Genomic DNA, 72089 nt, shown 5'->3' with positions numbered 1-72089 from the left:
AGACTACTAGAAGAGATTGGATGCCCACCAAAGCTACTAAGTATCATCACCTCATTCCATGACAATATGAAAGGCACAATTCAACATGGTGGCTCCACATCAGAGCCCTTTCCTATCCTGAGTGGTGTGAAACAGGGCTGTGTTCTCGCACCCACACTTTTTGGGATTTTCTTCTCCCTGCTGCTTTCACATGCGTTCAAGTCTTCTGAAGAAGGAATTTTCCTCCACACAAGATCAGGGGGCAGGTTGTTCAACCTTGCCCGTCTAAGAGCGAAGTCCAAAGTACGGAAAGTCCTCATCAGGGAACTCCTCTTTGCTGACGATGCTGCTTTAACATCTCACACTGAAGAGTGCCTGCAGAGTCTCATCAACAGGTTTGCGGCTGCCTGCAATGAATTTGGCCTAACCATCAGCCTCAAGAAAACGAACATCATGGGGCAGGACGTCAGAAATGCTCCATCCATCAATATTGGCGACCACGCTCTGGAAGTGGTTCAAGAGTTCACCTACCTCGGCTCAACTATCACCAGTAACCTGTCTCTAGATGCAGAAATCAACAAGCTCATGGGAAAGGCTTCCACTGCTATGTCCAGACTGGCCAAGAGAGTGTGGGAAAATGGCGCACTGACACGGAACACAAAAGTCTGAGTGTATCAAGCCTGTGTCCTCAGTACCTTGCTCTATGGCAGCGAGGCCTGGACAACGTATGTCAGCCAAGAGCGACGTCTCAATTCATTCCATCTTCACTGCCTCCGGAGAATACTTGGCATCAGGTGGCAGGACCGTATCTCCAACACAGAAGTCCTCGAGGCGGCCAACATCCCCAGCTTATACACACTACTGAGTCAGCGGCGCTTGAGATGGCTTGGCCATGTGAGCCGCATGGAAGATGGCAGGATCCCCAAAGACACATTGTACAGCGAGCTCGCCACTGGTATCAGACCCACCGGCTGTCCATGTCTCCGCTTTAAAGACGTCGGCAAACGCGACATGAAATCCTGTGACATTGATCACAAGTCGTGGGAGTCAGTTGCCAGCGTCCGCCAGAGCTGGCGGGCAGCCATAAAGGCGGGGCTATAGTGTGGCGAGTTGAAGAGACTTAGTAGTTGGCTGGAAAAAAGACAGAGGCGCAAGGGGAGAGCCAACTGTGTAACAGCCCCGACAACCAATTTTATCTGCAGCACCTGTGGAAGAGTCTGTCACTCGAGAATTGGCCTTTATAGCCACTCCAGGCGTTGCTTCACAAACCACTGACCACCTCCAGGCGCGTATCCATTGTCTCTCGAGATAAGGAGACCAAAGAAGAAGAGCAAGTGAAAGGGGGCAGATGGGAAAAAGAACAAAAGGGAAAGTCTGTGATAGGCTGGACAGCAGGAGAGATTAAATGACAAAAGAGTTCATGGTGCAAGGCCAAAGGGAGTGGTAATGGGACATGTAAAGAAACAAAATATGTGACTAAAGGAGGTGTGAATGGCAGGTTCCAAATACAGAGATCAATAGATTTCTAGATATTAAAGATATAAGGGATATGGGGATAGTGCGGGAAAATGGTGTTCAGGTAGAAGATCAGCTATGATCTAGTTGAATGGAGGAGCAGGCTCGAGGGACCAAATGGCTGACTCCTGCACCTATTACCTATGTTCCTATGTACCTGCCATCCGAAAACAAAGCATTAGAGAAATAAGAGAGAAAAAAACAAACTAGCAAAGAAAAAAATGAAACAAAACGGAGCAGAGGTTATCATCTAAATTTGATGAACTCAGTGTTGAGTCCAGAAGGCTGTGAAGTACCCAGTGTTATGAAACTTCCATTTTTGTGTTAAAACTTGGGAATCTGTATTTTTAACAACTAAAAAAGGATTTCATGGACATTGAAACATCTGGAGATAGCTGAACTTTATGGGTGCTTTTTAAAAACAGGAAGGTCAACAAGAGGTTCCTGGTTTTGACCAGTGAACAAATACCAGAAAACAGGTGATTTCAAGTAAACACCACAGGGGATTGACTTAACAGCTATTCTTTGTTGTGACAAGGGAGAATTTATGATTAGCATGACACTTGCCTGGAAAAAAAAAAGTTTAGTTTCATTTTGAACTGTTGAAAGCCAGGGGATTCAGACTAAAGCAGACAGTTGGAATCTGCATATGGACATGCCAGGAGGTCAGAAGAAAAACCAGACAACTATGACCTCTCTTTAAAGAATTCCAGCTGTTGAAAAGCAAAAGCTTGTATGAAATTGTACTGTTGCCTCCTGTATTTTTGAAGACATCGCGAATGCTTGCAGAAACCTTGCATCTTGAAAAGAACATTTGCATCGAATGTGTGTGAGAACTGACGCCTCTGTTGCTGCAGATCTGCTGTAAGACCTAAGTGAAGACTTCTGCAGTTGAATGTCTTTGAACGCCTACCCAAGCAGACTGTTCATCAACCTCGCCTGGAAAAATTTCTGTTGGCAGCCAACTATTCAACTTTGGGACACCTCGCCAAAACAACGGACTTCCATATTCAGTATAAGTTTTTTTTTCCCCTTCTATTTCTTTGTAGCAACTGTAAGCAAAAATCCACTTTTTTCCTGGTTAACTGGTTTTTGGATGTATGTGAGTGTATGTGAGAGCTAGGATAAAAAATACCGGGCTTTAATATTTCAATTCGGGTATATATTTACTTCATTATTGGTTAAGACTTGCTTTATAATAAATGGATAATTTTGTTGTTTATTAAAGAAACCTGATTGGTGTGATTTGTTCTGGGAACAAATGGAGTATCTAATTGGCTGTTTTGGTAAGTGGGAAAATTTATTGATATGTTGTGACCTGTGGAGAAGTGGGACTGAATTAACAGTGCACTCCTCCCGCCTCAATCATAACACCATTCAAAAGATGAAGTGCTTGTTCCTTGAGCTTGCATTGCGCTTCATTGGAACACTGCAGCAGGCCAAGGACAGAAAGGTCAGAGTGGGAGCAAGGTGGAGAATTAAAATGACAGGCAACTGGAAGCTCAGGGTCACACTTGCAAACCGAAAGGAGGTGTTCTGCAAAGCAGTCACTCAGTCTATGTTTGCAAACTATATTTGTGTTCATGCTGTATGAGAATATTGCTCCTAGTAATGGCTTGCTTCTGCCTGTCTATGAAACCAACATTGCGAATCGCAAAGTTCCTACTGAAACTGCAAACAGACAAAGTGGACTCTTCTGTATTGGGGAGACCACATCGTCCATTTTGGTGTTTACCTTAACAACAGCAGTAATTCTAATCACTTATTCCCTTTTCTGTCAAATGCCTATCCGATTTAAATTTTAACATTAACACATTCTATGCTTCAATCATTATTATTCTATTATTTCCAGGCTAGGATACTGACTTCATGAAAAGTACCTCAGCACCTCCAAGCTCTGCAATTGAAACCACTCTGCCTTATTAAAATAATTGTATAATGTTTATTAATATGCTCGTCAATGTTAAAAGCATTAGCAGATTTTACGTTACCGTACAGTGCACTGAACTAGCAGTTTACTAATGAAATGCTCTGACATCACCATCCGTGTAAAGCCTGATTCATGTTGTATGAGAAGATTGCTCCTTGAAAAGGGCTCAGTTCTGCTTATCTAATGAAACCAAATTTGCGAATCAGAATGTTTCATTGGTACTGCAACAGTAAGAGGTGAAGAGGGCCTTGTGTTTGTAATGAATTGTATGTTGATTTTGATTTCTATAAGTTTGTTGTTATTTACATAGAATTACATAGAGTGTATATCATAGAAAGAGGCCACTCAGCCCATCTGGTTAATGCCGATGTTATAGCAGGGCATTTAGAAAAATTCAAGGTAATCAGGCAGAGTCAACATGGTTTTGTGAAAGGGAAATCATGTTTAGCCAATTTATTGGAGTTCTTTGAAGAAGTAACATGTGCTGTGTATAAAGGGGAACTGGTGGATGTACTGTACTTAGAGTTCCAGAAGGCATTTAATAAGGTACCACATCAAAGGTTATTGCAGAAAATAAAAATTCATGGTGTAGGGGTAACATATTGGCATGGATAGAAGATTGGCTAGCTAACAGGAAATAGGGAGCAAACGTAAGTGGGTCATTTTCTGGTTGGCAAGATGTAGCAAGTGGTGTGCCACAGGGATCTGTGCTGGGGCCTCAACTTTTTACAATTTATATAATGATTTGGATGAAGGGACCGAAGGTGTAGTTGATAAATTTGCTGATGACACAAAGATAGATAGGAAAGTAAGTTTTGAAGAGGACATAAGGAGGCTACAAATGGATATAGAGAGGTTAAGTGATTGGGCAAAGATCTGGCAAATGGAGTATAATGTGGGAAAAAGTGAAATTGTCCATTTTGGCAGGAAGAATAAAAAAGAATCATATTATCTAAATGGTGAGAGATTGTAGAGCTCTGAGATGCAAAGGGATCTGGGTGTCCTAGTGCATGAATCGCAAAAGGTTAGTATGCAGGTACAGCAAGTAATTAGGAAAGCTAGTAGAAGGTTATCATTTATTGCAAGGGGAACTGAATACAAAAGTAGGGAGGTTATGCTTCAGTCATACAGGCCATTGGTGAGACCACATCTGGAGTGCTGTGTACAGTATTGGTCTCCTTATTTAAGGAAGGATGTAAATGCAATGGAATCAGTTCAGAGAAGGTTTGCTAGACTAATAACTGGAATGGGTGGGTTGTCTTATGAAGAAAGGTTGGACAGGCTAGGCTTGTATCCACTGGAGTTTAGAAGAGTAAGAGGAGACTTGATTGAAATGTATAAGATCCTGAGGAGTCTTGACAGGGTGGATGTGGAAAGAATGTTTCCCCTTATGGGAGAATCTAGAACTAGGGGTCACAATTTAAAAATAAGGGATCTCACATTTAAGACAGAGATGAGGAGGAATTTTTTTCTCTGAGGGTCATGAGTCTTTGGAACTCTCTTCCTCAAAAGGCGGCGAAAGCAGAGTCTTTAAATATTTTTAAGACAGAGGTAAATAGATTCTTGATAAGCAAGGGGGTGAAAGGTTATCGGGTGTAGGCGTGAATGTGGAGTCGATGGGCTGAATTTTACATCTCCCCGATGTTGGGGGTCGTGGCTGGGACGTGGGGGTTGGGGGCCGGAAAATGCCTCCAGCAGACGCCTGTCACAGGCCTCGACGCTGGGAAGGCGCAGCACAATATTGCCGGTGGCGGCGAGGCTTTGTGACAGCCTCCCCACCGCTCAGCGACGGGACCCAAATATACATATTTAGATAAATGTAGATGAACAAATTAATTAGCTTCTCGCCTCCGCCTTCCGTCCCACTCCAATATTGGTGCCGGTGGTCAGCACTCCTGCGCCTTTGGATACCTGTCCGGGAATCTGAGGCGGGACACTGGTGGGGAGGGGGGAGCAGGTACGTTTTTCAGTGTGGTGGGGGTGGGGGTGGGGGGGGGGAGCGGCATCAGAGTGATTGGTTGGTGTAGGGGATGGCGGGAAGGGGTAAAAATTAAAGTTCGTGAACTTTGTGAGGAGGAAGGGCAGGTGCACAAGGTAGGTATTTTGGGGGGAGAGGACAAAGAATTAAATCTATAGTTGTTGGGGGGGGGGAAGGTGGGAGAGGGGCTAGATCAATTAATTTAATTTTTTAAAACCCCTTTCCCTTTAAAGATTTAAATGTAACAATACGGCTCGAAGCCCTTTAAAAATGGCATCAGCGCCTGTGTACAGGCTGCTGACTCCATTGCCAAGGACTGACTGCCCGCCGTCCTCCACGTCTTTGGGGTGGGCAGTCCGCCTCGGCCATTTAAATGAGCCACCGCGCTGAGTACCGCGGTGGCTACGTGACGTGTAGTCCACACCTGTGGACAGCTATTTTTGAAGCTCGCCGTCGATTTCAGTGGTAAGCTTACAAAATTTAGCCCAAGTTTACAATCAGATCAGTCATGATCTTATTGAATGGCGGAGCAGGCTCGAGGGGCTGAGTGGCCTACTCCTCCTACTAATTGGTATGTTCATATGTATGTAATCTCTCCTTGTAATTTAACCCTTGGAGTCTGGGTATCAATCTAGTAAATCTACGCTGCACTCCCTCCAAGACCAATATATCCTTCCTAAGGTGTGGTGCCCAGAACTGCTCACATTACTGCAGGTGTAGTCTAACCAAATCTTTGAAGGATGACTGCTACCCCCTTGTGTTCTATTCTTCTAGAGATAAAGGCCAGCATTCAATGACCCATTTTGATTATTTTCTGTACCTGTTAATGACCTGTATTCGGTCACCCCTAACCATCCTTTTTTTTTGCCTCAACATCCTTCCTGTCGTTTGGAGCCCAAAACTGCACGCAGTACTCCAACTGTGGTCTGAGAAAGAAAAGACAGAATTTGCATTGATGGAGCACCTGTCACAGCCACATGTCGTCCCAAAGCACTTTACAGCTGATTAACGTTTGATACAGATTCACCATTAAATGTCAAATTTTATATTCTATACTTCTTGCCGTAAATCCCAGTATTCCATGAGCTTCTTTTCTGCCTTTATCCACTTAAGGAGTTGCTTTTAATCTCTTGTTAACCTGACCCTCCAATTTGCTCTACTCTTCCACATTATCCAACTTTTTCCCATTCAAGTATAATTGTGTTTTATTAACAAAGTCTACCTCCTCACATTTACCAAAACTGAATTTCATCTGCCACTTTTTTTGCCCATTGCACGATTTCATCAACATACTTTTGCAGCTTCCTTCCATCAGTATTTGTGTCGGATTGCGAATGTGCAATTTTATTCCACATCAGGTTGTTGTAGCCAGCAAACAAAGGAAACTTTCATCTAGTCCAGAGGTAAAAGGCCAGTCAGTGTGTTGTCCACTGAACTAACCAATTCATGGAAAAGCAAACGGAATCATTCAACATGTTCCCAAAACAGCTCTGAGAATGCCATGTCATAAGAATTGAATTGTATTTATTCAGTTAATATAAACCAATGGCCATGTCCCTCCTCTTTACTGTCACAAATCAGTGAGAAGAAGTCTTGTATTTATATGGCACTTTTCATGACCACCAGACATCCCAAAGTGCTTTACAGCCAATGAAGTACTTTTGAAGTGCAATCACTGCTGTAATGTAGGAAACTTAGCTGCTAATTTGCACACAGCAAGCTCCCACAAACAGCAATGTGATCTTTTTTTTTATTCATTCATGGGATGTGGGTTTCAATGACTGGGCCAGCATTTATTACCCATTCCTAATTGCCCTTGAGAAGGTGGTGGTGAGCTGCCTTCTTGAGCCGCTGCAGTCCGGGTGAGGTAGGTACACCACAGTGCTGTTCGGAAGGGAGTTCCAGGATTTTGACCCAACTACAGTGAAGGAACAGCGATATAGTTCCAAGTCAGGATGGTGTGTCACTTGGAGGGGAACTTGCAGGTGATGGTTTTCCCAAGCATTTGCCTACCTTGTCCTTCTAGTTGGTAGAGGTAACAGGTTTGGAAGGTGCTGTCTAAGGAACCTTTCAGCATTGCTGCAGTGCATCTTGTAGATGGTACACACTGCTGCCACTGAGCGTCGGTGGTGGAGGGAGTGAATGGTTGTGGATGGTGTGCCACTCAAGCAGGCTGCTTTGTCCTGGATGGTGTCGAGTTTCTTGAGTGTTGTTGGAGCTGCACCCATCCAGGCAAGTGGAGAGTATTCCATCACGCTCCTGACTTGTGCCTTGTAGATGGTGGACAGGCTTTGGGGAGTCAGGAGGTGAGTTACTCGCCACAGGATTCCTAGCCTCTGACCTGCTCTTGTAGCCATGGTATTTATATGGCTACTCCAGTTCAGTTTCTAGTCAATGGTAGTACCTAGGATGTTGATAGTGGAGGATTCAGCAATGGTAATGCCATTGAATGTCAAGGGGAGATGGTTAGATTCTCTCTTGTTGGAGATGGTCATTGCCTGACACTTGTGTGGAGCGAATGTTACTTGCCAAATATCAGCTGAAGCTTGGATATTGTCCAGGTCTTGCTGCATCTCTGCACGAACTACTTCAGTATCTGAGGAGTCACGAATGGTGCTGAACATTGTGCAATCATCAGCAAACATCCCCACTTCTGACCTCATGATTGAAGGAAGGTCATTGATGAAGCAGCTGAAGATGGTTGGGCCTAGGACACTACCCTGAGGAACTCCTGCAGTGATGTCCTGGAGCTCAGATGATTGACTTCTAACAACCACAACCATCTTCCTTTGCGCTAGGTTTGACTCCAACCAGCAAAGATAATGACCAGATAATCTGTTTTTTTGGTAATGTTGATGGAGGAATAAATATTGGGCAGGACATCAGGGATAACTCCCCTGCTCTTCTTCAAAATAGTACCATGGGATCTTTTAAATTCACCGAAGCAGACAGATTGAGCTTTGGTTTTACATTTCATTTGAAAGACGGCACCCTCTAGTAGTGCAACACTCCCTCTGGACTGCACTGGAGTGTCAGCCTTGATTTTTGTGCTTAAGCCTGGGGTAGAACTTGAATCTGGAACCTTGCAACTCAGAGGCAAGAGTGCCACCAACTGAGCCACTGCTGACAGTAACCAAGACAGCCCAGGAAGATGGTTGTGGTTGCTGGAGGTCAATCATCTCAGCTCCAGGACATCACTACAGCAGTTCCTCAGGGCAGTGTCCTAGACCCAACCATCTTCAGCTGCTTCATCAATGACCTTCCTTCAATCATAAGGTCAGAAGTGGGGATGTTTGCTGATGTTTGCACAATGTTCAGCACCATTCGCAACTCCTCAGGTACTGAAGCAGTCCGTGTAGAAATGCATCGAGACCTGGGCAATATCCAGGCTTGGGCTGGTAAGTGGCAAGTAACATTCACGCAACACAAGTGCCAGGCAATGACCGTCTCTAACAAGAGAGAATCTAACCATCTCCCCTTGACATTCAATGGCATTACCATCATTGAATCCCCCACTATCAACATCCTGGGGGCTACCATTGACCAGAAACTGAACTGGAGTAGCCATATAAATGCCATGACTACAAGAGTAACTCACCTCCTGACTTTCCAAAGCCTGTCCACCATCTACAAGGTACAAGTCAGGAGTGTGATGGAATACACTCCACTTGCTTGGATTGGTGCAGCTCCAACAACACTCAAGAAGCTCGACACCATCCAGTACAAAGCAACCCGCTTGATTGGCACCCCATGCACAAACATTCACTCCCTTCACCACTGACGCACAGTGGCAGCAGTGTGTACCATCTACAAGATGCACTACAGCAAGGCACCAAGGCTCCTTCCAAACCTGTAACCTCTACCACCTAGAAGGACAAGGGCAGCAGATACATGGGAACACCACTACCTGCAAGTTCCCCTCCAAGCCACACACCATCCTGATTTGGAACTATATCGCCGTTCCTTCACTGTCGCTGGGTCAAAATCCTGGAACTCCCTTCCTAACAACACTGTGAATGTACCTACCCCACATGGATTGCAGCGGTTCATGAAGGCAGCTCACCACCACCTTCTCAAGAGCAATTAGGGATGGCCAATAAATGCTGACCATGTCAACAATGCCCATATCCCACAAACGAATAAAAAAGATTTGCAGCATTAATGAACATCTTGTTCAGAATAAAAACCTGCACAATTTATGCAGCTGTAAAGAAAGAGGTTAATAAACTTAGGTATTATGAGGTTAATTCCCAGTGATAAGAGCTACATTGATCTCTGGTAAATTGGGGAAACTGAAAATGGACGATATAAGGCGGCAGAGCTAGGGTTCAAGTGTAAATTTGTATAGGAACTCTGTTATCAAGGCCCGTAACTTTAATCATCGATGCTGTTATCTACGAGATCTGAATAAATAAGAAATGTATCCTGGTCATTGCTGGAAGTCTCATATGTTCTTGCCTGATGTGTACCCTAAAGATAACAAACAATGTGTGTGTCTCTGACAATCTATGTAATTAGACAGATTAGGGAGGTGCTGACAGAAACAAGAGTCAACCTGTAATTAGCAGTGACTGAGGGGATATGATTAAGTTACATGGGACCTCTCTGACTAGCCTCGGGCTGGTAAACTACACAGTGCCTTCTTTACTTTTTATTGCAACCAAAAACCAAAAAAAAATTAGCTGTTGATTTTTTTAAATTAATAGTCTTTTAACCAAAATTGTTACCCACGCTTGTAACTAACAGAGCAAAGACACCAAACTAAGTTTTATATTTTACCCAGCTCCACCACCATGTGTCTGGTTAAGAGCTTGGAATTATCATTTGGTTCAGTCAGCAGAACTCTCTCCCTAATACTAGGATTGCACTGTTTACATAAAATCTAGCTTTGATTTTAGCTAAAGATGTCCTGAAATAGAAAATGGATGATCTACACCTTAAATCCATAAACAGAACAAGATTAACAAGAACAACAGCAAAGTGAATGATGCAAGTGTTGCTCTGAGTGACCTGTGGATCACTGCTTTAACTCATTCGTCCATGAACACACTGGCCTCTCTGTCATTGGCCTCAAAAAACAGTGAAGAAGGTGTGCCCACGACCAGACCTTCTTCATTAAGCGAATCCTTTTTGACTGCTGTGGATTTGAAGCAGACATCTTCTGCCTACAGGATTTCCCCAGCTGCTGATATTTCAATGTAACATTTAAAAACATCGCAGGATGCATGAAACTCCTGAAGGTGTTCAAGGAGAGAGGAAATGAGGCGCCACTATCGATCCTCACGGAGCTGCCACTGTTTAAGCTGCCGTCACAACGGAACCGCGTTGTGACCGTTCATCTCTACAACCCCCATATTCCTGTAGTGGATGTGCTCCCTTTCTTGCCAGGTACACCGAGGTGACTGGGAACAACATTGAGGTCAAGGACCCGTTCGGGATTTGGACCAGCAAACAGCAGGTCAAGGTGCCCTTGAAGGTGGATGCCAGCGGAGCCATCATCTACCCTCCCTCCAGCTTCACTGTTGGAGGAAGTCAGGACTACTTGGGCTATGTGGGGCAGCCCAGAGTTTGTCGCACTTGCGGCAAATCTGGTCATGTGGCAGCCAACTGCAACACAGCCATCTACAAGAACTGCAAGCAAGAAGGCCATCAGACAAAGGACTGTAAGCAGAGTAAGTACTGCAACATGCAAAGTGGGACAGGCTACTTCTACAAGACCAGCCCAAAACGCAGCCTTAGTTAATCACAGGCGGCTAGAATCAAGGAGGGGCACGAGGAAGGAGCAGCGAACATGGCAGCTGCAAAGGAGACCAGCAACCCTGTCCCCATCAAGACCCCCTGTGAGATAAACATAACAAAGAAGGACACATTGAGGGACAAGCTGGCAGGCGCCAACACTGTGCCCTGGGACTCCTCTTCTGCAGACAGAATCCATGGAAGAGGAGCCAGCAGAGGAACAACCAGGAGAGTGGCAAGCGGTTAAGAGGGAAACCACAAAGAAGAAGACCCAAAAAATGGAACAAACCACCATCCAGCTAGTGGCAAAAGGTGGCTCATATCTGAAACGGACTACAATGGCTACTCCTCATTGGATGAGGAAGGGCAAGAAAGACAACACCAGCAAAAGAAGCGGCAAAATGCAAAGGGAGAAGCTGCCCCCGCTCCAAAATACTGGAAACAGCAAAGGTCCCTAAGCACCCCAACTCCAAAGCACAGAATGAAGTGAGGCACCCAGCACACCCCAGCTCCAGGAAGCTGGGAGTAGCATTGTCCTCAATGAGGAACAGAGGGGAAAGGAAGCACCAACAGAGAACAGCCCAAACCTCCTTGCTTGCTTGACCCCTTGAAATCACCCCGGTGGAATAACCCTCCTGTGCGGGACCAGGACAGTTTCTCAGCCTAACAACAGTGCAACAGTTTGTGAATACTATGGATATGCGGGAACATACCCAAGGGCTGGAACTAGCACAGACAACTGGACTGGTAAGTGAGACACAGTTTAAATGGGTCTAAAGATTGCCTCCATTAACATGCATAGCGTTAAGGCCACTACACAATGTGTTTTGACCTTGAGGTAACTCACCAAGGTCAAAGCGACCTGCTGTTTCTGCAGACGTGCAGAATACCACACCTCAGCACCTACAGGCCATGGTCACCATGGTGATCCCATGGACCATCAATATGTTCAGGAGGAAACGATTCCCATTCCTCCGACCTGGGTATTCTGCTGTGGGGAGGCAACTTCAGCATCTCCAACGTTAAGGAAGTGGTGGGTGGTTGTCTCCTTCAGATGTAGCAAACGAAATGTACAGAAGTGCTCCACTCTGGTTAATCAACTTGTGCGTTTCAGTGCTAAAGAGTGAGTGCTGACCATCCTCCAGCAGCTCCCACTGCTATTGGTGACGTCCAGGTCGGTCATTTTAGGTAGTGACTTCAACTACATCATCGATACAGCTGGAAAATCCGACAGGGCGGACAGCAAACTGGAAGCCATGTCCAGACTCTTGATGGAAGGAGTAGAAGACACCAAAGGTGCATGACATCTTCAGCAACCCTGCAGACGGAGTGATGTGTAGGTACACCTGGTTGAGCCTAGACGGGTCCATCCATTCCAGGATTGACTTCCTGTTTGTGTCCCAAACATTTACAGTCAGATCCACTGATATCAAGCCGATGTTCTTCTCTGACCACAGCCTCCTACTGGCTGACTGTCGCCCACAGGAAAACCAGAGGGTTGGCAGGGGGACATGGAAGCTGTACGTGAAACTGCTGACCCCATAATACAACAAGGAACTCAAAACAGATAACAAAGGTTGAAGAACCAAGAAAACCCTTTGCAAGTCCCTGGCATACTGGTGGGAAGTGATCAAAGTGAGCATCAAGAGGTTCTTCATCCTCAAAGGGGTTCAGAGGGTGAGAGAGACAGAGGGAAATGTCTTAACTCCAGAAAGGCATGCAGACTCTGCTCCTGCTGCAGTCGATGAGGGTCGAGTTCAAGGAGGATCTCCAAGAGGTGAAGAGCCAGCAGGCCTCGCTCTTTGTCTCAGAGGCCTCCAAGATAATCTTCCCGTCCAGAGTCCACTCCATGGAGCAGGATGAGACATGCTCACATTTCTTCTTCCAAAAAGTACATAGAAAGAGCTCTGTGATCAGCAACCTGAAGAAAGAAGACAGTTCAGTAACGTCATTGCAGCCTGACATACTAAGGGTCAACAAATCCTTTTATGCCACGCTGTACGACGTGAAGCCCACAGACAGCACGGCCTTCCAGTCCTTCCTGTCCTCTAAGACAGAGGTCTTAGACGACAGTATGCAGGAGACTCTGCACAAAACACTAGATGAGCTGACAAAGGCCATCAGGTCCTTGGAGATGAGTGAACCTCCCAGAAGCGTCAGCTTACTGGTTGAGTTGTATTTGACTCTGTGGGGCTGGATCAGCCCAGACCTGCTTGAAGTGTACAACAGAATGCTTCTGGCCAGTAGAATGTCAGAACCCATGAGGAAAGGCATCATCACCCTCATCTAAAGGACATAGCTGCTAGACTGGGTCTGCGGCAGGTGGTGGGGGAACCAACACGAGGGAAAACATACTTGACCTCGTCCTCACCAATCTGCCTGCCGCACCCGAAGTCTCGCCCCCTCCGCACAGTGCCCCCGCGTTGGCTGTGGTGGGGAAGAGACGGTCGCCCACCTCCTCCTGGAATGTGCCTTTGCAAAGCAGCTGTGGAAAGAGATGCAGTGGTTTTTGTCAAGGTTCATCCCAAGCAGCTCTGTAACACAGGAGTCTGTGCTCTACGGGCTGTTCCCAGGGACGCACACCGAGACAAACATCAACTGCTGCTGGAGGACTATCAATTCGGTGAAAGACGCCCTTTGGTCTGCCCGAAACTTGCTGATCTTCCAGCGCAAAGAGTTGTCCACCACCGAATGTTGCAGACTGGCACATTCCAAGGTCCAGGACTACGTGCTGAGGGACGCACTAAAGCTTGGGGCAGCCGCAGCAAAGGCTCAATGGGGAAAGACCACAGTGTAAGGTTCCCCCACCAAGCTGGACTGAGGGGCTGGATCCATGGGAAACCCCTCGAACTGTTTCGTTAATATTCTCAATTGCTGTAAATGTAAAACTGTAATTGACATGACAATTGTGAAACGGAAGGGTTGGGAAGAAACTCATGACAGTATTGAAGGAAACTGATCTCCCTTGCAATGTTTGTATTTTTTGGTGCTGGTTGGAAACTGTTTGGCAATGTAATTTTTACAGATTTTTATGAATAAAGTATATTTTGGAAATTAAAAAAAAAAAAAAAATCTGCCTGCCGCAGATGCTTCTGTCCATGACAGTATTGGTAGGAGTGACCACCGCACAGTCCTTGTGGAGACAAAGTCCCGCCTTCACATTGAGGATACCCTCCATTGTATTGTGTGGCACTATCACCGTGCTAAATGGGATAGATTTCGAACAGATCTAGCAATGCAAAACTGGGCATCCATGAGGCACTGTGGGCCATCAGCAGCAGCAGAATTGTACTCAACCACAATCTGTAACCTCATGGCCCGGCATATCCCCCACTCTACCATTACCATCAAGCCAGGAGACCAACCCTGGTTCAATGAAGAGTGCAGGATGGCATGCCAGGAACAGCACCAGGCATACCTCAAAATGAGGTGTCAGCCTGGTGAAGCTACAACACAGGACTATCTGCATGCCAAACTGCGTAAGCAGCATGTGATAGACAGAGCTAAGCGATCCCATAACCAACGGATCAGATCTAAGCTCTGCAGTCCTACCACATCCAGCCGTGAGTGGTGGTGGATAATTAAACAACTAACTCGAGGAGGTGGCTCCACAAATATCCCCATCCTCAATGATTGGGGAGCCCAGCACATCAGTGCGAAAGATAAGGCTGAAGCATTTGCAACAATCTTCAGCCAGAAGTGCCGAGTTGATGATCCATCTTGGCTTCCACCTGAAGTCCCCAGCATCACAGATGCCAGACTTCAGCCAATTCGATTCACTCCACGTGATATCAAGAAACAACTGAAAGCACTGGACACTGCAAAAACTATGGGCCCTGACAATATTCAAGCAATACTACTGAAGACCTGTGCTCCAGAACTTGCCGCGCCCCTAGCCAAGCTGTTCCAGTATAGCTACAACACTGACATCTACCCTGCAATGTGGAAAATTGCCCAGGTATGTCCTGTACACAAAAAGCAGGACAAGTCCAACACGGCCAATTACTGCCCCATCAGCCTACTCTCAATCATCAGTAAAATGATGGAAGGTGTCATCAACAGTGCCATCAAGTGGCACTTGCTGAGCAATAACCTGCTCAGTGACGCTCAGTTTGGGTTCCGCCAGGGCCACTCAGCTCCTGACCTCATTACAGCCTTGATTCAAGCATGAACAAAAGAGCTGAACTCAAGAGGTGAGGTGAGAGTGACTGCCCTTGACATCAAGGCAGCATTTGACCGAGTATGGCATCAAGGAGCCCTAGCAAAACTGAGGTCAATGGGAATCAGGGGGAAAACCCTCCGCTGGCTGGAGGCATACCTAGCGCAAAGGAAGATGGTTGTGGTTGTTGGCGGTCAATCATCTCAGCTCCAGGACATCACTGCAGGAGTTCCTCAGGGTAGTGTCGTAGGCCCAACCATCTTCAGTTGCTTCATCAATGACCTTCCTTCAATCATAAGGTCAGAAGTGGGGATGTTTGCTGATGATTGCACAATGTTCAGCACCATTCGTGACTCCTCAGATACTGAAGCAGTCCGTGTAGAAATGCAGCCTGGCCAATATTCAGGCTTGGGCTGATAAGTGGCAAGTAACATTCGCGCCACACAAGTGCCAGGCAATGATCATCTCCAGCAAGAGAGAATCTCACCATCTCCCCTTGACATTCAATGGCATTACCATTGCTGAGTTCCCCAACTATCAACATCCTAGGGGCTACCATTGACCAGAAACTGAACTGGAGTAGCCATATAAATACCGTGGCTACAAGAGCAGGTCAGAGGCTAGGAATCCTGAGGCAAGTAACTCACCTACTGACTCTCCAAAGCCTGTCCACCATCCACAAGGCACAAGTGTGATGGAATACTCTCCACCTGCCTGGATGGGTGCAGCTCCAACAACACTCAAGAAGCTCGACACCATCCAGAACAAAGCAGCCCGCTTGATTGGCACCCCATCTACAAACATTCACTCCCTCCACCACCGACGCTCAGTGGCAGCAGTGTGTACCATCTACAAGATGCACTGCAGCAATGCACCAAGGCTCCTTAGACAGCACTTTCCAAACCCGCGACCTCTACCAACTAGAAGGACAAGGGCAGCAAATTCATGGGAACACACCACCTGCAAGCTCCCCTCCAAGTCACACACCATCCTGACTTGGAACTATATCGCCGTTCCTTTACTGTCGCTGGGTCAAAATCCTGGAACTCCCTTCCTAACAGCACTGTGGGTGTACCTACCCCACATGGACTGCAGCGGTTTAAGAAGGCAGCTCACCACCACCTTCTCAAGGGCAATTAGGGATGGGCAATAAATGTTGGCCTGGCCAGTGACGCCCACATCCCATGAATAAATTAAAGAAAAATCTATAAGCAGAAGGGGGAGAGGGAGGAAATTAGAAATTGGCGGGCCATTTCACCACTTAACGTGGACGACAAAACTTGCCACATTGCTGCAAAACACTCCATTCAGTTGGACCATGCCGTACCATCTGTCTGTTGTGGAAAAGTTTGTGCAGAAAAGCTCCTTTGACCACAAGTCCATCAGCCAGTGGTCCATATGTAACATCTTCGAGTCCCTGCGGGAAAAGGAGATGGTGGATCCTATTGGATGGTTCCCCGAGCAGGCTGTCAAACTCATTTGGCAGAATGCCTCATCACCAGAACTTCCAAACAAGCACCAAGACATAGCTTGGTTGGTGGTGAGAAGAGCCCTCCCTGTCAGGTCCTTCCTACATGCCCAGAGTCTCACCGCCTCCGCACGTTGCCCTCGCGGTGGCTGCGGTGGGGAAGAAACCGCCATCCACATACTTCTGGAATGCGCCTTTGCAAAGCAGGTGTGGAAAGAAAAGCAGTGGTTTTTGGCAAGGTTCATCCCAAGCAGATCTGTAACACAGAACTCAGTGCTCTATGGGCTGTTCCCAGGGATGCACACTGAGATAAACATCAGCTGCTACTGGAGGACTATCAACTCTGTAAAAGACATATTTTGGACTGCCTGAAACTTGTTGGTCTTCCAGTGCAAAGAGCTGTCAATGACCAAGTGTTGCAGACTGGCACATTCCAAGATCCAGGACGACGTGCTGACGGATGCACTACAGCTTGGGGCAGTGGTTGCAGAGGCCCAATGTGGAAAAGACACTGTGTAAGGCCCTCCTGCCAAGGTTTATCAAGGGGCTGGAAACCATGTTAAATCCTTCAGGCTGTATGCACCAGAGAATGTTAGACATGAAATGTAAATGTACATTGTAAATATAACCTGTAATGGCAAGTATAATGAGGTCCCTCATGTACTGCAATTTTAAAAGATTGCCATCTTCAACAGTGCACCCTGTGGAGGAGCAGGGAACTTCTGGACTTCTGAATAGAAGTTGCTATCAGTTTCAAAGGGTCATGGTGGTGAACACTGACAGTTTCGCCGTTATTACAACTGCAAAATCTGGGCATTAATACAGGCCAAAATTAATTGGTATTTGGAAAAATATGGGTTAAGAAATGAAAGCCAGCACAGATGTGTTCAAGGCCAATGTATTTGACTGACTTGATTGAGTTCTTTGATGAAGGATTGATGGAGAAGTTTGATGAGGGTAGTGTGTTTGATATTTTGTAAATAATGTTCTGTATATGGACTTTCAAGAGGCGTTTGATAAAGTACCAGATATTGGGCTTGATGGAAAAATTGAAGCCCATGAGATTAAAGGGTCAGTGGCTGCATGGATACGAAATTGGCTAAGGAACAGAAAGCAGAGCATGGCGGTGAACAATAATTTTTCAGACTGGAGGTAAGTGTGCAGTGATGTTCCTTATGGGGTGGTTTTGGGACCACAGCTCCTCTTGATACCTATTAATGACCTGGACTTAGGTACACAGGGCATAATTGCAAAGTTTGAAGATGACACAAAACTCTGAAATGTAAATAATGAGTAGGATAGTAAGAGATTTCAGGAGCACATCGACAGGTGAAATGATCTGACACATATCAGATGAAATGTAATGCAGAGAAGTGTGAAGTGATTCATTTTGGTAGGAAGAATGCGGAGAGGCAATATAAATTAAACAGTGTACTTTTACAGTGGGTATAGTAAAGGCCAGCTCGGGTCTGCAAATGAAACCTGACCCGAGCCAGACAGAACCACATCTGACCCGAGTCCGACCCAGCCCAAGTCCTTTTACTTCTTCCCGCGCCCGACCCGACCACTGGAATGTACAGTTAACCTAGCTTCCGTTTTTCACTTTTTAAGCTTGTGCAGATAAGCAACAAAAACTGTAACTGAACTTGAAAGGTTGTTTAAAAAGTATGTTAAAATTGGAGCCGCGTACCAGAGGCGGTGATAGAGTGTGTCCAACCTGACCCGAGCGCCGGACCCGGAAGAGCGACCCAACCCGAACCCGACACATGTCGTCGGGTCCCGTCGGGTTCGGGTCGGGTAGCCATGCTCGAGGGTATAGGGACAGAGAGAACTGGGGATATCTGTACCCATGTCTTTGAAGATGGCAGGTTAAGTTTATTTATTTTTTAACTTATTGATACAGCACTGAAACAGGCCCTTCGGCCCACCGAGTCTGTGCCGACCATCAACCACCCATTTATACTAATCCTACACTAATTCCATATTCCTACCACATCCCCACCTGTCCCTATATTTCCCTACCACCTACCTATACTAGGGGCAATTTATAATGGCCAATTTACCTGTCAACCTGCAAGTCTTTGGCATGTGGGAGGAAACTGGAGCACCCGGAGGAAACCCACGCAGACACAGGGAGAACTTGCAAACTCCACACAGGCAGTACCCAGAATTGAACCCGGGTCACTAGAGCTGTGAGGCTGCGGTGCTAACCACTGCACCACTGTGCCGCCCTGCAGAGAAGGTTGTTAAAAACTCATACAGGATCCATGACTTTATAAATAGAAACATATTGGGTACAAAACAAAGTTATGCTAAACATTTATAAAACACTGGTTAAGTCATAGCTGGAGTATTGTGGAAAATTCTGTGAACTGCTCAATTGGAAGGATGTCAAGACATTAGAGGGAGTGCAGAGAAACCTTACTAGAATGGTACAAAGGATAAAAGACTTCGGTTATGTGGAGTGAACAGAAAAACTGGGATTGTTCTTTGCAGAAAGACTTGCATTTATCTAGCACCTTTCATGACCTCAGGTTGTGCCAAAGTGCTTCACAGCCAATTAAGTACTTTGGAAGTGTAGTCAGTGTTGTAATGTAGAAAACATTAGAGCAAGTTAAACGGACATTTGACAGAGGTGTTCAAAACCATGAAGGGTTTCAAAGGAGTAAATAAGGAGAAATTGCTTCTTTTTCTAGAAGAGATGATAACCAGAGGACACAGATTTAAGATAATTGGCAAAAGAACTGGAGGTGGCATGAGGAAGAAAAAATATGCAACGAGTTGTTATGACCTACCTGAAAGGGAGGTGGAAGCAGATTCCATAATAACTTTCAAAAGGGAATTGGATAAATACTTGCAGTGGAAAAAATTTGCAAGACTATGGGAAAAGAGCCGACAGGTGGGACAAATTGGATAGCTCTTTCAAAGAGCCAGCATAAGCATGATGGACTGAATGGGCTCCTTCTGTACAGCTTCATTCTGTGTATGATTTATAAAATCAAGGATTCAGTATGCCTTTTGAACTAACAGCACTGAAACAAATTAGTTTTTCAAAGACTTGTGTACAAAGACTCCCAGATCTCTCTGTTCCTGCACTCCCTTTAAAATTTAACCATTTAGTTTATCTTGCCTCACTTCATGCTTTCCACCAAATGAATCACTTCACACTTCCGATGCCATCACTTTTCTGACCATGTCCAGGCTGTCATGTCGGTAACAGCTTTGGACACTTGACCTGGCAGTGATCTCATCATTTAGTTTACTGGTATATTTTGTATAAAACATTACAACATGAAAATGTGCTTGGTGACAACTCAAAAAAGCTCTTTTTAGACTTAAAGCAGACCTGAATCGCAGGACAATTTGGTTACATATCATCCCTTTAGCACTTCACTAAATCTTCACTCTCAAAAGAAATGATTTGCTTGGGTCAGCAGACCTGTAGCAGTTAAAGCTTTTATATTGGGGCTATTGGTGTTAGTGCTGTCAGTTTCCAGTGCACGGGACTCGCACAGTGCATGGCGATTTTGGTGTAAATTTTCCAGATTGATTAAGGTCGGTCACCAGGATGACTTGACATAAAAGAAATGATGGCAGAAACAGTCTATCAACCAATATCAAAGCAGTTATAAATGTGCTTTTACAAATACTGATAGGAGTTCACTATTATAGAAAGATCATTAGCAGTCTTTTATCAACAGATAATGATATCACTGTGTTGACTCAGTGCTCGTTGTCATTAGGAAAGTAGCAGTGTCAATACAGAAGAGCTTTCCAATTAGGGCATATCATTAAATGGACTTTTTAGCTTCTGAGCGAATTAATTGTTTTTGTGTATTAATGGGCATCCTGTCCTCTTAAAGTTCTTTTTTCAAAAACAACTTCAAGCATAATGACGTCCGGACATCAATGCAGATCAGTCAGCCGCAAGCAATATGCTACCATGTCAATCTCTGTGAATGCCCACTCTCATTAATTAGAAACAATCACTTTGAAAATGTGCAGGTGAAATGATAAATACTAAATATGAAAAATGTTTTTCTGTGCATTAGAAACCAGTTCTTTACAGCCTGGAATCTTGATTTTCTAATTCTCCTCAGTTCAGTTGCTAAGAAGAATAAATCCCTCACTCAGCATTAGCAAAATTGCCAGCTCCACTATGCATATGGTAATTTTTTTTCAAATCTTAAAATGAAAAGCAATATCAGATTGTTATTGCCAGCAGTCTGAAATAAGCCTGCTAATTCGGGCCTAAACCCAGTCACCATCATTGCATCTGGCTCCACTGACACTCGGAATCAGAAAGTCCATTGCTTCTGTTCAGCAGCATGGAGTGGCATTCTGACAGAACTGATCAAATGGGCTGAAGGTTTTCAGTCACCTGAACCTATCAGGACACTAAGGAAAGAGAAAGTAAGTGGACTAATTGGACAGCACTTTCAATAAGCTGGCACAAGTTTGATAAGCCAAATGACCTCTGTCCATGCTATATGTATCTTTGATCTGTGATCCTGTAAAAAGGAACAGCATTTAAACAAAATGTAAAAGCCATTAAGCTTCCCCTAATGCTTCAATTGGGAAAGGTATAGCCGACTGTGGAGCTAAGCCACACTGGCCATATTTGATTCACTGTCTGTCTGTGTTCAGTTAGCTGATCCCAGCCAAGGCAGCAGATGGAATCCTACAATTGGTTGACTTGCTCCCAAACTGGGGAATAGGGATGGGTGGGGGGGACTATCTGTAGGACATGAGAGTCCCCTGCGGAGTCTCACTTAGGTCTGGAGCCGTATTCTAGACGTAACAGGAGTGAGTGGCTCAACACCAAATAATGTGCTCAAACAGTCATTTTATTAAATAATTATTAAGTAATCAGTAAACAATTATTAATAATTAAAAAGGGAAAGATAACTTTATAAAAAAGAAAAGGGGGAAAAGAGTATAGAAAGACAAAAAAAACTTACAGCACACTGCTATAATCGCAAATTAGTCTGTTCACGACAACTCCCTAAAATGGTACCATTCTCCCTTGGTACATAAATCACCAAGTCTCCAGAGAACCTTACATGGGGTGGACTTTCCAGTCAGTCACTCCGCTGACGTCCCTTCCTCTGTAGTCTTCAGTGGTTGACTAGTCCACCCCGGCTGCAGCTTCGAACATTGGATGCTGTGCCCCTTTAAGTCCAATTTCTGGCTCCATTGCAGCTCCATCAGACTTTCTCAAAACAAGAGTCTGACAACCATGAATCCTTATGAAATTCTTCTCACAGGCACTACATGGCTGTTCAGGCTGTTGACACATCCTTTAATGGTCTCTTTCACCTGCCAGCAATTCGGTTATACTGTCCATCAATTAAACTCCATCTTCTGATACCACGCTGTAATGGACCACCCCATGTGTAAGGTTATCCATTGTCCTGGCTTGTAGTTTAAGGGTCATCAAATACCATAAGAACTGACTTCTGTTTAAACAATGGGAAAGCAACGGTTATTTTCAAGAAGAGAAAAACAGTCATTTAGACAAAAAAACAGCTGTGCATGGCCTGGCTTAACCAGCATGGAAACAAAAGGAAAAAGTTCTTGGGGAAAAAGCAAGTTCATACCATCGATTGCCATTGATTACATAATTGATAAATTACTTGACTTAATCAGAGTACAATCACACTTAGTTTTAAATCAATGTCTACATAATAACCTTGAAAAATTCAATACAGGTTTAATAGTTTTTTTTAAAAAATCAAAAGCAAAGTAAAATGCAAAAACATAAAAAGTACAAAAAGTAGTGGCTGTGGGCCTCAGGCCTACATATCATTCAGGGCTTCCACTCCTGGTTGAGATTCTGTAACTTCCTGCTGGAAAGTGAGAATTTGTAGATGTCAGGTGACGTCAGGATCAACTTGACTGTGCTGCATTTCATGGTGGAATAGCTTGTTAACACTTGCTATCTAGACTTGTACATGAAGAATCGTCACGAGGGCAATGTACTGGATGACTTCCAGTGCCAATAACTTGTACAAAGCAGTTGTAGTTTGACTACTTCACCTGCCATGCGACCCACTCAGACAGCTATCTCAGGACTGCAGAATGTCCAGTCTGTCAGCTGCACCGAAAACCTCCCATTACTTACTGATGTGAGTCTGAACCCCTCCCTCATCTTTTTGGGGGCTAATTACCTTATGAAATGGGCTGTACACACTAAGGCTGACTTATATTGCAAGGTCAGAGGTCCTGGCGGCGGCACTGGAAGCAGGTGTCACTTCCGCTTAGGCATCTAAAGGCCAGACAAACACGATTACACAGTGGCCAACCAATTAACTTAGGGGAGGCACGGGACCCATCCAATTAAAGAGCAGAGGTGGAAAACAAGACGCCGATGAAGGCGCCAGCTAACTCCACAGCAGACACTGGCACCATATTTAAAGGGCTGCCAACCCTGCATTCACTGCTGCCTGGTTTGAAGGAGTACCTGCCTATCTGGCTTGAAGAGCCCTCTGGCTGCCTGAATACAGCTTACAGCCAAGGAGCCGAAGCAAGCCTGCAGTGACCACGACAGAAGGAAGACTCTGGATGACCCCACGATTTAATGATGCCTCCCTGAGGCTGCAAGGTTAAAGCGGGAGGTCCTTTTCCCACAGGTGGGAAGAGGAGACCGGACCGCCTGACCAAGCAAACCTGGACGGAAATTGCAGAGGAGGTCAGCAGATATGGGGTCATCCCCCAAACCTAGGTGCAGTGCCATAAATGCGTTAATAACCTCCTTCACTCCGCCAAGGTGAGTTCTCCATACCACTTTCCACTTTGGGGCTTACAGGTGGCAACGTGATAGGGTGCACTTGGTGGGGAGGGTGTGACCACTCAGTCAGAAAGCAGCATATCTTGTCAGATGCATTGCTGCATATTGGTGAGAGGCACCCATTGGTGAACCCCATAAGGTCCCTCGAGAGGGGCCACATGGAGGAGGCATTTGTGTGCTCCCATCATAGACCAATCGTCTGCCACCAACACAGGTGTTGTGCTAGTCTTCATGGGGAAACTAACAGTGTTCCTCCTTGTACTGCAGGAGAGGTGGGGGTGGGGGGGTGACAATGACGTAGTGGTAATGTCACTGAGCTAGTAATTCAGAAGCCCGAGCTAATGCCCTGGGGCACGGGTTCAAATCCCACCACGGCAGCTGGTGGAATTTCAATTAATTAATAAAAATATGGAATTGAAAGCTAGTCGCAGTAATGGTGCCATGAAACTATCATCAATTGTCATAAAAACCCATCTGGTTCACTAATGTCCCTTAGGGAAGGAAATCTGCTGTCCTCACTTGGTCTGGCCTACATGTAACTCCAGACCCACAACAATGTGATTGACTCTTAACTGCCCTCTGAAATGGCCTAGCAAGCCACTCAGTTGCCAAGGGCAATTAGGATGGGCAATAAATGCTGGCCTTTCCAGCAACGCTGCATCCCATTAAAGAATTTTTAAAAACTGCAGGGAAAAAGACAAGACCAGTAGACAGGTTTCAGAAATGCATATCTTGCCCCCAATGGAGGAGGAGCCCTGGAACTGGCTGGATCTCAGGGTGGCCATTCGATTGCTGATGGTGAAACACGAGTGGCATCACAGGAAAATAAGTCCATGGGCACAAGGGTGTATCTGGCCCACACACGAGGCACAGTGCTCATTTGTCCACTGTTGGACACATGGAGCTCCACATCAGGCATAGTTGGGATGAGGAAATGGGAAGCGCTCAACCCCTCAATGTTTGTGTTCTCTCCTGCAGGTCAAGGCCATCCCGAAGGACAGGGCACTCGAGAGACCAGGAGGCCTCGGTCAGCTCTGTGGAGGAGAAGGGATCCTCAAAGGTGCGGTGTCACATCATTCACTCTCACCCTCCACCTGCGCAAATAATCTCACCTCAGTGGGTATGCGTTTAGGATTAGATTTGAGGTCAAAAGCAGGTGAACACACCACAGCCATGCCCAAGGAGCTCACAGAGGCTGTGACAACTGAGGCCACTGACAGTCAGAGGACTGTGGGAGGCCAGACCCATTGCTGAGCCCCAGGCTGATGACATGCCTTTGGAGTCGTCGGCAACACGGCACTTGTTGCAGCTGCAGTGTGACGTAAGGGAACACATCTGATGGAGCTGTCCGAGGCACTGTACACCCATGAGCGGACAATGGAGGGGTCCATTCAGGTCATGAGTGCTGCCATGTCTCCGTCATGTGCACACGTTTTCCTCTATCGACAGATCGGCAATCTTCATGGACAGCCAGATCCAGCAGACCATTCAGTGGATGCCGGAGATGCACACAGACCTGCATGCCATCACCTTGCCCATGAGCTCAATGTAGCAGTGGTAAGGTGCGAGGGGAAGAGGCACCTAGCTTCTCCACCAGGTCCTCATCCTTCTCAGGTCAGTGGGAAGGTACAAGTGTACCTTCAAGGGAGGTGGAGCAGCTGCCTTTTGCTTCTGGAAGCTCCTTTCAGGGCACTCTGAGTGTGAACTGCAGCTCTTTAGCCCCTTTACCTGTGACCCCAGTACCTCCAGTAACCGCAGCAACAGAGGAGGGTCCCGCACCTGTCCAGGAGTCCCTCATTATCACCACTACATTTAGCCCATCTAGTGCTCCTTATTGATACAAGACTTCTCAGAGCAATTTAATGAAGAATGTGTAAGCACTAAGAGGGAAATCAAAGACAGTGGTTGGTAAGGGGTCAAAGATTTGTCTTTAGGAGGCTTTTGTAGGCAGGGAGAGAAGTGACTAGGCACAGAGGCTCAAGTAGAGTGTTCTAAAGGGTGGGATCATTGATGCTGAAAAAGCAGCTGCTGTTGCTAAGGCAGAGGGAATGAGGAATGAAAAGTAAGCCTATACTGGAGGAGCAGAAAGTCTGCACTGGAACCTACAGCTGGAAGACATGGTAGAGGCAAGGAGGTGCAAACCAACAGAGGGATTTGAGAGTGGGGATGAGAATCTTAAAGGCAATTTTTTAGGGCATGGGGTGCCAGTGGAACATGGCAAGAATGGGACTGTGGAAAACAGAATCCCCCAACGTCATGAGCATATAATTTTTTTGTAGGAAATTAATTGCATAAGAATATCAAATACCAGTTGTCATAACAAAAGTGACTACATTTTGGAGGAAGTATATGTTGGCTGGACAAAGTTATAACAGATGAGGCAATCAGTAGCCCCATGGTTACATAGATGGTGCAGGAAAGCTGTTACCAGGCAGAAGAGACTGGAAAATGGCAATGTCACACAAGAGCAATGAGATAATGAGCAGATAATCTGTTTTTGTAATGTTGGTTGAGGAAGAAATATTGGCCAGGACATTGGAAGAACTACCCTGCTCTTCTTTAAAACAATGCCATGGGATCTTTTACAACCAACAGAGCCCCAGTTCGCATGTCATGTGAATGATGGTACCTCCAACAGTGCACCTTCAGTACTGTACTGAAGTGTCAGACTAGATTTTGTGCTGAAGTTACTGGAGTGGGGCTTGAATCACAAGTTTCTGACTGAGAGGCACATGTACTAATAAGGAACCGTAATTGACGCAGCTGCTGAAGCCAATTGTAGCACCCCAATTGTTGTCTTGGCTGGCATCAGCTAACTCAATACAAACCAGGTTTTGAGCTTAAACTGTCCTATTCCATATGATTCAGTCTCACACCCACTCTGAAACATGGGGGTATATTTAAAATTATAAAATCTGGGAAGCATTTTGGACTTTGACTCCTCGTCCCCTGCAACCCACCCTGCCTGGAAAACCTGGCTGGCTACAGTTAAACCTGCAAAGCAGGTTAAATCGGAGGCTTCCAGCCTGATTAACATATTTACAATGCCATCCTACCTCCTGGGAGCAGGTTTGGCTACCCACCCCTTGTCCTGCCTGAGTAAAACTCAAAAGTCGGCGTTTGCGAGCCAGCTTCCATTTTTGGCCATTTAATCCCCCACCCACACCCAATTCCAGTTGATCTCCATGTTAAAATTTTCCCCGAGGTAAGGAAAGTCCTCAGAAACCTTCAGTGGTGGAAAGCCTTAGGAACCATAGGTCCAAAGTTACCTGTCCCTCCCAAGCATGCTACACTTATAAGTCGTACCTCAAGTTACTCATATGCTGTATCCCAAAGTATTATTTAAGAAATAAATCTACCTATTATGGATTTGAATGAATCAACTCTACCTGCTTACACTGTTTCCCTAAACCTGTTCCATAGCTTGACCATTCACTGAAATGACATTTCTGTAGATTAGAATTTACCTTTTAGATGGTTTCATAGTATAATTTACCATACATGTGACAATGTGGGTTTAAAAAATATTTGTTACCTAATTATGTTTTGCTGAATGAAATGAGTCTAGAACTAGGGGTCACTATTTAAAAATAAGGGGTCACCAATTTAACCCAGAGTGTTACAGTTGAACAAAGAAATTAATCACCCACTCAGTTTTGGTGAGGAAGGTGGTGGGGGAGAGGGAACAGAATACACATGGGTCTCTGTTCATCACTAATCCAAAAGGTGCTTTCAGCAGGGTTAGATTTTTCAGAGCCACGGAACTGCACAGTTTTACAGAGTAGAGGCTTCTTACCCCAAACTCTTGACAACTGTCCGATAGGCAGCAGTGTTGGACAAGGATTTGAGACTGCATCACACCCTCAAATCTCCTCTCTGCATACTTTAGATTTCAAATCTAAGAAGGCTCAGACTCTTCAGTCTAAATGCACATGTACATGTGGCCTTGAAAATCAAATGAAAATTGGGCCACCCACTCAATAAATGGACTCTTCGTTTCCAGTTTAAAATTAAGTAAAGGAAATATACAGAGGACTAAAAAACTGACAAGCGTAAAAAATGGATGGGCAGTATCCCTACCATAAAACCATGGTGTTTGCTTTATTGCTTGATAGTTTAAGTTGTGAGGAACATTGTGAGTGAGAGGCATGAATATATTGCATGTGCACTGCGATAATCAAACAGTTACTGTACCAGGGAATGGTCAGAAAAGAAGTCCATTCTGATTTTATCAAGAACAACTTGTAGATTTAAAGGTACTGTGGAATGTCGTGATAAAGCAGCTAATGGGTGAAAATTACATCACTGCCCAGGCCGATTTCTGACAATAACCATAGCTTAAGTTTTCCCAATTTCACATGGAGGAAATTGAAACTCATGCAAGACTGGATGTCAAACAAGCAATCTGGCAGTACACATGTAGTGGAAAAGTCAAAATGGGTGTTGGAGAAAGAGAGCTGGGTGTCATCAGCATACTTGTGGAGGTTGGCCCCACATCTTTCGAAGAGATCACCATGGACCAGCATATAGATGAAGAAGACTGGAGGGTGAGGTGGGGGGGGGGAGGGGTCAAGGATCAATTCCTGGGAAACTCCAGAGATAACAATATGGGGGCAGGGAAATAAACTATTGCAGGAGATGGTATGGCTATGATCAGATAGGTAAGATTGGAACCATGTGACAATCCCACTGAGTCCCTTTAAGGATGGGACTCCGCCTCTAAGAGCTGTCGGCCAATCAGAGGGCCGGCGGCAGCTCAGTAACATAGGCAGCGCCACTGGGAGCAGTAGCCACTGCCATTACTATAAGAGGCCCAGGACCAGCGCTGGAGCTCTGGATCCCAGGTAAGTGGTGGAAGGGATGCCGGGGCCTGACCGGCAGGCCTGGCAGGGTAGGGTGGGAGGGTGACCATTGGGGGCACAGGTGGAGGTCTTAGCGGAGGCATGGCCTTTGCCACCAAGGACCGTCCGTGGGCCACAGATTGTCCATGGAGGAGAACACCCCTCCCCACACCCCCACAACCCAAGCCTGCAGGGAGGCCACCTTGTTTTACAGGGCAACCTCCCCACATGACGGTTCGCATCAGCCACTGGTTTAATTCCAGCAACAGCAGGGAAAAGCCCTTAATTGACTAATAATTGGTCACTTAATGACCTTGATTGGCCTCTGGGCGGGAAGGCAGTCTTCAGCCTTTCCTGCCCCAACAAAATCACACGGTGACAGGAAGACGGCAGGCACTCCACACAACCCCCTGCCCCACCCTGCTCCCTGTCGCTATTTTATGGGCCGCCCTGCCTCCCATTCCATCTCCCAGGGGCCCATAAAATTCAGCCATTGGTGTCCCACCCCTGACAATTTTTTTTATGGGAATCCAGATAGGGAACCTGGATTATCCAACCACATTATATATTGAAACATCTAGGCTTGAATGTTAATTTAACTACAATTAAAATCACAGCAACCACAGCCTTCCCTTACCTATGTACTCCCAATGGAGATTACCAATTACAGGAATCCTGGAGATTATCCCAATTTATCATGGAAATACTGAGCTCTTATCAAAGTTACAAATGACATCCTATGTGACTGTAACAAAGGCAAACTATCACTCCTCGTTCTTCTTGACCTGTCTACAACCTTTGACACAGTTAATTACACCATCCTCCTCCAATGACGCTCCACTATCGCCCAGCTGAGTGGGATTGCTCTCACATGGTTTCATTCTTATCTATCTGATCATAGGCAGAGATTCGCCATCCCTTCCCTTCCCACTCCCGTACTGTTACCTCTGTGTCCCCCAAGGAACTGTCCTTGGCTAGCTCCTATTTCTCATCTACATGCTGTCCCCCCAGTGACATCATCTGTAAACAAAATCAGTTTTTACACATACACTGATGACACCCAGCTGTACCTCACCACCCTATCTCTCTACTCCTCCACTGTTGCTAAATTATCAGAGTGCTTTCCCAACATCCAGGACTGGATAAGCAGAAATCTCCTCCATTTAAATATTGGGAAGACCAAAACCATTGTCTTCAGTCCCCACCACAAACTCCGCTCCATAGAACCAAAAAAAAGTTATGGCACAGAAAGAGACCATTCCGCCCATCGTGTCTGCGCCGACTCAAAAAACTAGCCACTCAGTCTAATCCCACCTTCCAGCCTTGCAGGTTACAGCACTCAGTGCAGATCCAGGTACCTTTTAAATGATTTGAGGGTTTCTGCCCCCACAACCAATCCGGGCAGCAAATCTCAGACACCTACCACCCTCTGGGTGAAAAAGATGTCCTCATGTCTCCTCCAATCCTTCTCCCTTGCCATTGATTGTATCCCTCTCCCTGGCAACATCTGAGGCGGAACCAATTTGTTCACAACCTTGGTGTCACATTTGGCCCTAAAATTAGCTTTCAACCACATATCCACACCATTACTAAGATCGCCTTATTCCACCTCCATAACATCGCCTGTCTCCACCACTGCCTCAGCTCTTCTACTGCTGAAACTTTCATGCATGCCTTTGTCATCTCCAGACTTGACTATTCTAATGCACTTCTGGACGGCCTCCCATTTTCTACCACCTGTAAACCTGAAGTGATCGAAAGTTCTGCTGCCTGTGTCCTAACTCACATCAAATGCCATTCATCCATCACCTCTGTGCTCACTGGCGCCTGGTTAAACGGCACCTTGATTTTAAAATTCTCATCCTTGTTTTCAAATTCCTCCATGGCCTTACCCCTCCCTATCTCTGTAATCTCCTTCAGCCCTAAAACTCTCTGAGATATCTGCACTCCTCTAATTCCAGCTCTTGAACATCCCCAATTTTAATCGCTCCACCATTGTTGGCCAATCCTTCAGCTGCCTGGGCCCTAGGTTTGAAAATCCCTCCTGAAACCTCTCTGCCTCTTTAGCTTACCTTCCTCCTTTAAGACACTCCTTAAAACCTACTTCTATGACCAAACTTTTCATCGTCTGACCCGATCGCTCCTTATGTGGCTTGATGTCATACTTTGTTTAATAATGCCTATCTGAAGTGCCTTGTGACATTTATTACATTAAAGGTGCTATATGAATACAAGTTGTTGAGTCCATTACTCTCATTGAGATTGTCTCAGCACAAACTAGGGGTCAGAGCTGGCACCTCCTCCTGACTGGCACCACCCCATGTGATGTGTTTCAATACTAAGCCACCAGGAGAGAGAGACTGTAGAGCTGAAATAAAGGGGGCTGGGACAATTTGGTCCTGAAAATCTTCCCCAGGGTATTTCAATAGAATCATAGAATAGTTACAGCACAGAAGGAGGCCATTCGGCCCATCGTGTCTGTGCCAGCTCTCTGCAAGAGCAACTCAGCTCATCCCACTCCTCCGTACTTTCCCAGTAGCCCGACAATTTTTTTTCCTCTTCAATTGCTTACCCAATTTCCTTTTGAAAGCCAAGTGAATCTGCCTTCACCACACTCTCCGACAGTGCATTCCAGATCCTAACCACTTGCCATGTTAAAAAAAGTTTTTCCTCATGTCGCTGTTGGTTCTTTTGCCATTCACTTTGTATCAGTGTCCTCTGGAAGTCTCAGTCCATTTATTTTAAACAGGCCAATACCTCCATTAAGCTAGGAGAAGGAGAAATTTCATACACTGCTATCCCTCCTATAATTTCAAGGGCTTTATTTCACAGGGTTTTTTTATTATTTATTGTGGGTGTCGCAGACAAGACTGGCATTTATTGTTGAACCCTAGTTTCCTTGAGAAGGTGGCAGCAGACCTTTTTGAACCGCTGGTAGTAGTTTCATTCAACTGAGTGGCTTACTCAGCTACTTCCGAGGGCAGTTGAGAGTCAACCATTTTGGTGCAGGACTTGAATCACATATAGAAGATGAAACCAGGTAGGGGATGGCACCTTTCCTAAAGGACATTAGTGAACCAGTTGGGTTTTAGGACAATCCCCCAAGTTCATGATCACTTTTACTGGTACCAGCTTTTTTATTTCCAAATTTTTTAAACTGCGGTGGGCCTCAGTTAATTCATTTATCGTCTGAAATACTCGTCACCGCCAGAGGTCGCTTTTTGTCTCGTTCTATCCTGAACATCTCTGGTCAAAGAGAAGGAGACACGGTCACAATTAAACAGCACAACTGAGGAGAAACCCCTGCTTAGTTTATTAGGCAAAATATAAAGTATTTATATCCCATGTTTACAGTTTTTTTTCGTATAAACACTTTTTATATATAAAACATACTGTATAAACTATGACAGAAGATAAGAAAACCGCTGATTTATATCAAAGTTTCTCGCTCCACTTTCCTTTGTGAAATCTGGAAGAAGATGGGTCACCTGAACAGTGACAATCTGGAAAGGAAGTGGGGGAAAGCCAATGGATCATTAACGCGCTGTGCAGCAATTATTACCTAAAATGATTAAACTCTGAAGAATTTTTTAAAATATGTGAGGACACACAAGTAGATGCACTTGAGATGTTTTTCAGAGCGCGGCTGAGGCGCTCCAAGCTGAACTAATGCAACTTACCTTCACTGGAGAAAAGACACTCTTCACTATCTTCTCCTTTGCTTGTTCTGCGAAGGTTTTTTTTTTATTACAAGTTATGGATTTTTACATCTGCACCATCGAAATAATTGGCTCAATTTCACGAAAGTAAAGATTTAAGATGTCAGATGTAAGGTTATTCTCAATTACCCGGGTACTCGACTGAATTCATTTCCTTAGATACATGTGTGTTCCTAATCTAGTGTCCTTTCTCAAATTAGTTTGCATCCCTGAAAGCTGTCGTTTTGATAAATAGACCATTAGAACCGTTCATCTTGTGTTTCAAAATAAAATCGCAGGGTCTAAACACCTGGAGATAGTTTTCAAGAACGCAGTTTGTATAAAGGTAATTGTTTCAGTGCTCACTCTTACAGCTTTCGCAATGATCAAGTAGGAGTAATTTAACACTGATCAAAGGCTTACGAGATGGGGTTTCATAAAAAGCTATTGCCCACCCCATGAAAAGTTAAAATAAAGTACAAACCCTCTGTAGAATTAGGCCCTTTTATAGTGAAATGACATCTACCACGCCAACATCTCCTGATTGGATTTCACTGGAACTGGGATTCAGCAACAAGATATATATTTAAAATTCCTTTAAAAACACCGAGTACATCGTGATACTGGAACATTACATACATTGTCTTTCGGTGACCCTGCAAATGAATGTATTTCCTCTTCCGTACTGTTAGTATTTTAACGAGGCCACTGTGTCAAGTGTGAACAATGCAGTATTATTCAACCAGTCGGTCTATAGACCGACCGCTGGTGGAATGTAAACGGACCAGTGTGGTAATCATCTCTATGTACACACATGTGATTTGCTTGGGATCACAGACATTTAGAATATTTACACATTTTTACCGAAAGTTCCACTTTGCCCAGCTTGTGGCTTGTGTTTTAGCATTGTGATGAGTAAGGAACAGGTAATAGTATCCGGGCCTTTTCTAAATGTCAGTTGGACTATATAGTATTAATTGTCGAGTCTTGTGTTAACGTCGCGATAATGACTATAAATTAATCCTTTGGGCCCCCGCCCGCTTCATTTACACCACAGATATTGAGAACACGGGACATGTGTGGGTTCACCCTCGTTCACAGCACTAACAGGCACAAGTGCACCATCGTCCACGAGATCCCAAGGAATCAGATGAAAGTGCAGAATATCGGGAAATTACTAAACCGACAAAACTTTCACTTTGCAAATTGGATTGCGGTTAGTATTTGTCTCTCCTCATTGGTCAGCACCTGCAAGGTCTCTCTTTTTAGACTCCGCCCTGGATTGGCTGTTTAACACGAGCTGTCCTTCTGCAAAACAGGCACCAGCCCAGATCTGATAGTGACCGACTGCAGGAGTCTGCACTGACTGGCCACCGAGCAGAGCAGGCCGATTGATTTTCCCATGGTCTGAGGTCGCTGTTTCCGCAAGGGACCAAATCTTGGGTTTGAATGCCGGACCATTGGCTTTCGATTCAGTACTGGCGGCCTTTTTTACTGCGCCTTCCTTCTCACATGTTTCCCATTCTGATTTTTTCGTCTCTCTTTCCTCCAATTTTTCCCCCAGATCGTTCCCTTGTTCCTTGTCATAGTCTCTGGCTCCTTTGACGAATGATCTGTCTTCCAGTCCAGGGCAAGTTGTCTCCAAATCCCCATTACCTTGGTGCCCACCAAGCAGGTTGGCATCAGTTTGGCCCTTTTCCTGCTCTTGATTTGGCAGACCTTCCTCCTCCTTCTTATCTTCCTCGTCGCTTTCGCTCCCTTCCTCGTCCGATTTCGTTTTGGGGACCCAAGTCATTTTATTCTCTTTTTTCAGTCGTCTCCGGGCATTGGCAAACCAAGTGGAGACCTGAGTCAGGGTCATCTTGGTGACGATTGCTAGCATTATCTTCTCCCCTTTGGTCGGGTAGGGATTCTTCAGGTGTTCGTTCAGCCAGGCTTTCAATGTGCTGGTGCTCTCCCGGGTGGCATTCTTGGCTCGGCCTGGATCCCCGTGTTGCATGGGCCGGTAAGGAGAATACAGGGCACCGGCCGGAGAGAAACTAGCCTGGGAATAGACGCACCCAGTCTTCAGATCGTAAGGGGACCCCTGAAATCAAAAAAAAACTGAGCTTATATAATACATGTATTAGAATATAATACACAAGACGGTTTAATATACATAATATAATTTAATGTAATACACAATATACTATTTAATATAACAGTTTATAAGAATTATTTCAACTTTTTTTTTACCAAGAATTTGCATGTATATAATTCATTTATAACTCCAATGAGAAACATCCCAAATGCTTGACATTGAGTGAATGGCAATTTTTAAAATAGTAAAATACCTTTATTAAGACTTTTATTTGGACGTTTCTATAAATCTAAATTGGAATAGTTTCCACAGATCTCTAGTTATGTCTATTACACAAACACACGAATGCAGACCTTCCCACTGAGAGTCAGGAGCGAGCTTTGTAGTCTGACAAATTGAAATTAAAATAAACTCATTCAGAATCTTCCATCAGAATCGAAGCCAAACGCTTGAATCTATCAGCGAAGTGATAGTGATGCTCGAGACTAAAGATTTGTGAAACTGCTTCAGGCCGCGACCGTCTTTTAAAACTTGTAGCAGGCCTGACGCACTCCACCATCACACTATTTCCTTAAAGCTATCCAATACCTGTGTTAGCATACAGCGGAGATCCGCTTTCTGATCAGCTGAACACCCTGCTACAGATCAGCATTGAGACATTGTACCACACATCGCTTTTTACATTCATATATGTAAAAAGTGATGAAACGCTAACTTTTGTTTCTCTCTCCACAGATGCTAATGCAGGTCTGCTGAGTGTTTCCAGCATTTTCTGATTTATTTTATGTAAAAAAAAAGATGCGTATATTAAGGAGTTTAAGACCAACGGAGTAAAGCGAGCAGTAATACCGGAACTTAGAATCAAAATTTGGGAGTTAACGCATAGTGTTTCAAGCAAACTTTTTTCAAGATAAACAATGTGAAGGTTCCATTTACAGTATGTTCGGATCTGAAGCTCGTGTCCTATATTGTACAGTATATTGCATTAAATAATGTTGAGTATTATTCAATGCTGATGTATATGATATTAAACTGTTATATATGTTAAATCATATTGTTTATTCCATTAACTTGTATACTATGTTAAATAGTATCGTTATAGTAATTAAGTATAATAAAATTAGCACCACGAACACTTAACTTGATATCAATATTAACATGGTTAGTTTTATATTAACTAGCGAGCCTCAGATGCTGTGTTCAACCTAAGCTTGTTCTTTAAAGGATGAGTGGAGGTGGGGTAAAACTCATGAGTGCTGAAGTCAGGAACTTTAAAGAGAGAAAGGTTATGGTGAGGAGCCATGAGCTTCTCCACTCTGAGAATCATCCAGTCTTGTTACCAGTGAAAGTTATACCATTAAAGTGTAAAAATACTGTTTAAATTCATGAGCGATCATAGAATCATAGAAATTTATACCATGAAAGGAGGCCATTCGGTCCATCGTGTCCGTGCCAGTCGCCAAGTAGCCATCCAGCCTAAACCACTTTCCAGCTCTGACACTTCAAGTGCATATCCAAGCACTTTTTACATGTTATCAGAGTTTCTGCCTCTATCACCCTTTCAGGCAGTGAGTTCCAGACCCCCACCATCCACTGCATGAGAAATTTCCCCCCGAATCCCCTTTAAACCTCCTACCTCTTACCCTAAATCTACACCCCCTGGTTACGGGCCCCTCGATCAAGGGGAATAGGGCCTTCCTAAAAAAAAATGCAGGGTTATGGAGAAAAGGCGGGGGAATGGAATTAGGTGAGTTGCTCTTGCAGAGAGCCTACTCGGACATGACGGGCCAAATGGCCTCATTCTGTGCTGTAACCATTCTATGATTCTATCCAATCTTTCCTCATAACTAAAATTCACCAGTCCAGGCAACATCCTTGTAAATCTCCTCTGTACCCTCTCTAGTGCAATCACATTTTCCCGATAGTACTGCACACAGTACACAGCTGTGTCTTAATTAGTACAATATCAAGGGATTTTCAAACTTTTAAAAAGACAAATAAAACGAAAAGTTCTTCCTTACCAGATGAGACAGATGCCTGAGGTCGGGATACGGCTGGAGGCTGTATCCCTGTGGAATCGGATATGTACCGGGGTACCGGGCCAGGAGTGCATGCAGAGGCGGGGGTACCCCGAGACTGAGAGCGGCTCCGGGAGAGCCCAGCATTGCCGCCTGTCTCTCTACGAAGACAGCCTGCAGACCGCTCATTGCAGACCCCTTCCCGGCGGTGACCACATCTCCATATCCCAGCTGAGGCATAGCCATAATGCGATTCAGCCTAAAAACACTGTCAAACGAATCCACCTTCTGTCTCTATATATCTCCTTCTGTCCACTCCATTGGAGAGCGCTGGCGTGATTGACGGCAGCCTTGTAAATGATATTTACATACGATTAGTGAAATTTAACCACGGAAGAGCCAAGTCCCAATCGGCAAAGAGGACTGTACTCACTACAAAACTTTCAAACACACAGGGAATTATTATGTTACGAGGCCGTGGTTTTAAACACGGTCTAATTCTACATGTTAATCTCAGAAATAAATTAATCGGATCTTTCAGTTTGAATGCACATTAAAACAGATTTAAATCAGACAACACAATAATAAATGGGAATGTGCTGTGAAAAAAAACTAAGCAGTTACACAGTGTTTTCAATTTACAACTGCCCTGAAATAGTTAAAACGGTTGGAGGCCAAGAAACGGCCCAGACACCGACAATACACTAGAGATACTTTATTCTCTTCCCACTTCAGCCATTCAAATCGCTTTATGATCCTAATTCACTGTATTTGTTCGAAAGTTATTTGGCTTTTACTTTTAAGGCCAGTCAGCAATTTTTCTCCTCGTTTTCCTGATATAATAACACGTGACCGAAACAAGAAGAAACTGAATTCAAACAGAGAACCTCACCGGTTCTGAGCAGAAGCAGAGCAGTAAATGAGTGTTGTCACCCAGTGGGACCCGTACCCATTTAAACAGCAGCAAGCGGGAAATGAATGGCTGGGACCCGCTGTCAGATTTCAGGGAAACGCGTGAAACTCCCCACAGCCTGAAATTAATGTCAGTATGTCACAGTAATATCAATGCAATTGTTCTAAAACAGAGGCTTTGAGAAAGTGCATCTAACTATAAGCCCTTCGATAACTGTAGCATTGCTACAGCTGTCATAAGTGCTAAAACACTAAGCCAGAAGATCGATTCCAATTGATTAATCGATAGTTGAATTTGCTTCACACCTTTGCGTTTAACTGCATAATTATTAAATACAGCACCATCCAAAATTAAATACCTACTCTGCGGTAGAATTGCTTCAATGCCGTTTATTATTAATAATATTAATTACAGTTCATTAAAATACAGCAACGATAAAATGAGGGTCTAACTTTGCTTAGATTAATCCTTTTGACTTCATGTTAAACAATTCGTACAAGTCCTTTTTGCATTTACATTTCAGCCTGGACTGATGTCGTGATTTCTGCAAAGTGCTCACGGCACAAAATGCCGTATTGCTTCACTAAATGAGATTTTTTTGAAATCTCAGTTTTGTGTCTGCATTCTTTGCCAGATTGGGTTGTGAAAACATTTTTATTGTTAAAAATTCCAGCCGGTTTGCTGCTGGATTCATTAACTGCGCTCTCTCACCGCTGGGTGAAAGCAGTCCATAATGTGCAAATATAGCCCACAGCGTCGCCACTTATACTGTGTCTTATCGATTGTGGGTTTATACATTGTGACGCATGGGTCATTCTGTCAATCGTCACTAAGAATTGCTGACGAGTTTCCTGTAATCAACGTGTAATTTTCTGCCCGCCTCTCCATACTGCTGTCCTTGGGTAACTTATCTACCTGAGTGTATTCTGCTACCAATCTCAGTTCTCCTTTCATTACATTTTATTGCAATGCAAACATTGATTATGTTGCAATCACCTCCTCCAGAGCAAAATGTGGTTCACTGCCATGTGCAGTGCCAGAGGTCAGCTTGTGGCTTTTTGCGGTAACAAACTGAACTTTTCTTATTCAGAGTTGTAAATTACAGACTCTAGTATTAGGAAGATGAATTTTAAGTCATTAAGCACCTATCAGTCTCCCACCCTCAAAGTGCTTCAGATACTCCATTTATCTGGAAGTGCAGGCATTGTGGTCATGTAGGCAAATTTGGAAACAAAAACAGAAAAAAGCTGGAAATACTCAGCAGGGTAGGCAATATCTGTGGAGAAACAGAAGTTGGCGTTTCCGGGCTTATTCCTCAGCCGAGGAAGGGAAGGTGAGTGGTCAGCAATTTAGTGCAAATGGGGCCAAGGGAGCAGGAGGTGTGCCCCTTGGACAAGATAAGCTCTGAAGAGGCATGCTTCATTGGTTAACTAGCAGAAGCAAGAACCTCAATTGATGTTTGTCTTCATCAACGCAGAGATACTGAGACCAATTGTAGTGCTCCAAGCCCAGCCCAGCTAACTCAACCAGTCTGGGGAAGAAACTGAGGACTTTACTGGTGAGTTATCATCTCCATTAACAGCGGTATAATTAGTTAGTAAACTTTAACACTAGCAGGACTGCTAACAAATGCACTAAATCATGAAGGTAAGGCATGCATCCCTTGCCTAATGCCCAGAAGCTCTCAAGTGCAAAAGACTAGGCCTGTGTTTGGGTTGCCAGTTTTCTTTAATAAACCCAAACTTCCAATAGTTTCTGGAATCAGATTCTGTGCTGACTTTACACAGGAATAAGGGTCTTGGAAAGGTTCTCTGACACTCTAACAATAAAGACTTTGATACAACACACAGGGTTGATGTCCACCAGTATAGGCTGCATAGCCCTTTTAACAGCAAATTATGTGTTGCAAAGCATCAAAAGATGTCTTATAATATGCAAAATAATATGATCCGGTGTGCAAATTCTCTATGGTATTAAGGACACCTGTTTTTGTCATGTTATATTTTACAGATTTCCTATATTCATGTAAGAATATCCAGTACTATAATCTAAATCCTATCTCCAACACTCTTTATTTTGCACCTTAAGTAGATAAACACACAAAAAGAAACAATTTACTTTCTAGCAAAGGCTTTCTTTGCATCAGGCCTTCTCCCAACATCCAATGGCCTAGGTGGTTAAGGCCCTGCCTTTAGCAATGCTAATACTAGACCATAGACCATAGAGAACAGACGATCCCATTCTGTGCCACATTAGCTGGGCTCAACCAGGCAAGCAGTTGAGTACTTCCATTGGTCCAGTATCCCTCGAGTAGGTAGGAAAATGCTTAATAGTAAGATAATTTTTTAAGACAAAAATTGTAATGTGGCCCCCCACCCCAAGTGAAGAGGTTGGACACCCCTGCTCCAAGCCTTTAACCTTGTGTTTTAAAACACAGGTTTAAAGGCTTGTGTTATGTGAACTCATTTTTAAATGGCAAAACTGACTTAGGGAATGTCTCGATTTCTAGCATGCTTTACTTTCACTTGGGACACAAGCTCAGTAACACATTGGAAATTGTTGGACTTTTACTTCTATATAAATGTTGCAATTCTGCAGCTATCCATTTGGAATCACATTGTTCCAAGGAATCTCCAGAGTCAGCACTGTCAGTTCCCCATGAATACAAGAGTAAGGTGCAATGGCGCTGAGTGATATTGGCAAAAACAGAATGCTTCTGACCCATATACAATAATTAGTTAGTACAATGTAACGGATAGCTTTAATAAACCTTAATCTATGAGGAACTGTCTCCGATTCCTTAACAAGATCCATGCTGCATTTGCATTTTTAAAAATTGTCAGAGAAGGCATAGTAAAAATTTATTATGTTTCAATGATCATGTTAGAAACAGTCATTAACTAATCTTTTTGCTGCAAATTGGATTAAGGATAAGCTTTACAAATATATCAAAGATCAGTAACTGCAATGTACATCATTTGCTATCTAGTTTGAGGACAGAAAACCTGAGTGGCCAATGTAATTTGACAGTTGTCTGTATCATATACAGGTAAGAGATTTAGCTTGGACATAAAATGGTTGGTCTGGCGTACAATCTTACAGATAGTGACTAAACATTTTGTAACTGAATAATACATGCAGTAACAGCCGCACAACCTTTTGCAGAAAAGCAAAATATCATTATCTTGCCAGAGCTGAATCCAAATTGACAGTGATGGACTGAAATTTAAGAAATTTAAGACATGTGAATTTAAGAGAATCGCTATTTGGAAGAACTAAAGGGCACTCTTTATTTGTAATTGTGTTTATCTAATTTTGGCACTAACTTTGGTGAGTAAATGACATTTTGTTCATGAGAGATGCTGTTGTTCCTGTATTTTAGAACCCAGACCGAGTTTAACAGCCTGTCAAGATGAATGAACTAGTCTTGGCTACCTACTGTTAATCTCTCTGTCCCTTCCTGTCCCACCTCGCTTTCTGTTTTACATGACTCTTCTGCTCCATTCTATAAAATTATCCTGATTTGGAGATCATTGTCTTTTGTTGTCTGCCCAGTCTTCAGACACATGTTACACGCAGGTGGAGAAGTTGCAGAAACATTGACCGTCACGGGTTAAATTGCCTTGTGACAATAGCACTATGAGAAATGGTTCATCTTTCTATTGCTGATTTTTCTACTGCCTCACCTCAATGACCACAATAACAATCGTCTTGAATTTCATGGTTTATTGGATGAATTTGCACTCCTGACACAGTGTGAATCCACAGAGTTCATCTGATAAGGTCTATCTACCACCCCGTGACATGGTTTCTTCTGTCGACAAAAGTAATTCACATAGGCATTGCATACTACTTTGCTTGCTAGCTGGCTAATACTGTTGTGCTGCTCTCCTTGTATGTCTGTGTGCTTTGCTTGTGTGTTTGTAAGCTCATGGTGTAGGGGGTAACGTTTTAGCATGGATAGAAGATTGACTAGCTAACAGGAAACAGAGAGTCAGCATAAATGGGTCATTTTCTGGTTGGCAAGATGTAACCAGTGGTGTGCCACAGGTATCAGTGATGGGGCCTCAACTTTTCACAATTTATATAAATGACTTGGATGAAGGGACCAAAGGTATTGTTGCTAAATTTGCTGATGACACAAAGATAGGTAGGAAAGTCAGTTGTGAAGAGGACATGAGATTACAAGCAGATACAGATAGGTTAAGCGAGTGGGCAAAGATATGGCAAATGGAGTATAATGTGAGAAAATGTGCGATTGTCCATTTGGGCAGGAAGAATAAAAAAAGAAGCATACTGTCTAAATGGTGAGAGATTGCTGAGCTCTGAGATGCAGAGGCATCTGGGTGTCCTAGTGAATGAATTGCAAAAGGTTAGTATGCAGGTACAGCAAGTAACTAGGAAAGCTAATATAATTCTATCATTTATTGTGAGGGGAATTAAATACAAAAGTAGGGATGTTATGCTTCAGTTATACAGGGCATTGATGAGACCACACCTGGAGTACTGTGTACAGTATTGGCCTCCTTATTTAAGGAAGGATGTAAATGTGTTGAAAGCTGTTCAGAGAAGATTTGCTAGACTAATACCTGGAATGGGCGGGTTGTCTTATGAGGAAAGGTTGGACAGGCTAGGCTTGTGTCTGCTTGGGGTTTAGGAGAGTAAGAGTCGACTTGATTAAAACATATAAGATCCAGAGGGGACGTGACAGGATGCATGTGGAAAGGATGTTTCCTCTTGTGAGAGAATCTAGAACTAGGGGTCACAGTTTAAAAATAAGGGGTCACCCATTTAAGACGGAAATGAGGAGAATTTTTTTCTCTCAGTGAAGTGATTTATGACTTTAACCCCTTATAGGGACTAAACCAAATCAGGATTACATCCCTATGAATCTCCTTAATTAAGTTCAAACCAGTCAAATTCTTATAGACACTTATTAGGGTCCAAAGAATTGTACTAGCTTTCCCTCAAAGAAAGAAAACTAACAAAGAATGTTACCATCTTTCGGATAGCCTTTTTTTTTTACTAATTATGGCTAAGTCATGAATATCCCAGATATTATAAGGATCTGGGAAACTCTCTTCAATACATATCTCTCCACTTAAAGAGACACAGAGAGGGGGTTCTTGTAGTTGAATACAGAATACTACATGAGACGATTTATTAACTTTTATATATTTATTAAAGAATTTAACATGCAATACACTTTTAAGTGAATAAGTATATCATAATATCAACTATTACTAAGAGATGTAACACATAGTCTTATTTCTAAAATAGAATCCAAAAGTTTAACCTTGCTAATGTTCCAGCAAAATATCTTAAAATATCTATCAAAATTTAATATAAACTTATCTTAAATTCCCCGAGTAAGGCATGGGGTGAGAAGGATTGTTTGAGGAATTCAACACTTCTAATCTTTGCTTCAAAAACTCTCATGTTTATACTATTGCTAAGGTATCATCTGACTTTTTAGCATATTGGTGTTACCCTTCTGTGTGTGTTTTTCCTGCTTTCAAAATCCATATTTGGCAGTATCATTAACTAACTTTTTACTTAATGTTTCACTGGAATTCCCCTGCTCTTGAAGTTGTGAGCATTTATCTGGTCAAAATGTTTATAATTGTGTTTACTTGACCTCTTATTCCTGTAATTACTATTCCATTTATTGTTTTATTATCTATAATTGTCTTTTTATGGTAGCTTAAAGCAACCTTTTGGGCCGATCTGTCTGCATCAACAACCCCATAAACTAAATTTATTGCTACCTCTTACTGATGTCACGTAGGATATTTCAATGTATGTGTTTATCTTCCAAGTCCCTGACAACAGAGACACAAATGGATTTCCCAACTTGGTTCTGGTTCATAACAGGGACCTTGAAAGACCTTGAAATTTTTAACTCTACCTTCTTAAAGGGGAATGTCGGTGAGTCTTGAAAACTGACCATTTATTCATGTTAAATTCTAAAAGGTATAATTGATTAACTATATCTAAATGCTACCTAATTAAGCCTATTATACCTATATTCCATCACATCAGAGGGTTGTGAGTCTTTGGAACTCTCTTCCTCAAAAGGCAGTGGAAGCAGAGTCTTTGAATATTTTTAAGGCAGATAGATTTTTAGGATAGATTCTTGATAAGCATGGGAGTGAAAAATTATTGGGGGAGGCGGGAATGTGGAGTTGAGGTGACAATCAGATCAGCCATGATCTTGTTGAATGGCGGAGCAGGCTCGAGAGGCCGAGTGGCCTACTCTTGGTCCTAATTCGTATGTTTGTATGCTTAGCTACTTTATATATAGGGAGAAATGTGTTTTAAATCAGACTGTGTTTTGAAGGTATTAGTTGGCTATATACTTTATATATAGATTAATTGCCCCAAGTCCATGGCTGAGTCAATAATTTTGTCAAATGTTTGTGAAGCAACATGTTGGTGCCTATCCCTGGACGGTGAGGAGGAGTCTGGCTCGACTGACCAAGCAAGCCAGGGCAGAGATTTCAGAGGAGGTCAGCAGCTATGGGGTCACCCCCAGAACCTGGATCCAGTGCCACTAGTGCATCAATGACCTTATTCGGTCTACCAAGGTGAGTACTCCATACCTCTTTTCCCTTTGGGGCTTGAATGTCGTAACGTGAGAGGGTGCATTTGGTGTGACTACCTGTCAAAAGGGTCAAGCACCAGCATATCCTGTCAGAAGCATGGTTGTAACTCGGTGAGAGGTGCCAGTTGGAGGCATTTGTGTGCCCCCATCATGGACCATTGGACTGCCACCAGCATAGGTGTTGTGCTTGTTTCTGTGGAGAAACTAACAGTGTTCAACTTTCTCCTTGCAGGAGAAGACAGCCCATAACCTCAAGGATCGGGTGAAGAACAACAGAGGCGTACCATTCCTGTCCATCCTGACCCCCATGGAGGAGGAGGCCTTGGAACTGGCAGGTTAGCCCGGTGGCCATTCCATTGCTGATGGTGAGACAGGAGTGCAGACACCAATGCATGAGTGGCCGAATGCAGTGGCACGCACAAGGCATAGTGTTCATGTATCCACCACTGGACACGTGGAGCTTCACAGTAGGGATAGTTGGAATGCTGCAATGGGAAACCCATAACCCTTCAATCTATCTGTTTTCTCATGCAGTTCAGGCCGAACAGCAGAGAGCTGGAGAGATCGGGGGACAGTCGATCACCTCTGAGGAGGAGGAAGATTTAGAGGGTGCACCGTCATATCATTCCCCTGCACCTTCCACCAGCATAGATAATCTCATGTTGGTGGGTATCCATATCGCGCTTAAGTTCAGGGACACAATTTGGTCAGCACATCATAGACGCACCTGAGCAGCTGGCGGAGGCTGTGACAGTCAAGGCCACTGACAGTCAGAGGACTCTGGGAGGCCAGGGTGAAGCTGAGCCCCAGGCTGATGACATGCCTCTGGAGTCACCAGCAACATGGTGCACAATGCTGCAGCTGCAGTATGAGATAAGGGAATATCTGGCAGAGCTTCCAGAGGTTATGTGCACCTAAAGGCAGAAAATGGAGGGGTCCATCCAGGCCTTGAGTGCTGTCATGTCTCTGACGGGTGTGTTTGGCTTCCTCCATGGAGAGATTGGCGACACACATGGAGACCCAGATCAAGCAGACCAGTCAATGGATGCCGTAGAGGCACACAGACCTGCATCGCCTCGTCCATGAGCTCTATGCAGCAGTGGCAAGGCGAGAGGAGTCAAGGCGCCTGGAGTCTCCACCAGGTCCTCGTGCTGCTCAGGTCAGCAGGGAGCTAAAAGTGTGCCTTGCAAGGGAGAAGGAGCGGCTGCCTTCTGCATTTGGGGGCTCCGCTCAGGCCGCTTCTGGTATCGACAGCAGCTCCTCAGCCCCTCTGCCAGTGACAGCAGTGCCTCAAGTAGCCACGATGATAGAGGAGGGTCCTGCACCTGTGCATGAGCCCTTCAGCCCTCCAGGCCTCAGACAGCCAGAGAACACCGGCCAAGATCGTCCCATGCCACAGGGCAGCAAGATCAGCAGCCTGCCTCCACTTCAGTTGCACTCAGAAGGCTGGTCGCATGCCCCTCTGCTCCCTTCTGCTGTGTTCCCACGCTGAGGCAGGCTGTCCTGATGGCCCTGAGATTGCTGATCTCCCATTGCTTGTGGCTAATATCCCTCCCTCTCTGCTGCTCTTCCTCCTCAATGGTGGCCCTAAAGCCTGGCTGAATAAGGCCCCTGGCAGGTGGCTTCGCTTAGTGTTCGAGGCCTTCTATGCAAATGCGACCCCCACCCCCCAACCATTTCCCCACCCATTTCTTCTGCACAAGTGCTACTGTCCCGATGGCACTGGCAGCACGTCCTCACAAAGCACATACCTTGTCCCCCTTCCTGGTTTCATTTACTGCTGCCTTCACTGCTGCACCTTCCCTGACTGGCTCTCTCGATGGCTGCCAGAGAGAGCTAGCGCTGAGCTCCTAATTGCTTGCCATCTCCTTTTACTGGGCTAGGCTCTGAAGCCCATGGTTTCTCATACAGCATTTGCAAAATTCCAAAAAACCCATAAAATTGCTCTGAATTGGCCAATTAATTGTCTTAATTACCTTGCCACCACATCTATGCGCGATGTCCTCCTGCCATGCTGGTCGCCGTCTGGAAAATGTGGAAACAACTTGAACTGTCGACTCTCTCTTTCTGGGGTATGGTCAGGTGAGGTGTCGACTCTGTCTGGGGTACGGTCAGGTGAGGTGTCGACTCTCTCTGTCTGGGGTACGGTCAGGCAAGGTGTCAACTCTCTCTCCCTGGGGTATGGTCAGGCAAGGTGTTGACTCTCCCTCTTTCTCTGGGGTACAGTCAGGCGAGGTGTCGACTCTCTCTCTATCCCCAGCATATTGTCAGACAAGGTCCTGACTCTCTGTTGCCAGGGTATACAGCGCATGGGGGAGGTGGGGGACAACAAGGGGAGGAACCGCATGGGACGGGAGGTAGCATGATGGCATGGGAGGGAAGGAATAGGAGATGGGCTGGGAAGCATTGGAGGGAAGGAATGGGGGTTGGGGATAGCATAGAAGGAATGGTTGGGATGGGGGATGGGATGGAGATGATATGAGAGGGAGGGGATGGCATGTGAGTCGTGGTTGAAATAATGGAATTGGTTCAATGTAGCAAAATGCAGGGACAATTATTTGATAAAGACTTTGGTGAAAGAATAACTAAACTTCCTGTATTTAAAGAAGTACTGCTGTAATAAAGACACTAAATTCACCACAAATGTTTTGCAAATCTCTGCTCATATTAAATATTTTCCTGCATGAGGACACCCCCACTTCCCCAATGGGGAATTGTTTTTTATTATATATATAGATAGATAGTTATATTTATATAGATTTCTATTGCTATTTAACATTAGCATGTTGTATTAATTCTCCATTTCACCTGTTGTGTGTATGTGTGCTATGTGAAAGGCCAGGCTCCTCCTTAGCAAATTGCAATACTATCTTGAAGACATTGACTGAAGCCACAATACAAGGTGATATTATTTTGCTAACAATGTTATCTAAGAATATACCAATTGCTCCATTTCATGCGGTGACTCCATTTCCACTATTCTCTTGATGCCTTGAGCCATCAATCAGCACTAGGAACAGGTGTGGAAGCAGGTACGTGACAAGGGAAAAATGCCAAAGCATCATCAGAAGTTTCCATGGGAATAGTCTTTAATGTCACACCTCCCTAAAGCACTTGGAACATATTTGTCTCAGGGCATAATATGAAAAAGGTAAACCAGATTAACTTGTCATCAGAGAATGAAGTGGGTTAAGATTTTACTCCAGTTCATAGCTAGGTATTGTCACTAGCGATCTAGGATATTAGGTATAAATCTACGTACAACAAAAAAAAACTGCATTTATTTAAAGCTTTAACATGGAAAAATGTCCCATGGAACTTCACAGTTATGAGCAAAACAAAAGCTCTTGAGCTAAAGACAGAGAAACTATGAGAAATAACCAAAAGCTGGGTCAAAGTGATGGATTTTAAGAAGAGACTTAAAGGAGAAAGGTGGGGTGCTTAAGAGGTTTACTGAGGAAATTCTAGAGCATGAAATCTGAACTGTGCAAAGATGTGTTTGGTCGTCGCACAAAATACTTTGTGATTGTGATGTGCTTCCTGCTGACAGCACATTCATCCACAAAATATTTTGCACAGAGAAAAATGTCACCAGGATACTTAGCAAAGCTGATAACGGTTCCCTCAGCAATCACACAGAATTGGATGTTATGAGCATGGTTGGGTGGGCTGGTTCTTCTATCCCCACCTGTTCTCTAGATCCACTCATTTGGACCTCATCCTTAATTGCAGTCCCAAAAACAACGGTATCCTCGGATGTTGACAAGCCTGTTGTATATTTCCAGCAGTTTCTGTTTTTATTTCTGATCTGTGGTGGAGTTTTCCCCTTTCAATTCCAATTCAATACAAGTCCACTTTTAATCACGGCTTTAGTGAAGAGCAACATTGGTCCAGCCAATTGGTAAATGAAAAACTTGCATAATTAATAAATCTGTCATTAATTGTGTTTGGTCCCTCCTCCTCCTCACACTTTCTTGTTCTTTCCTATGGTATGTCACAAGGAGGACCTAGATCCTCCCTTCAAAGCCTTCATGTCTCTGTTCATTGTGCTCCTCACATCTCATTTGACCACTAATTGCAGGTTTTTAAATTTAAATGAGGTCTTGTTGTCTGACAAGTAAATGGCTTTAACACATTTTAACACCATTAACCGACTGAATTCAAATATCAGGACCTTCAGATACCTGATGTTCCCAGTCGTTATGAGAAATTGCAATGCAACCAGATGGAGACAGCACAGAGAACTCTTAAGGTGGTCGCCAGGCAATTTTCCACTGTAGAGCTTATTCTGTGCTGCTTCTTCTACTTTACTGGGTACAAGTGAAGCAATTATATTTCCATAGAATCTACAACACTATTTGTTATATATGAACATACATTGAAGCAATAAAGTTTTTTTATTTTTTTTAAAAACAGTCTGAGAAAGACCACACAATGATTAGCTGGTTAAAATGTGACTTTTTCAGTTGATATCCCCACTTTTCTGCAGATGACTCAAGGAGTGATACATTACACACACATCCTCCTCAAGTATCTCATCAAGGGGATATTTTATCGGCAACCTTCTCTGCCTCTCTCCAAAGGGCAATGACTGCTGTTGATGTATGGTCCACTAGTTCTGACGGCACTTGATACGCAGGGCATCCAATTGTTCTTCCAGTATGAGTCTAGACCGTGAATGTCAACGGGCTGTTAAACTATGGGAGGCATCACAGCTGAGACCAGACCTATCGTTACCCAATATCCACACAATGTTACTTTCCAGTAGGAGTCACACATAGGTGCTTTTACCAACATATGAAATTGTTGGGCAGGAAAAGACCAGCTATTCCATCAAGCCCGCCCCACACTTTATGATAATTGGAGCATTATGACTAAACACTATCCAACCAGCATGCGCTTCCCCCCAGCCATCTAATCTCTTGGGAGAGGCAAAAAAAAATCAGAGAAAAACCGAGGGTCAATAATGGGAAAATATACTCTGGAAAATTCCTCTGCAACACCCTTAGGCAATCAGAATCAGTCCAGGAAATCATATGGGCACATGATTTCTTTATGCTGCGATCTCTGCCCCAGTCCAGAATCAATTTAACTCACTCTTGAAGGCGTGCAGAGAGTCAGCAGCCACACCATCAGTCAGCAATGCATTCCAAAGGCCATTGCAGTTAACGCCAGGTTGGACTGCAGCTATGTCTGCTGCTGTTACACATTTACATGCCTCTGTGCAGACTGGTTGTTAATTCAGGAAATTGCTCTCTGTGCAAGCACAAATAGCCTGTGCCATCTTGATGAAAAAGCATGTGTGAATGGTCAAAATACTGATGTCATCATATCTTAAGGTGAGTAAAGTCCTGGAAGTTTCATTGGCAGCTGAGTCGATGCAATTACTGGGAAGTCCACTGAGCTACAGTAACTGGTGGCAGATCAGGAGGCCCAGGAAAAGCTGTTGATTTAATGCCATTGGATTTTCGAGATACAATAAGCTTATCTTTAGGAATGCTGTCAACTGAGGGAAGCCTACATTTCTGGAGTCAATGGCATCCCTGCAATACAAAACTACCTTATTTGGTGATCAAACACAGGATCCCTGGCTGGTATTTGCCTTTCCGAGCCCAGGTACATTGTAGGATGGAAATTGCAGGATCCTGGCTGCTGTCCCTGTGCTCTGAATCCGGCATACTTCCATAATGTGTTGGATTCAGAGCTCTAGTGACAACACTGGAATTTCATATTACATAGAATGAACAGCACAGAAACAGGCCATTCAGCCCAACAGATCTATGCCGGTGTGTAAGCTTCACAGGAGCCTCCTCCCACCCTATTTCATTCAACCCTATCAGCATAACCTTCTGCTCCTTTCGCCCTCATGTGTTAACCTCGGTTCCCCTTAAATGCATCTATGCTCTACCCCACAACCACTCATGTAATTAATTAATTAATTGTCAAGAAAACACACTACGCCAAATGAGGAATTTTAATTAATCAGTTGGAAACTTATATTAAACTTTTAATGAAAAAAATCCTACAGTTAACTATAAAAAAAGCTGGCAGCCAAGATGGCCACTGCAATTTGCTTTTGAACACCTTACATATTCAAAGGCCTCCAACGGGAGACACATGTCTGACGAGCCTGTACCCAAAACAATGGCTTGTTCTAGTGATTGAATTATCTAAGATTGATTTCATTAGCACGACATTCAAGGCCATCCTGACACATTGACTTTGAAACAGCAAACACCTCCAAATGTAAATATTGGCATCCTGAGGCCTGTGGAGATGGAAACTCATAACCTTGAATCTCATTAGAAGGGTCCAGAGAATACACTGAGGCAGTCATGTGATTGTCTGTCCATCTCCGTGAAAGCTGGGAGTTTCCTTTGGACAAAGACAGTCAAGCCAGTGATTCATTCTGTGCAGAAGCCAGGAGCACACTCTCTCTCTCTCTCTCTCTCTCTCTCCAGAAAAGCTCGCGTGAAGCCTAGCTGCTGGATCCAAGACAAATACACCAGGGGAAGAAAGCCATCTATAATTCTGCCTACAAGAAAAGCCTGAACCAGGTGGGCCAGCCACAAACTGCACATTTACCAGCCAAAGTCTTCAAGAACACAACTTCAGCTGGAAGACAACGGAATCATCCAACCCCACAGACTGTGTATTAATTTTTATTTGTTCTAGACTATAATCCAACCACAAATTCACCCCTCATCACTCTGTAATCTATCTGTGTGTGATTCTCGTGTGAGTGTGTGTGTGAATGTGTTGTGTAATTTTATTACTTTATTTAGGTCAGGTTTAGATTATTAAGTATAATAAACTTACCTCTTTCTTGTTTAAACTCAAGAAAACCTGCCTGATTGGTTCTTTTACGATCACCACAAAAGTAAAAGGTAAAACACTCACTGAAGTGGTAAGCACATCCACTGTCTAAAAAGGAATAAATGTAATTAACTACTCAACTAATCATGAACATCTGACCATGTGGCTTACAGATTTATTATCATGGCTGTATACCATTCCTGGTGGCAGACAGGTCCATACAGGCCAACAATGTAAAACACACTGCCAGCGAGTAAGAGCTCAGCCTTCTTGTGACAGAATAAAATGGTGGCCTTTACATTCAATATCCCTGCTGATGTCACCCTTGCATCAGAAAAGTTAACCATCTTCTGAGATGGTATCACCTCCCTCTTCTAGAGCTGGTGTGGTTGTGTAGGCTAACCAACCTACCAACAGAGCAGAAATGAAACCTAGGATGTTCTTGACCTATATTGCTCAGCACCAAATCACATGGTGAATTAACCTACTGAACCATAGCAGAAACCAGATGACTTTCAAGTCATTAACTACTGCCTTGTAAAGGGCTGCTTACATCTCTTTAAAAAAATACTGTTCTCTTAAATATCAGTCAACCATTTAATTTTCTCAAAACAACTTCCAGCTTAGAATAACCATCACATAAAGCAAAAACATTTTGAAAGAACATTATACTGAGAGCAGGGACTGAAACGCTGAATTTAGTGTGAACTGTATTATGATGCATAGATTGAAATTTTTCAGCTCGGCTTCAATTATTTTTTTGCTTTGCACAATCTAATACTCTACTTGCTCTGAAAAAAGAAAGGATTGCATTTTTACAGTGCCTTTCATAACCATAGGATGTTCCAAAGTGCTTTACAGCCAAAGAAGCATTTTTGAAATTCAGTTAGTGTTGTACTGTAGGAAATGTAGCAGCCAATTTGCCAACAGGAAGCTCCTACAAACAGCAATGTGACAATAAGATTGAGAGAGAGAGAGAGAGACAGTTTAAAAAAGCACGGGAACTTGAGGTGTGACATAACAGGAAAGTCATAAATTGATTGGTTGGTGAGTATTTTGCTATTTTGCTTATTTATCTTTCAAAACTCAACTAATTTTGGGGGAGGCGGTAGCGTAGTGGTAATGTCACTGGACTAGTAACCCAGAGACCCAGACTACTGCTCTGGAGACATGGGGTTGAATTCCACCATGGCAGATGGCGAAGTTTGAATTCAATTAATCTGGGAATTAAAAAGCTTGTCTAATGATGACCATGAAACCATTTTTGATTGTTGTAAAAACACATCTGGCTCACTAATGTCCTTTAGGGAAGGATAGCTGCTGTCCTTACCTGGTCTGGCCAACATGTGACTCTAGACTCACAGTAATATGGTTGACTCTTAAAATGCCCTCTGAAATAGAGTCATGAAGAGATGCAGCACTGAAACAGGCCCTTTGAGTCTGTGCCGACCAACAACCACCCATTTATACTAATTCTACATTAATTTCATATTCCCTACTACATCCCCACCATTCTCCTACCACCTACCTACACTAGGAGCAATTTACAATGGCTAATTTACCTACCAACCTGAAAGTCTTTGGCTGTGGGAGGAAACCAGATGACCCAGCAGAAACCCAGATGGTCACAGGGAGAACTTGTAAAATCTGCACAGGTGGTGCCCAGAAGTGAACCCAGGTCGTTGGAGTTGTGAGGCTGCAGTGCTAACCACTGCGCCACTCTAATGGCCTAGCAAGCCATTCAGTTCAAGGGTGATTAGGGATGGGCAATAAATGCTGGCCCAACCAGCAATGCCCACATCCCACAAACGAATAAAAAAAAGTAATTGTAAGTTTGTATTAATAAAGTTTAGAATTAGTAAGTTGTTTGGCCGATAAGACAGTGTGTTAATAGCCAACCTAGGACACCGGAGTTAGGGAAGATCTATTAATAAAAAGAACTAAAACTTTAAAATAAATACCTAAAACACATCCCTGTGTAATTAAGAAACATATAACTCTTAGTTGTAGGTGGTACTAGCATTAAATAAGCACAGTAAATTGTAGTATACATTGGAATTATTCTAAGTTAATTAAGAAAGTCATTAAAGAAAATTAACTAAATAACATAAGTAACAATGGCAGGACAGGTGTGTTGAAGCTGTGGAATGTGGGATCTCCAACACGATCCAGGACAAACATATCTGAAGAAAGTGTAAGCAGCTAGAGGAATTCCAGATCAGGATTATTGATCTGGAAGCCAAACTGCAGACACTGTGCAACATCAGGGAGGGGGAGAGATACCTTTGCTTTTGTCTTCACTATAGAGGATACTAAAAACATTCCAGTAAAAGCTGTAAATCAGGAGATGGAAGGAAGAGAGGAACTTGGTGAAATTTCAATTACCAGGGAAGCAATACTGACCAAACTGATGGAGCTGCGGGTTGACAAGTCCCCGGGTCTAAATGGGCTTCATCCTAGGGTCTTAAAAGAGGTGGCTAATGAGGTAGTAGATGGGTTGGTGTTAATTTTTCAAAATTTGCTAGATTCTGGAAAGGTTCCATCAGACTGGAAAGTAGCAAAACCCCTCTATTCAAGAAGAGGGGGAGGCAGAAAACAGGTAACTATAGGCCAGTTAGCTAGATGTCTGTCGCGGGGAAGGTGTTAGAATTGACCATTAAGGAGGCTGTAGCTGGGCACTTAGAAAAACTCAAGGGAATCGGGAATACTCAGCATGGTTATGTGAAAGGGAAATCATGCTTAACCAATTTACTGGAGTTCTTTTAAGGAGTGACATGCGCTGGAGATAGAGGGGAGCCCGTTGACATACTGTATTTGGATTTCCAGAAGGCATTTGACAAGGCGCCACATAAAAGGTTATTGCGCAAGGTAGTAGGGGGGCAACATACTAGAAATTGATAGAAGATTGGCTGGCTGGCAGAAAACAGAGAGTATGTATAAATGGGTCCTTTTCTGATTGGCAGGATGTGATGAGTGGAGTCCCACAGGGGTCTGTGCTAGGGCCTCAACTTTTTACAATTGAATCAATGACTTAGACGAGGAGAGCGATGGCATGGTAGCTAAATTTGCAGATGACATAAAAATAGGTAGAAAAGTATGTTGTGAAGTAGACATAAGGAGGTTGCAGACCGATTATAGATAGGTTGAGTGACAGGGCAAAAATCTAGCAGATGGAGTATAATATGGGAAAATGTGAAGTTGTTCACTTTGGGAGGAAGAATAAAAAAGCAGAGTATTTCTTAAACAGAGAATGACTGCAGAATTCCAAGGTGCAGCAGGATCTAGGTGTTCTAGTCACAAAAAGTTAGTATGCAGGTATAATAAATAATAAAGAAGGCTAATGGAATGCAATCCTTTATTACAAGAGGAAATAAAAATAAGGATGTTATACTTTAGTTATACAGGGCATTGGTGAGACCACATCTCAAATACTGTGTGCAGTTTTGGTCTCCTTATTTAATGAAGGATGTGAATGCGTTGGAGGTGGTTCAGAAGAGGTTTACTAGTTTGATACCTGGAATGAGTGGGTTGTCGTATGAGGAAAGGTTGGACAGACTGGGTTTGTTTTCACTGGAGGTTAGAAGAGTGAGGGGAGACTTGATTGAAGTATATAAGATCCTGAACGGTCTTGACAAGGTGGATGTGGAAAGGATGTTTCCTCTTGTGCGTGAGTCCAGAACTCAGGGCATTATTTTACAATTAGGGATCACCCCTTTAGGACAGAGATGAGGAGAATTTTTTTTCTCTCAGTGGGTTGTGCGACTTTGGAACTCTCTGCCTTAGAAGCTGGTGGAGGCAGGGTTATTGAATATTTTTAAGGCAGAGGTAGATAGATTCTTGTTAGGCTAGGGAATCAAAGGTTATCAGGGTTAGATGGGGGTGTGGAATTTAAGACACAAATAGATCATCCATGACCTTATTGAATGGCGGAGCAGACTAGAGGGGCCAAATGGCCTACTTCTTCTCCGAAATCATATGTTCACATGTACACTTTGTAACAGAAGACGGTCACATCCCTTAGAATAGGGTCGTCTGTTTTGGCCAGCACTGAGGGTGTGACCATGAGCGAGGCAGGTAAGCAGACCGAGCAGATAGTATGGAGGAGCCTCAGCCTTTGCAATTGTTCAACAGGTTTGAGGTGCTTGCAATCTGTGTGGATGAAAGCAAGGTCTGCAGGGTGGATGAGCAGACTGGCCATGGCACCATAGTATAGGAAACCATTCAAGCAGGGGAGCAAAAAGGAAATTAGTGGTTGTAGGGGACAATATAGTGAGCGGGATTGACACTGTTCTCTGCAGCAAAGAGCACGAGTCTAGAAGGCTATGTTACCTGCCCAATGACAGGGTTCAGGACATCTGCTTAAGGCTGGAGAGAAACTTACAGTGGGATGGGGAGGATCCAGTCATCGTGGTCCATGTAGGTATCAATGACATACGCAGGACAAGGCAAGAGGTTCTGCATTGTCAGTATGAGGAGCCAGGCACCAAACTAAGAAGCAGAACCTCTCTGGATTATTACTTGAGCCATGTGAAAATTGGCATAGGGTAAATAAGATTAGAGAAATGAATGCGTGGCTCAAAGACTGGTGTAGTAGAACTGGGTTCCATATTGTGGGGCACTGGCACCAGTACTGGGGAAAGTGAGGGCTGTGCCATTGAGACAGTCTTCACCTGAACCAAACTGGCACCAGTGTTCTAGCAAGCCGCATAACTAGGGAAGTAGACAGGGTTTTAAACTATATAGTGGGGCAAGGGATCAAATTTGTGAAGATGTGGTAAATCAAAGAGTAGAGACAAAGCAACAGGGAAAGGTATTAATGTGGAAAATAATAAACAGACAGTGACAGGAAGGGACAGAGAGTACAAATCTAAGAGTAAATTAGCAGATAAGGCTAGAGGTTACAAAAATAATGAAAGGACAAAACTAAAGGCACTGTATATGAATGCATGTAGCATTCAAAAAAACCCAGATGACCTGATAGCACAAATAGAAGTAAATAAGTACAATCTGATGGCCATTACAGCAACATGGCTGCAGGATGACATAGATTGGGACATGAATATTGAAGGGTAAATGACATTTATGAGGGACAGGACGCTGGGAAAAGGTGCAGAGGTGGCTATGTTAATTAATTATGGTATTAGCACAATAGAGAGATATGACCTAAATTCCAGAAACCAGGATGTAGAAGCAGTTTGGGTCGAGATGAGAAATGATAAAGGCCAGAAGTCACTTGTGGGAGTGGTGTACAGGCCCCTAACAGTAACCACATGGTAGGACGGGGTATAAAGGAAGAAATAATGGGAGCTTGTCAGAAATGTACAGCAATAATCATGGGGGGATTTCAACCTACATATAGACTGGAAAAATCAGATGGGCAAAGGTAGTCTAGATGAGGAGTACATAGAATATTTTTGACATAGTTTCTTAGAACAGCATGTACTGGAGCCATCCAGAGAACAGGCTATATTTGACCTGGTATTGTGCAACGAGGTAGGATTAATTAATGTCCTCATAGTGAAGGCACCCTAGGCAGCAGCGATCATAATATGATTGAATTTTACATTCCGTTTGAGGGAGAGAAGAGTGGGTCTAAGACAAATATGTTAAACTTAAATAAGGGCAATTATGAGGGCATGAAAGCAGAGCTAGCTAAAGTGAACTGGCAAAATAGGTTAAGGGATAGGTCAATAGAGATGCAGTGGCTGACATTTAAGGGGATATTTCAGAATACACAGAATAGATACATTGCAACGAAAAAGAAAAACTCCAAGGGGAGGATTCACCATCCACCGTTAACTAAAGAAGTTCAGATAGTATTAAAATTAAAGAAAAAGCATATAATTATGCAAAGATGGGTGGCAGGTTAGAAGACTGGACAGAATTGGAGTTTTTGAGGAGGTAACAGAGAGGGTTGATGAGGCCAATGCTGTTGATGTGGTGTACATGGACTTTCAAAAGGCATTTGATACAGTGCCACACAACAGACCTGTGAGCAAACTTGTAGCTCATGAAATAAAAGGGATGGTAGCAACGTGGATACAAAAATGGCTGAGTGACAGGAAACAAAGAGTAGTGGTTAATGTAATGTGGTTAACAAAGAGTAGTGTTTATTACAGTAGTGGTTAATGGATATTTTTTGGGCCTGGAAGAAGGTTTGCAGTGGAGTTCCCCAAGGATCAGCGTTGGGACCCTTGCTTTTCCTGATATATATTAATGACCTAGACCTTGGTGTACAGGGCACAATTCCAAAGTTTGCAGATGATACAAAACTTGGAAGCATTGTGAACTGTGAGGAGGATAGTGTAGAACTTCAAATGGATGTAGACAAGTTGGTGGAATGGGCAGACAGGTGGCAGATGAAGTTCAATGCAGAGAAATGTGAGGTGATTGATTTTGGTAGGAAGAACATGGAGAGACAATATAGAATAAAGGGCACAATTCTAAAGGGGGTGCAGGAGCAGAGGGACCTAGTTGTATATGTGCAGAAGTCATTAAAGGTGGCAGGACAGGTTGAGAGAGAAGTTAATAAAACAGACAGCATCCTGGGCTTTATTAACAGAGGCTTAGAGTACAAGAGCAAGGAAGTTATGTTGAACTTGTATGAAACATTAGTTCGGTCTCAGCTGGAGTATTGCATCCAAGTCTGGGCACCGCACTTGAGGAAAGACGTGAGGGCATTGGAGAGAAGAGATTCACGAGAATGGTTCCAGGGATGAGGAATTTCAGTTATGAAGATAGATTGGAGAAGTTAGGACTTTTTTTCCTTGGAGAAGAGAAGGCTGAGAGGTGATTTGATAGAGGTATTCAAAATCATGAAGGGTCTGGACAGAGTAGATAGAGAAAAACTGTTCCCACTTGTGAAAGGATTGAGAACGAGAAGGCACAGATTTGAAGTATTTGGTAAGAGAAGCAAGAGTGACATGAGAAAAACTTTTTCACACAGCGAGTGGTTAAGGTCTGGAATGCGCTGCCTGAGAACGTGGTGGAGGCAGGTTCAATTGAAGTATTCAAAAGGGAATTAGACGGCTATATGTAAAGGAAGAATGTGCAGGGTTAAGGGGAGAAGGCAGGGGAATGAGACTGAGGGAATTGCTGTTTCAGAGAGCCAGTGCAGATACAATGGGCCAAATGGCCTCCTCTGTACTGTAACAATTCTGTGATTCTGTGAATATTTAAAAAAAAGCAAAGAATGCCTAAAAGAGTAATAAGGAGGGAAAAATTAGAGTACGAGAAAAAGCTTGCTAGAAATGTAAAAACAGATAGTAAGAGTTTCTATAGATATTTTAAAAAGAAAAGAGTTAACAAAGTGAGCGTTGGTCCGATAGAAGGTGAGTCTGGGGAATTAATAATGGAAAATAAGGAGATGGCAGATGAATTAAACAGGTATTTTGCATTGGTCTTCACTATAGAGAATACAAGTAACATCCCAGAAATAGTTGTAAATCAGCAAATGGAAGGAGGGAGGAACTCAAGAAAATTGTAATCACCAGGGAAGTGGTATTGAACAAATTGTTGGAGCTGTGGGCTGACAAGTCCCTGGATCCTGATGGACTTCATCCTAGGGTATTAAAAGAAGTGGCTAATGTGATAGTTGATGTGATGGTTTTAATTTTCCAAAATTCCCTAAATTTGGGGAAGATTCCATGAGATTTGAAAATAGCAAATGTAATTCTTTTATTCAAAAAGGGAAGGAGACAGAAAGCAGGAAACTACAGGCCAGTTAGCTTAACATCTGTCTTAGGGAAAATGTTAGAAGCTGTTATTAGAGACATTATGGCAGGGCGCTTAGAAAAGTTCAAGGTAATCAGGCAGAGTCAACATGGTTTTGTGAAAGGGAAATCTACTCCAATTTATTGAAGTTCTTTGAAGAAGTAACATGTGCTGTGGATAATGGGGAACTGGTGGATGTACTGTACTTAGATTTCCAGAAGGCATTTGATAAGTTGCCACATCAAAGGTTATTGCAGAAAATAAAAGCTCATGGTGTAGGGGATAACATATTGGTGTAGGGGATAACATATTGGCGTGGATAGCAGATTGGCTAGCTAACAGAAAACAGAGAGTAGGCAAAAATGGGTAATTTTCTGGTTGGCAAGATATAATGAGTGGTGTGCCACGGGGATTAGTGCTTTTTACAATTTATATAAATGACGGATGAAGGGACTGAAGGTATGGTTGCTAAATTTGCTGATGGCACAAAGATAGGTAGGAAAGTAAGTTGTGAAGAGGCTGCAAAGGGATATAGATAGGTTAAGTGAATGGGCAAAGATGTGGCAAATGGAGTATAATATGGGAAAAAGTGAAATTGTCCATTTGGGCAGGAAGAATAAAAAAGAAACATATTATCTAAATGGCGAGAGATTGTAGAGCTCTGAAATGCAAAGGGATCTGGGTGTCCTAGTGCATGAATTGCAAAAGTTTAGTATGCAGGTACAGCACATAATTAGGAAAGCTAATAGAATGTTACTGTTTATTGTGAGGGGAATTGAATACAAAAGTAGGGAGGTTATGCTTCAGTTATACAGGGCATTGGTGAGACCACATCTAGAGTACTGTGTGCAGTACTAGTCTCCTAATTTAATGAAGTTATAAATGCATTGGAAACATTTCAGAGAAGGTTTACTAGACTAATAACTGGAATAGGCAGATTGTCCTATGAGGAAAGGTTGGACAGGCTTGGCTTGTATCTACTGGAGTTTAGAAAAGTAACAGGTGACTTGATTGAAACATATAAGATCCAGAGGGGTCTTGACAGGATGAATGTGGAAACAATGTTTCCTCTTGTGGGAGAATCTAGAAGTAGGGGTCATAATTTAAAAATAAGGGGTCACCCCATTTAAGACAGAGATGAGGAGAAATTTTTTCTCAGAGAGTCATGAGTCTTTGGAACTCTTTTCCTCAAAAGGCGGTGGAAGCAGAGTCTTCGAATATTTTTAAGGCAGAGGTGGATATATTCTTGATAAGCAAGGGGGTGAAAGGTTATTGGGGGTAGGCAGGAATGTGGAGTTGAGGTTACAATCAGATCAGCCATGATCTTGTTGAATGGTGCAGCAGGCTCAAGGGACTGAGTGGCCTACTCCTGCTCCTAATTCACATGTTATGTTACGTATGTTAGGTATGTTATAATAATCCGATCATCTATTTTAGTAATATTCATTGAAGGGTAATTATTGCCCAGGACAATTGAAGACTTTTCTCTGAGTAATTATTGTGGAATTTCAAATTTTGAAACTTAATGGTTGTTCTGAAACTGAAGAAAGTAATCCAGTTAAACACTGTACAAATGTTTTTTTCGCAATATTCAATATTCAGGTTAACACTAACATGCTATCCAATTTGTAAACTATACCGAATATCCTGCAGGATTTTCAGGGTACTGAAGAAGAGCTATTTGACAAGGATTTCAGCCATAATCTAACTGAATAGCAGAGCAGGCCCAAGGGGCTGGATGGTCTACACCTTTTTCTAATGTTACTAATAAATATCCTGGACCAAACGGCAGAAATCCTATGGCTCTGAATGAAAGTGGGGAAGAAATCTGTGGAGCACTGGCTTTCGGAACAAAGGAAAATTGGGCACTGGGGAGACTGTTGGAAGTTTGTACTTTCAAAAAGACTAACATATCTGACCCAGGTCACTTCTGGCCATTAAATTTACATCAGTAATAGGTAAAACAAGGAAAACTATTTTTGAGGGTTGTCTGGAAGAATTCCCATGTAATAGTTGCTTAATAAGAAACAGTCACTGTGGATTTGGATGGGCCAGTATCAGGCCTAGGAAAGCTCCTTGACTTCTTTGGAGATGTTACAGATAAAGTAGTTTCCTATTATCCAAACTCTCAGGAAGCTGTTGACTAAAGTGTCACTTGAAAGACGACTAATTAAACTAAAAACCAAAACAATCCAAGTTGGCCATGGGACTGCTTCAGAATTTGGTTAATAAACAGAGAGTTCTGGTAAGAAAGCCAGAATGGGAGGCTCATGTTGAATGGCGTCCCACGAGGGCTGTTGCTGCAATCCCTGTTATTTCCAATTTTCATTAATGACCTAAGTGTTGAAACTACCAGTAAAATTGCCAGATTAGATGACAATAGTAAAATAAGGAGAGAAGCAGGGATGGAGGATGTATCAAAGATTTACAGATTCTTTAGACAGGGAGAAATACCAGATACAATTCAGCACTGAAAAATGCATGTTTGTTGTAAGAGTGAGTATTCTAAGTGTAAGATGAATGGAATTAAGTTGGCAGATGAAGACTTAAAAATGAACTTGTAAGTGATAAATGACTCATAATTTTCAATGTTTGCAGCAATTAAAGCATCAAATAGAATGGTGGGATGTAGAACCAGGAAAAAAGAGTATAAGTCTCTGGAGATTATGCTGGGATTTACAATGCATTGACCATACTAGTGCACCAGAGACTTAAGAGTATTCTATTCAATTCTGGCCACCATGCCACAAAAAGCATATAACAACAACTTGAATTTATATGGCACATTTAATGTAGTATACCTTCCCAAGGCACTTCACATGAGCAATAAAAGCAGTGCAGAGGGGTCAGAGGAAAGTGACAGGAATGATCTTGCGTGTGGAAAGATTGGAGAAGTTCAGAGTCCAGAAAGGAAGCTATGATGACCTCACAGTATATAAAATATTAAGTGGTAGAGATGGAATAAACTTTGAATATTGAAAATAATGCCCAAAAGCTTTAATAGATGCAGTTATACATTGATTATCACATCCTCAGGATATCCGAAAGTACTTCATAACCAAATTACTTTTGAAGTGTAATTGCTGCAGTTGTGTACACTTATCTAAAAGGGTGATAAATATTTCAATCAATCTATCGGGGGATAGTAGTGACAGATACATTAGTGAAGTGAAAATGAAATAACGTGCCCAAGTAGTCATTCTTCACAGGTGAGCTTGGAAACTACTAATTTAGAATGAGGTGCATCGTAGTCAATCCCAATCCTGTCCACACATGTATTTTCTAGCATGTGTCACCAGAGAGAAATCAAATGCACAACTCTGATTTTCTTAGCCCAGGGCCAGCTGAAATTAGGTATCTTGACACAGGAATCAAGCTGATGACTTTCTGCTCTGTGTGGCTCAGTGCCAGATCAGGCAGTACATTTATCCAATACACTATCAGACCAGAGAGCTCAGATTTGTCTAATTTCTCTGTGTTGTGCTACTTCTGCTTGTCTGATCATAGCCAGAGCATCTCCATCTTTGGCTTATCTTTCTGCACCCATGCCATTACCTCCAAGATAACATAGAATTTACAGCACAGAAACAGACCATTTGACCCAACTGGTCTGTGCTGTTGTTTCTGTTCCACACAAGCCTCCTCATACCCTACTTCATCTAACCCTATCAATATATCCTTCTATTCCTTTCTCCCTCATGTACATATCTAGCTTCCCCTTAAGTGAATCTGTGCTATTCACCTTAATTAATTTATGTGGTAGAAAATTCGATATTATAACCATTCTCTGGATAAAACAGTTTCTCCTGAATTCCTTATTGGATTTGTATGAAACTATCTTATATTTATGACCTCTGCATTTGAACTTCTCCACAAGTGGAAACATCTCTACGTCTACCCCATCAAACACTTCCGTTATTTCAAAAACCTCTATTAGGTCACCTCTGAGTCTTCTCTTTTCTAGAGAAAACAGCCCCAGCCTGTGAAGTATTTCCTGATAGTTACAACCTCTCAGTTTTGGTATTGTTCTTGTAAATCTTCTCCAGTGCCTCTATTTTCCTTTTGTAATATAGAGAATAGAACTGCTCACAGTACTCCAAGCATGGTCTAATCAAGGTTCTATATAAGTGTAACATAACTTCTCGGCTTTTTAATTCTATTATTCCAGAAATGAACCTGAGTACTTTGTTCCTAATCTATCTTTGGACCCACTCCACTTTCTCATCTACATGCTGCCCCACTGGCAAAATGCACAAACATGGGATCAGCTTTTATATGTATGTGGAAGACACCCAACTTTCCGACTTCCAAGCCACATTGCTGCTATCAGACTTCCTGTCCAACAATAAATCATGGGTAAATCGTAACTTTCCCAGATGAACTTTGGGAATGCCAAAACCAGTGTTTTTCACCCACTTGCCCTGAATGCCATTCTTGACCAAGTTATTCCCTCAGATTGAACTAAAACAGGTACATCCATGGTATAATTCGACCCAGAGCTAATCTTCAAACACTTGATCCTATCCATCACCAAGATTGTTGGTTCCACCTCTACAACATTGCCAAGTTCTATTCTTACCTGAAATCTGTCGTCACTAAAACTGTTATCTGCACTTTCGTCACTTTTAAACTCAATTTCTCCATTGCCCTCCTAACAGGACCACCATCCTCCATAACCAACCATTTCAAAAAACAGCCAGACTAAATCCTGCTCACCCATCCCTCCCATCCTCACTGTCCTAAGCCTCTCAGTCTCCCTTTTTCTCTCTCCACCTTTCAAATATTCTCATAAACAGTTGGGATCCTTTACAATCCATTTGAGAGAACAGAGGGGCCTTGGTTTAATGTCTCATCCAAAAACCACCACTTCCAACAGTCGCGCAGTCCCTCAGGGGCGGCACAGTGGCGCAGTGGTTAGCACCGCAGCCTCACAGCTCCAGCAACCTGGGTTCAATTCTGAGTACTGCCTGTGTGGAGTTTGCAAGTTCTCCCTGTGACCGTGTGGCTTTTTGCCGGGTGCCCCGGTTTCCTCCCACAGCCAAAGACTTGCAGGTTGATAGGTAAATTGGCCATTATAAATTGCCCCTAGTATAGGTAGGTGGTAGGGGAATATCGGGAAGGTGAGGATGTGGTAGGAATGTAGGATTAGTATAAATGGGTGGTTGATGGTCGGCACAGACTCGGTGGGCCGAAGGGCCTGTTCAGTGCTGTATCTCTAAATAAATAAATAAAAAATAAAGTACTACACTGAAGTGGCAGCCTAGATTATATTCTTAAGTCCCTGAGGTGGGATATGAAACCACAAATTTCTGAATTAGAGGCAAGAGTGCTACCACTGACATTCCTTAAGTAAATAAATGTGGCAGTCAGTAAAACTAATATAGATTGGTGATTCAGCCAGACTGTTTAGAAGCATGCGGTAATCACGTGGAAAAGTTACACTTGAGAGGAATAGAAATGATGAAGAATTTAGAAATGTTAAGAATTGCAGAGATTGTAACAACACTTGTCCCTTCCAAAAAAAACAGTGAGATTCTCCAACAATGACTTGGCGTGCCTGAAGCAACTGTTAACCTTGAAACTTTTATGAAAACACTTACTAATGGTCCCATTAATCCCAAAGTTAACTGCTTTACAGTCTCCAAGAACTGTTTAATAGTATTTAGTTTGCCACCTGTAGCCTGCCATTTTATTCCTCTCTCGTCACCCTCCACCCCCTGCAAGGGGTTACCATTCCTCAGCGGTTTTACCTGGTGTCTCACCCAAGTGACCGCTGTTTGTGTTTGACAGTGAGCGCTGGCAGGCTGACAGCTGAACTCCATCCTGTCCTCACCTGAGTGATACCAGAGTGGGAACCCCAGTTGATTTCTCCCTTTTCTCACCCTATGCAAGAGCTACTGTTACTAAACACACTGACAAAAATCCCATTGAACCCAATCAGAGACCGTCATCTTGGAGCACCCTAGCCCCACAATACACACATAAAAATAGTGCATATAAAAGAAAGTCTTGAATTTATATAGTGCGTTTCACAACGACAGGACATTTCAAAGCACTTTAGAGTCAACAGAGTACTTTTGGAAATGCAGTCACTGTTGTAATGGAGGAAACATGGCAGCCAATGTGCACTCAGCAAGCTTCCATAATCAGCAAAGTAATAATTGTTTTTGTGATGTTGATTGAGCTATAAATATTCCAGGACACAGCTTTTCTTCAAAATAATGCCACAGGATCTTTTACGTTCACCTGAGAGGGCAGACAGGGTTTCATTTTAAGATGTAATCTAAATAACAGCATCCCCAATAGCACAGCACTCCACTGGTGTGTCAGCCTCAAAATGAAGTGGGACTTGAACCTACAACCTTACTAAGTAAAGATACTACAAACTGAGTGACAGTTATAGCACTCTTCAGGCTGCCACAACATTAGTCGCACCCCCTCGGAATTGACTTCAACCTTCCCTCCCCACTGAACTAGAGAGAGGGAAAAAAGCAGCAGCCAGGGCTGCTATTCCTGATAACTATTCAATGCCCTCTGCTAACAAAGTGTGCACGCATGGATGGTTGTGAGGATGGCCCTAATTGAATTTAGTTACTGTATCTCCAAATTCAATTGGCCTCCCAAAATTCACCATATTTCACCACTGGTATTATGAGAGCAATGCTGCACTGTACCAGCCTCCCAGTGCTGTTGCTGTCTCCTGAAAATACTTCCGCTCATTGCAAAGCTCCAAAAGGCTCCAGACAAAAGCAGAGTTGGTGAAACAAGCAGTAGTCCCAAACCTTCAGGAAAAAGGAATTCTCCATTTCCAGTGGAACAAAGTCAGCCAACACTACTTGCAGCCGGAAATGGGGGAATTGCACATCTGTTACTGGTTTTGGTTTCTGAATATAGAAGTGTGTACTGTCCATGGTCAAACAATACAAGGTTAGTGGATTGCCTTAAATATGGAGCGCTTTCATGAAAGGCAGACACTTGCCTAGGTATTAGTTGTGGCTCAGTGGGTAGTGTGCTTGTTCTTGAGTCAGAAGACTGTAGGTTCAAGTCACACTCTACAGATTTGAGCATAAAATCCAGGCTGAAACTCCAGTGCAGTACTGAAGGAGTGCTGCATTGTTGGAGGTGTTGTCTTCTTAATGAAATGTTGAACCAAGGACCTGTCTGTCCCTTCACTTAGATGTAAATCAGGGTTGTCCAACTTTTTCGTGTGGGGGGGCCACATTACAAAGTTAGTCTTACATCGAGGGTTGGTGAGACAAATTAGGAAAGATAAAGGCATTAAAAATGTATCTTACTATTAATCAAAACAACAACAAACGTGCGTTTTTGTGAAGAAGCTTTAAATGAGAAGATTAATTTTTTGACTTACTTTCTCATCACTATGTTGGACACAGATTTAGTGAGATACCTGGCATTGTTTTGTTTGAACAAGTAGTCAATGTTTGCCCACACATTTGTCGTAGCGATCCGGAGTATTCCAGATGGATGTCCCCCCTCTCTCTCTGTCCCTCCCTTCTCTCTCTGCCCCCCTCTCTCACTCTGTTCCCTCTCTCTCTGCACCCCCCCCCCCCCCCTCTGTCCCCCTTCTCTCTAGTCCTCCCTCTCTCTCTGTCCCTCTGTCCCTGTTCTCTCTCTGTTCCCTCCTCCTCTCTCTCTGTCTCTGACAGTTGCAGGGAGTGGGAGTGCTCAACACAGCAGCTTTTTGGTTGGTCAGTTTTTTTTAAAGGCTTTTTAAAAAAGTCAGAACCCGCCGGAAACACCAAAGCTGTCCGTAGTTCGGAAACCGCTGTTCCCGACATCAGCACATGCAAGCTGTATAACTGACAGTGCGATTTTTTAAAAACCCTGTCTGAAAGAAGAAGACAATGGAAAGTTTCTCATCTCTGAAATACATCCACGGGCTGGATGGAAACCTTTGGTGGGCCGGATCCTGGTCCGCGGGCCATATGTTGGACAACCCTGATGTAAATGATCCCATGGCACTATTTCAAGGAAGAACAGGAAGGTTCTCCCTGCTGTCCTGGGCAATAGTTAGCCCTCAACCAACATCACTAAATCAAGTGATCTGGTAATTATCACAATGCTGATTGTGGACTTTCTGTGTGCAAATTGGTGTTTCCTACATTACAACAGTGAGTACATTTCAAAAGAAGTACTTCATTGGGTGTGTTGTGTTTTGAGACATCCTAAGGTTGCAAAAGGCATTATATAAGAACAAAGAACAGTACAGCACAGGAACAGGCCATTCGGCCCTCCAAGCCTGCGCCGATCTTGATGCCTGCCGAAACTAACACCTTCTGCACTTCCGGGGCCCATATCCCTCTATTCCCTTCCTATTCATATATTTGTCAAGATGTCTCTTAAACGTCGCTATCGTATCTGCTTCCACCACCTCCCCTGGCAGCAAGTTCCAGGCACTCACCACCCTCTGTGTAAAAAAACTTGCCTCGCACATCCCCTCTAAACTTTGCCCCTCGCACCTTAAACCTATGTCCCCGAGTAACTGACTCTTCCACCCTGGGGAAAAGCTTCTGACTATCCACTCTGTCCATGCCGCTCATAACTTTGTAAACCTCTATCATATCGCCCCTCCACCTCCGTCGTTCCAGTGAAAACAATCCGAGTTTTTCCAACCTCTCCTCATAGCTAGTGCCCTCCAGACCAGGCAACATCCTGGTAAACCTCCTCTGTGCCCTCTCCAAAGCCTCCACGTCCTTCTGGTAGTGTGGTGACCAGAATTGCACGCAATATTCTAAGTGTGGCCTAACTAAGGTGCAACATGACTTGCCAATTTTTATACTCTATGCCCCGACCGATGAAGGCAAGCACGCTGTATGCCTTCTTGACTACCTTATCCACCTGCGTTGCCACTTTCAGTGACCTGTGGACTTATACGCCCAGATCTCTCTGCCTGTCAATACTCCTAAGGGTTCTGCCATTTACTGTATACCTCCCACCTGCATTAGACCTTCAAAAATGCATTACCTCACATTTGTCCGGATTAAACTCCATCTGCCATTTCTCCGCCCAAGTCTCCTACCGATCTATATCCTGCTGTATCCTCTGACAATCCTCATCATTATCTGCAACTCCACCAACCTTTGTGTCGTCCGCAAACTTACTAATCAGACCAGCTACATTTTCCTCCAAATCATTTATATATACTACAAACAGCAAAGGTCCCAGCACTGATCCCTGCGGAACACCACTAGTCACATCCCTCCATTCAGAAAAACACCTATCCACTGTTACCCTCTGTCTTCTGTGACTGAGCCAGTTCTGTATCCATCTTGCCAGCTCACCTCTGATCCCGTGTGATCACCTTTTGCACCAGTCTGCCATGCGGGACCTTGTCAAAGGCTTTACTAAAGTCCATATAGACAACATCCACCGCCCTTCCCTCATCAATCATCTTCGTCACTTCCTCAAAAAACTCAATCAAATTAGTAAGACACGACCTCCCCTCCACAAAACCATGCTGTCTCTCGCTAATAAGTTCGTTTGTTTCCAAATGGGAGTAAATCCTGTCCCGAATAATCCTCTCTAATAGTTTCCCTACCACTGACGTAAGGCTCACCGGCCTATAATTTCCTGGATTATCCTTACCACCCTTCTTAAACAAAGGAACAACATTGGCTATTCTCCAGTCCTCTGGGACCTCATCTGTAACCAATGAGGATGCAAAGATTTCTGTCGAGGCCCCAGCAATCTCCACTGATTCGTAGGAATCTCTTGCCTGAGACTGCCCAAAATGGAGAATGAAGCATCTGTGATGGTGCCAGCCAGTTCGAACAATGTCGACATGCCCAGGCAGCAAACAAGTGGAAACAGCAGAAGGAGCATTTGGAATTTCGAGCAGCCCATTCACTCGCCTCACCAAACACCACCTGCCCCTCCTGTATCAGAGTGTGCAGATCCAGAATTGGACTATTCAGTCACCTAAGAACCCTGGAGTGGAAGAAAATCATCCATGTTCCCAAAGGACTGCCTAAGAAGAGAAGATTATCAGCAAAGGTTGGAGCAGAAGTTGATTGGAGGTGGGTGAATTTGGCACTGGTTAGCTTTCAACAATGGGAGTACTGGCTGAGTTTTCCCTCCTTGGTCTGATGGACACTGAGCACAATTCTTGCATCCTCAACCACAGCTCCAGCTGAGATCAGCTAATTCAGCATAAGCCTGAATCAAGTCTTCTTGGCGCAGCACCACGCAGGATGATACATCTGCCCACTGAGTGACTGGGAAAACCAGGGAATTCAATGTTGATTTTTGGCTTTACTACTTTACAAAAAATTCAAATATCCCCGTGGCATGTAACCACATAGCAGCTTTTCAAAAATTAGCACAAGACAAAGATGACTGAAGAGATGAAACAATGAAAGAAACCTGCCACATTTTTCTGTACTCTGGCTCATTCAGAGCCAATAAACAGAATCTCTGTTATGCCCACTGGAAGCTCTTAATATAACAATGTTATAGTTGCTGTAAACTGATTTAGTTTAGAGATACAGCACTCGGCCCACCGAGTCTGTGCCGACCATCAACCACCCATTTATACTAATCCTACACTAATTCCATATTCCTACCTGTCCCCACCTGTTCCTATATTTCCCTACCACCTACCTATACTAGGGGCAATTTATAATGGCCAATTAACCTATCAACCAGCAAGTCTTTGGCATGTGGGAGGAAACCGGAGCACCCGGAGGAAACCCACGCAGACACAGGGAGAACTTGCAAACTCCACACAGGCAGTACCCAGAATTGAACCCGGATGTTTGAAGTTGGATTTTGTTTATTATTTGGCTGGTATTTGAAATAACTCTGTTATACTGTTTACAGCACAGCATCTGTTGCATGCATCCCTCAAATGTGGCACAGCTGTAAAACATTCTCACTGCGCAAAAAGGCAAGCAGCAGTTCACTCCTAAATAAGGGGGAATGAAGGCCTGGAGGTATTTTTATTCAAATGGTGATGGATGTTAACTCTTCATCCACTCTTGCATTGTGTATAATGTGATACTGAGCAACATACTCCAAACCAAGTTCGAAGCCTATCCTGTGCTGAATTACCTGATCTCAAAGCAACACTACTAATGTTGCATCACCTTTAAATACGCAGTGTGCATCCTCAATTTCCTTTAGCACACCATTGACACCTGTGCCTTCAGCTGTCTGGGCCCTAAGTTCTGGAATTCTCTCCTCAAACCTCTCTATCTGTCCCTCCTCCTTTAAAAAGCTCCTTAAAACCTACCTCATTTCACTTGTGCTAATATCTCCTATGTGGCTCCAGGAGTGTTGTTAGCCAAGATGTCTGATAACACTCATGTGAAGTGCTTTAGGATGTTTACTACATTGAAGGCATATAAATGCAAGCTGCTGTGTATACTTCAGGGAATGGAGACTGCACATTGATATCTTTGGCTCCACCACAAGTGCAGTGAGCCTCCATTGACCAATGCTCCATAATCAACCATAATATGTGTAATCTGCAGGCATCCCATGCTATAATTTTTGCTATCGTCTGTCAAGTGAACGGAACTCTCAAAAGTACAACAGGTTAAGCTGAACTTGATCTGATTCCCATGTAATGGAGCTTTATTGGAATTAGCAACATCCAATGAACAAGGCTAATGGTCGTGCACCGATTAGAAGCAGTGCTTGCACTGGTTACTCTACTGAAAAGCAACCACTGCTTTTATTATCAGTGATAAAGGGAGAGTCAAATCAGTCCCTCCCTTCCCCCGCCCCAGCCATTCACCACTTAGTTGATGTGCTGTAGCAACAGGCTGGATGATGAAAGGCCTGTTATGTGAAGCAAAGCTGCTAAGTACTTCTCCCAACTGAATAGAAATAGACAATGCAACAGACAGGTTATTAGTGAGCTTCAAACGCTTCATAGCAGCAGGATGCTATGAGTGAGAGGCAACAGACAATGGGTTTGGCTCATGGTAAAGGTGTAGGACTTGGCTTTGAAGCTCTGGATCAACTGGGTGTGCGCTATGCTGAATACCTACACTGTCCTCTACATTGTACAAGTTACTGAACCAGTTTTAAGAAAAAATAAACTGGAGAGTTGAGTTTTCTTTTCTGAATCACCACTGTTCTTTTTTATTGGCTGTTTTTAGTCTATGCAAGACATGTGCTAGCACAAAACCAAAATATTGTGGTTGCTGGAAATCTCTGGTTTCTGACACATATAGGCGTGTGAGCTGGCTGTACGACACCTGTGTGACAGGGACTGTTGACGATACAATGGGCAACAGCAAGAGCAGCTTTTAGCTAACCCGGTAAAGCCTTTGTCGTTCCCACATTAAGCTCGCAGCTCAGCACAAAATGCCTCGGTGAGCCCAGAAAAGCTCTGAGCATCCCTGAAGGCCAATACTATAGAGCCAACTCTGCCATAAAGGTAAAAACAAACTTGCATTTATATAGCGATTTCATGACTTCAGACGTCACAAAGCGACTTCATTGCAAGGCAATGAAGTACTATTAGCATGCAGCTGCTGTTGTAATGTATACACCACTTAGCCCAACTGTTCTTGTCTGCAACATTTTTTACATTATCAGATTTTAATGGATTATGCTGATATGTATCTGTTAACATATGGATATTATATTTGCACAAATAGCTGCTGTGGCTCTGGTAAAGTTCTCACTACTGCTACAGGGATAATCAGTTGAATTTGTCCTTTTTACATTGCAGACACAGCAGAGTGGCTCTGAATAATGGCATGTAGCAGTGGCCACATGCCAGCAGGGTGATGTCAGGCATCAGTGGCATCATATTATGCACGTTGCCAGGCAGTGGTAGTGCTGCTGCGACAGAGTTTCTGGGTTGTGAGTTACGTGATATGTATTTTGTTCCCTCTTTAATTTTCCCTCACATTTTGCTCCCCTTATTCCTCTTCTCCTAAAGACAGTGTTTCACACAGAAGTACAGCTCCACAAGTGCAGGCAACTTTTGGTACCATACCCAAGTGGGGATTCTTCATGTGTGTGGCTAGATTCAGATAATTGTAGGTTTCCTACCTACCCATGGGGAGCAGAACAACAACAGGACACTCCTGTCCTCACCTCATATACACACATAGTGGGTCACTGAGAAGGGATTAGATGTTTTTTTATTTGTTCATGGGATGTGGGCATGGCTGGCAAGGCCAGCATTTATTGCCCATACCTAATTGCCCTTGAAAAGGTAGTGGTGAGCTGCCTTCTTGAACCACTGCAGCCTCCTGCTGTAGGTATACTCACAGTGCTGTTAGGGAGGGAGTTCCAGGATTTTGACCCAGTGACATCAAAGGAATGGCGATATAGTTCCAAGTCAAGATTGTGTGTGACTTGGAGGGGAACTTGCAGGTGGTGGTGATCCTATGCACCTGCTGCCCTTGTCCTTCTAGGCGGTAAAGGTCATTGTAATGAGAAGCTTTTAATGCTGTTGGATGCAACATAAATGAGATGCGTGGAGTTCAGTTGATTAAAGATCTCAAAACAGGTTTATTGAACTGCTAGCAAGTATATACAGTACAGAGCTACCTAATTACAGGACTGTCTCTTGGTGTTACAGTTACAGAGTGACCCAGGCTAGTAGTCACATGACTGCATGTCATAGATAACATCAAAATTATTTACACATGGATAGAGATTTGTGAAATTTACAAATATAAAGGCTCAACAGCATATATTGTTTCGGTGGTTTGACAACTCTTCCAGATCTGGTTATGGTATCACCTTCTGGAGATATGGATTTCACCCTTGGCTGTCCTGGGTTAGCAGGCATGTTGTCGATGCATTGGCTGCCATCCTGTGATCTGTCACACCCCCACTGTCGGAGCGTGTTCCCTCGAGTCTGTC

General features: G+C 43.6%; 1 protein-coding gene across 3 annotated transcripts; it reads right to left on the bottom strand.

Moving 5' to 3' along the window:
• Window positions 1-32068: 32068 nt before the first annotated feature.
• LOC137378449 (iroquois-class homeodomain protein IRX-1-like) lies at window positions 32069-37818 on the bottom strand. 3 transcript variants are annotated; one of them, XM_068048782.1, is made up of 3 exons: window positions 37468-37818; window positions 36196-36542; window positions 32069-34180 (listed from the first exon to the last, which is right to left on the bottom strand). In XM_068048782.1, the coding sequence occupies exons 2-3, from the start codon at window positions 36436-36438 to the stop codon at window positions 33329-33331; spliced, it is 1095 nt and encodes a 364-aa protein (XP_067904883.1). In that variant the 5' UTR covers window positions 36439-36542; window positions 37468-37818; the 3' UTR covers window positions 32069-33328. The 3 variants fall into 3 exon arrangements, with proteins under 3 accessions (XP_067904883.1, XP_067904882.1, XP_067904884.1); XM_068048781.1 differs by having other exon boundaries at window positions 37558-37818; XM_068048783.1 differs by having other exon boundaries at window positions 37622-37818.
• Window positions 37819-72089: the final 34271 nt, after the last annotated feature.

The sequence above is a fragment of the Heterodontus francisci genome, chromosome 16 (assembly GCF_036365525.1).
Source record: "Heterodontus francisci isolate sHetFra1 chromosome 16, sHetFra1.hap1, whole genome shotgun sequence".
Classification (NCBI taxonomy): Eukaryota; Metazoa; Chordata; class Chondrichthyes; order Heterodontiformes; family Heterodontidae; genus Heterodontus; species Heterodontus francisci.
Note: the sequence above shows the minus strand (reverse complement) of the source record. Positions and strands in the feature narration are given on the sequence as shown.

What these genes read in the sequence shown, in the direction of transcription:
- LOC137378449 (XM_068048782.1), bottom strand. Translation starts at nt 36,438, where the DNA reads ATGGCTATGCCTCAGCTGGGATATGGAGATGTGGTCACCGCCGGGAAG. An exon ending in TCAGGCATCTGTCTCATCTG is followed by an intron (nt 34,181 to 36,195) that starts GTAAGGAAGAAC and finishes TTTTGATTTCAG; the next exon opens with GGGTCCCCTTACGATCTGAA.